The sequence below is a fragment of the Xiphophorus hellerii genome, chromosome 21 (genome assembly GCF_003331165.1).
Source record: "Xiphophorus hellerii strain 12219 chromosome 21, Xiphophorus_hellerii-4.1, whole genome shotgun sequence".
Lineage (NCBI taxonomy): Eukaryota > Metazoa > Chordata > Actinopteri > Cyprinodontiformes > Poeciliidae > Xiphophorus > Xiphophorus hellerii.
In genome coordinates, this window is record NC_045692.1 from 16,187,502 (window position 1) to 16,248,449 (window position 60,948).

Genomic DNA, 60,948 nt, shown 5'->3' on the forward strand with positions numbered 1-60,948 from the left:
CCTTCTTTACTCGCTGAATGAAGCAACACGGTGTGTTTACCGAAGTAGATATGAACAAAACAACGTCATTCGTGTGACTGTTGTAGGGAGCAGGAAAACAAAGCGGGGGGAATCCTGGCTGCATGAGCAGGCGTGGAGGTTTCTGTTTGAATCAGACTCTGAAACCGTCTAGAGAGCAAGGTAAGGGGGCCAGAATCCTGACTCGTCTCACTTAACACCTTTTTTTTTCCAGCATCACCCTAATAAAACTTATCTGTCTATTTATGACAAATAGAGCAAAAGTGCCAAATGCCCAGACTAGAGGACCACTGCTGGAGCTGCTCTTGTTCACCGAAGGCTGAAACCAAGCATTCGTCCGGAGCGAACTGGTTCGCTTCCAAAGCTGAAGAGATGATGTCCATCATCACCGCGATGCTTGGCAGCGCCTACGGCTCCCTGCACGACGTCCGCACCGCCAACCTCATCCGAAGGGGTCTGGTCCTCTTCACAGTGGGGGCATTTCTGGCGCTGGTGCTCAACTTGCTGCAGATACAGAGAAATGTCACTCTGTTTCCCGAAGAGGTGATGACAACTCTGTTGTCATCTGCCTGGTGGATCCCGCCATGCTGCGGGACAGGAGCTGGTGAGTGGCCATTCACTTTATAAAACACTTTCCTACCGTGTGTTAGTGGTTGCTAACTTAGGGACAAAATGACACATTAGCCTTTATTCATGTAGAAAAACTAATAATGTATTGAGCAAGTAGGGCGCTTCCTTCTGTTGTTCATTTCCTTGCAGGTACATAAGATTATCATTCACAAGCTACAGCCTAAATTTGGTATGTCAGCCAGCTTGTTATCAAAAAACCTGAGTATAGACACGTAATAGAGATGCCTACCTTCTGATTGGCTACACACTACGTGAGGTGTGCGCTCATTGGTTGATGTCATAACGGGTGAGTTGAAGAGCCTCCCTGAAAACCCCGGACACATCCGTGTTTGGCTCCTCCCCCCATGTGCTGCGAGGCAGAAAGAGAAATGAAACAAAAAATGATGTTGATTTTTTTTTTTTTGTCTTTTATTTAACTTTATAGTTCCTTGAAAACGATTTTTGTATTTCCTTTCACAAAATTAGAGGAAAAGGCAGCTGCTGTGTAATGCATTGAATTAAATAAAAGCCATTTAAGCAGTTATACATGGGGTTATGTAATTTAAAATAACAAGCAGGATTAAATTAAACAAATTTTCCTTAACATATTTTAGCTACACATTTCTATTTTAATAAATGTTAAGTCTTCCTTGCTGTAAAAAGGTTATTATCAATATAAATAAATATATTTTTATATATACCTGTGCATAACATAAAGAAATGCACAGGTGGTTATATGTTGGAGATTTCCAGATTCCCTTTGTGTGGACTAGTTAATTAGGGCCAGCGATGGGCTAGATGCTTAACAGTAAGCTATTGATTAAGACGGCTATGTTAAATTTATCTTGAAAATATATGTAGTGTCATTTTGGTTAGACAAAATGGAAAATAAATATCAGCTAGATTTACTGGCTTACAGGGTAATCTGTTTATTGTCCAGAATAACAAACTTTCAGTATTAATATAGAGATCCACACACATAAGACAACTATATTAGCTAGTTAATTTGATGGACTCGCAGAACTTGTAGATTGCCAACACTGGTTTCCAGACTGCCTTACCTAGATATCCAGGATTTGTGTTAATCCAGTTAATTTAGTTTACAGACAAATATTTCCCTACCACCAGATGTTTCTCTTGTGAAGTAAAAGTGTAAGAGCCTTCTTTTAGCTCTTAATTTGATGGACTCGCATCAAATTAAGACGGTGTGCAGCAACATGTTGACAGGGTTCCTACATAACCTGATAAAATCTTTAAAAGTATTGTGTTTATTTCATGTGTTGTTTACGCCGTGTGAGTTCCGATAGTGTTGTTTAAAAGTTGTACTTGCTTCCTGCATTCATTTTTTCCTTTGTTTCTTTTTCTCTTTCCTCACTTTCTTCCTTGTGTATTTTATTCTTTTTCTTAATTCTGTCATTTAATAATTTGTGTCTTTTTACTGTACTTGAAACGGTGTATATGTATTTTGTTGATCATTTCTTTTAGCTTAAGATATAAGCTTTTAAATAGCTTTTAGCTTTTAAGTATAAGATAAGGAAGGGTTAATATTTATTCTGAAATGAATTTTAATCAGTTTTTAACCACAAAAACGGTGAAGTTCAAACTTGATATTTTTGGCACATTTTAGCTACAAATTTCAATGTATTTTAAAGGGATCTCACAAATGAAGGAAGGTATTGAAGTCCAGATATTTCAGATATTTTGGAAAACTAGGTCTTGTATCCATTCCACTTCACAATTATCCTCTAATTTGTATTGATCTTTGTAATAAAATCTTAATAAAACACATTACAGGCTGTAAAAGTTAAAGGATTTGAATACTTTCACAGTACCCTGCATGAGTGCAAATGAGTCACCAAGTATAAAAACTCATGTTCAGCAGATAATCTTTCACAGCTTTGTCAGGATTGCGGGTCACACAGTTTTGTGCTTGTCTTGTATAATTCAGGCCTGTTTGTTCCTCTTTTTTTGTTGCAGCTGTTATCGGCCTTCTCTATCCCTGCCTCGACAGCCATTTGGGGGAGCCGCACAAGTTCAAGAGAGAGTGGGCCAGTGTAATGAGATGTATCGCAGTGTTTGTCGGAATCAACCACGCAAGTGTTGTATCCTTTCTCAAAGGGCTGATTCCCAAACCAAGTTCTTCTCAGAGTTGTTGTAAATTCCTCCAGAGGATACGGTTTGGACACAGTGACCGACTTTTACATTTGTTATTGATGGAACTCAGTCACAATCGGTCAGACAAATATTTGCTTGAGATCACAGTCCTACACATCCTCCCGTTCTGATGTCAATCTGTTTGACTTTGCCCTTAACTTACTCTAACCCAGAAACTAGATTTCGCAAACAATGTGCAGCTCTCCCTGACCCTGGCTGCCTTATCTTTGGGCCTGTGGTGGACGTTTGACCGCTCCAGAAGTGGCTTTGGCTTGGGCATCACCACCGCCTTCCTGGCTACCGTCATCACACAGCTGCTGGTCTACAACGGAGTTTATCAGTGAGTCAAACAGTTTTCGCTCACAGTGTTGTACGTGTTGGTCCAAAGACAGGAAACCTGGCTCTTGGGGGATTTAAGCTGACAGTAAAATTTTATATATAGTTGCACATGCTTAAGCTATAATTGCAGGACTTTTTAAACTACATGTTCTCTTATTAACCTCCTCAATATATAATATACACCCATATACACCATGGTGTGACAAGACTACAAATCCCATAATGAAGAGGAGCAATAAAGCCATAAAGGAACTTATCACCTGACATCCATGCCTTTCCTGCACATCTTCAAAAGAAATCTGCTAGTGAAACTGACTTAAAACTATGTGTCTGTTATTAAAATCAAACTTCTCACTTAAGTATTTTCCAGCCCCTCTGTAAATTTGTAAAAGTGCATATATAACAACGTTTAGCCTCAGGGGTTTCAATCATTAACTAAAATCCTCCATCAACAACATTTTCTGAAACTTAAACTGTAGGAGGCATTGTAGTTAGGTAATTACAATTTTGAAATATTTTGAGCTTAACTGCCCTAATATGCTTATCAAATTTAGGCAAAAAAAGTCTATGAACCGTTTTACTGCAATTTAAATGCATTTCAAATCCAGAACTGCTCAGTTATAAATTAGTTATTCTAAAAACCTTAACAGTTATTTAATAATCCGCTTTATTCATGTCCTCTTTTTCAGGTACACATCTCCAGACTTCCTGTATGTGCGCTCCTGGCTCCCCTGCATATTCTTCTCAGGCGGTGTCACTGTGGGTAACATCGGACGGCAACTGGCCATGGTAACATTTGCTGCCTTTTCTTCTGGGTTTTTATTCTATACAAAAGGTTAAACTTGCAAACTGATGCCTAACGCAACATTTACATCACACAGTTTAAGAATGTTGGTTGTTCTTAGATCAATAAATCTGCCTTTGATAACAGTATGAAAACCCTTTGTTTCTGCTATTGATAATCTGTATCATTCCCATTGACCAATCAGTGGCCATTTGGTTATCAAACTAGTTTTTCGCTCCAGATGTTTTAGTGGAATATGTCACATAATTGACTTGATGTTGACTACTAAGCTGAAATTCTGAGATATCTTTTATTCTGCTGTATTTGTTCAGAATAACTCCACTGCATTTATCTCCATCAGCTTCCATGCCATTCATTAATAAAAGTAAAGACTTTTAAAGGGCTCCCATTCGCCACATATGCTTTTTTAGCAATTATATAGCAGAGCCAAAGAGCTCGCAGATAAGATTGTGAAATGGTTTAAATTTTTTGCAAAGAGCATTGAATGCTCCCCTGCAAGTCCCCTTGCTTTTCTGTCATAATTATCCCATCAAGTCAGCTTTGATGTCTTCATTAAGCTTGTGCCTGGAAGCCTCACCTCATTCTGTCTGTAAAGTAAGAGTCCCGTCACTCCCTCAGTTTGACTCAGCGAGAGCGTGAAAGCAGATTAAGAGCTCTTGTTTTTCACAGTCGCTGCGAGGCAATGAGAGCTAGTCAGGACTCGGCTGACCAGAGGGTCATTCGCTGCTTGTTGTTTTTGTTTACGATGAGGCCTGTGGAATGCTGGCACAAGTCTGAGCTTGGGAGTTTTGTTCGCTGCATTTTATTTTTCCTTCTTCTGGTACTTCGGCTAAGGATCAGGGGGAGAATTAAGTTGTTTTTTGCACCACCATTTTTTTTGTTGTTGTTTTCAGAGCATCTTTATTGAGATTTATATGTAAGCTTGGTATGGTGGAACATTGTTTTAGCAGAATTGTCCCACATGCAATCTATTAAGGACTGCTTTTTTCACTATAGTTTTAGAGTTAATAGTTAGTAGTGCATTTATTCACTGGTTGTCAATCAAATCCAAATTAAAAGTATGTCAACATTATATTAATGAATATAAAAACCCACTTATTTTTTTTTAGAAATTTTGGTTTTGATCTTTGATGACATTAAGAACCCAGCATTTCTGGGGGGGTCAGACCTATTTTTCTGTTAATACATATCCAGACTATAAAGTCCTAAAATATGACTTCATACTTTAGCCCTGTATATTTTAATGGAAAACTCATATTAGCTTGAATTAAAAAATATGTATATATAATTTTGCAAGCCAAACACACAACAATACCCTATGACTGAAAGTTGACATTAGTCATAGACTTCGATACATTTCAATGTCTCTACTCGTGTATTTGAGTTTGTTTTTTCATCTCAGCTGATTCCTTTCGCCTTTGTCTTTCCTCAGGGTGGCGTTGAGAAACCCCACATGGACTGAACTGTGATCTGCACAACTACTATAGAGGAAGACCTTAAGTGAAGAACATTTTAAGCAGAAATGGATTAACAGGAAAAGAAGAATGAGAAGGATAACGTGAGAAAAACTGTCTCCTTGTTTTCGACTCCATCCTTTGTTCTAATAACAAAGCACAGGTCAATTCTGCCCCATCCGCTAACGTGCCATGCCCTTCGAATCTTCTTGCAGCCAAATGAATTGCCATTCCTGATATCCTGCATTAGCATTAAGGCATCCTTCGCACCACACTGGAGGATGGACTTAGCCTTGTTTTGATTTTGCTTTTCTTTGTCTCATGTGACAAATGGACGCACAATGATTTTGTTTCATGAAGTGGACTCCTGTGTGCGCGAGTGTTTGAGCGTGGATGTATTACGGTCTTAACAGAAAAGACTTGATGATTTTGCAAAGATGTCTTGAGATTTTCTTGTTTTTTTTTACCTGACTGTAATATGGTCATAAAAGGGAAACTTAGTCTGAGTGGGGACACACCTGTTTTCACTCTTTCATAGAAATGTAATCAGCGGTATTGCATGTTCCCCATCAAACCAAATTAAAGTATTTATTTTTGGAAAGTTTTCACTAAACTAGCAGATGCATGTGGAATACAGATTTAGAATCTTCAGTTCTTGAGGAACAGTTTGGGAAATTATTTGCTTTCTTTCAAATGTAACTTTACCTGAACTACTTGAGATTGTGTATGTAAAAAATGCATAATTTCTCAAAGGTGATTTTTAATGTACAGTTAATTTAGGCTTGCTTTAAATTTTCAAGAGCCTCCTAATTGTAAATGCAATTTATAAGCTCTAGTTCCCTCACCTCATCAAAGTTGGAGCAAAGTTTTTATACGAGGCCTTGCAGATTAGATGCGATATGAGTAAATAGTTGCAGGATTGCTTATTTCTTGCATCAGACCTCACAGGGTTGCAGATCTGCAGCTGGACTTTTCTAAGACTTTCTTATTTGGAAATTGCGCTTTGAACATGGGGAGCAAAAAAATTTGCTTAGCTTTTCTCCAAATGGCAAAACAGGCTTGTTGCTTGGTTAGTTCCAGTAAAAATGAAGATGAACCTTGCATTTGTTTTCAGGATTTCAGAAGAAAGCAAATGGTTTCCCACAGTGTTGGTTTATGTAGATGTGGTTAGTTGGAATGAAAAGCAAAAGGGTGGTATGTAAAACGTGCCATTGTTAGAATACTCTATACTAAGTGAGTATAAGCACATGCATTTGTGTTTTCAGAGGTACATTGTAAGACATTTGGGGCACCTCATGCAAACTTGACAGCCTCTTTGATTTTATGTTTTGCTTGTAAAAAAAAAAAGTACAATATTGACTTACAATTGGTTGTCAGTACAATATCTATTTTTTTACAGACAATTTTCTACTGTTTTAGATCTGGGAAACAAACAAAAAAAAAAAAAGGATTGTAGTTGAAAGGAAAGGAGAATGTCCCATAAGTATATAACCTTTAGGAGCTAAATGTCTCGTGGAATCATGTGATCACGCTCATTTTCCCAGTCACATCTTAAAAACTCATTTCAGCAGTTTGGGAACATGCACCGATCAAATGTGTGGGCGAGACATTGTTACTTAAGATTTGCAATCTGTGATTGCCTGTGTTTTATAGAATTTAGTGCTTTTGTCACTATAAGGGTTTAGTTTCCTCCTTTGTGTAGAGATATTGTCATTAGTGCTTGTATGTGTAAAAGCATTCTGCCGATGTAATCACACAGGTATTGCCACACTAGACTGACAGTATGTTTAGTGTTTAGGGGTCAAGAGGATTAAGTGCAATCACACCACACATGAGCCGATCATTCTTATTTATTATTCCTGACAAAGGCTTAGAAATAATCTATGTACATGCAGTGTGAGTTGCTTGGAGAAAAACAAAAAAAAGCAATAACATCGTTTTGTTTTTTGTCAGATTTCATGCCTTTGGAGTCAACACCAATGACTCTCACCAGAGACAAGATAAAATAAATTCTATGTTGTGTCAAACCATTGATTAAATTTCATTGTGTAGCATTATCTAAGGATACCTGATATATTTTTTTGAAGTGTGTTCAGTGGCAGACCGCTCCAAGTGGAGTCTGCATTTATTCAGGTATGCTAAACAAGAGAGGAAGCTTTATTTATTGTATTTTGTTTTTCTTCTGATGCGGCATATCACCTTGTTTTGATGTGTTTTAATTCTGTCTTAAATTTGAGCAATGTATGGTTTATGCTACCTTGAGTTCAAGTGAAAAATAAAAAAAAACTGACAATATCTGTGTTGTTAGAATCATGAAGGGATGGAAGAATTAATTTTTTATATTTAAACAATGTTTAATACTGAAAATAATCAAAGTAAATAGAAAATGCAGTTTTCACCCAATGATTTAAGAAAAAAGTCTATGATAACATAAGTGAAAAGTCATGATTATTTTTATTTATTTATTACGAAAACATGATAGAAGTATAAAATCACACATGAACAAGGAATGCAAAAGACATATTTTTGTACAATTAACATGCTCGAATGATTTCTTGTATGATGCAGATACTGTCTTTTAATTCTGGTTCTACAAATTACACACATTTTGCTCTTTATTTATGACGACTTACTAATTGAATTTTACATCAGATTTTTTTTTTTTTTAAATAGTGATCTGAATGCATTTTTTATTTAAAAAATACTAAAAAATATGTTGATTCTTTAAAATGAAGTAAAATATTAATTTGTATTGTAGTAAAATAATCTATTTGTCTTTCCAAATTAATCACCACCTTCAGTGCCAGTAAGGCTTGAAAATTCACCTCAACTTCACTACATAAAAGGTAGTTCATACTTTATGGGCTTGAAGTAACTCTACAGAAACAACATAGATTCACAGCTCAGATTGATAAATCTTCCAACAGCATAACTATTAAGTCATGCACTTCACAAACCTGTCATGAACCTTTGGCTAGAAGAAAACCATGTCTGTAGTTTGCACAGGCTATATGGGCACAGAAAGTGGAGGAAGGAGATTTAGGCAGATGAGACCAAACCTGAACGTTTTTCTTTGCATACATGTTTGGTAGAAAATTTCAATGCAACATGGTGGTGGCAACATCATGAAAGGGAACTTGGTCAGAGTTGATAAAAGAAAGATGGTTGCAGCTACATGAAGGAAAACGGCAAAGGACTTCAGGTTGGGGTGTAGGTTCGCCTTCAGGCTCTTTCCACTATTCTGTTTTTCATAGAAACAATCAGATTGCATCCTTCCCTTTATAGAGCAACTATGCTAAAGTTTTTGCTTGTACGTCAAAGTTTTTAGTTTCAATCTCACAAGATATGAAAAACACATCTTGTACTTCGGAACAATGGAACCATTTACACCACAAATATTGCACAGGGAAGCTTTTATTGAATCCCGTTAATGGACAGGTATACAAAATAGTTACAGTTTGCAACTCGCTGATTTTAAACAGTTTCTGAAACAAAAGTTAAATGACAAAAAAACACCTCTTCCATTGTTGGTGAAAACACAACTAACCCAAACAACCCCAATTCAAGGGGCTGTAGTAAACTATAGCCCCTTGAATTTATTTAAATCTCAGACAATATCAGAATTAAGCTGTCTGTGGAACTGGTGACTGTCTCTGCTGCCACGGCGAGGCTCAATGGATGAGGACGCTCTTTTGTCCCTGCGCTCTGTCAGTCCCCAAAGCCACCATGATGTTTTTGGCTGCATCTTCCTTCTCCTTCCTGTTCTTTGTGGGACCATCACCAATGAGCCAAATAGCCCTGAAACCGCTGCCCTCCACTTGTGTGTCACTGGGATCATAAGAGACTGCCCCTCCTGCTCTTCCTGCCTCTGTCTGCCCCATCCCAGAACATGCCTTTCTGCAGGGCAGCCTTCTATTTATACCTAGTAGGGGACTGACAGTTAACCTTTTGCACTGGGGGGAAATTTCTGGGAGAGCAGCCAATGTCTGGAGGCTAGTCTGAATAAACCTATTTATCTAGTATGTAGCTATGTATGTAAGTCTGTGTATATATATATATATATATATATATATATATATATATATATATATATATATATATATATGTGTATATATATATATATATATATATATATATATATATATATATATATATATATATATATACACACACACACAGAGGCAATGATCTAGCGCCACACGCCCTCTCTCTCTCCTCTAAGGAATGGTAATTGGCTGACTTTCAGCCTCCTTTCATTTACAGCCACAGCAAACTGAAAGACTCCATTAAGGCACCTTCTCTCTGCCAACAACACCACCACCCTACCCCCTCTCACTCATAAGCTCGATGCTTCCTCCAGGGCACTGAGACGGGCCAGGCTGGGCCCCGATCTGATCTATCAGTTTGCTCCTCTCTAGCTCTGTCCTGGCAGACAAACACCAACCCGAGCTGCATTCTGGTGTCTTTAAAAAACAGGAAAGCTCTGAAAGTAGACCTGCCCTTGACTGTTTTATTTCACACTTCACTTTTATGTCTTAAGAAAGCTATCGTTTTGAAACAAATACGGAATGGAGTCAGTTAGGTCGAACAGTCTCTCTCATCCAGATGGCCCCAGCTGAGGTGAGATCAATCTTTATTGATTGTAGGGGAAGGAGTTGCAATAAAGCAGCAACAACAAGATAGAAACATCCACCATACAACGCATAAATGAACAAAAACGCACAAATATGTAAAAATAAAAAGAAGAAAAAGAAGACGAAAGTTTACATGAATTGGACATTGCTTTTGGGCTTTGAATGATTGGTTTGAACTCCTCTATATTTGGAGGAACGCAACATACAACTTCAATGGTTGTAAAAGAAAACTATCAATTTATTGTGCTACATACACAGGCTTAAAAATAATATTGCACCCCTGCTGATATTTAGTTGAATGTTCTATAATAGGTTATTGCAAAACTAAGCAGCTGAAATTCTTGCTGGACATTTGACCTCTTGATTTCATGCTATCCAAATCCAGTTTTAATGTATTATTGGGGATTATGATTCACAATCCCCTCTTGTGGCCACAGAAAAGAACCTCAGAATAACCCTACCACCACCGAGCTTGACACCTGAAAATATTTTTATCTTAGTGGATAAAATAGTCCAATCATTATGTCATTCAATTAAAAACATAAGCTTTTCCAGAAACTATTTGACTTATTCATGTGGACAGCTGCTCTTAGTTGACCTTAGAGGTGTTTAGATTGCAACAGGTGCTGATTCTTTGGCTTGATCCTTCTCAGTCAGTGGTAATGTTAAACTCCCATTATTGTGATCCCTGATAGTGGTGTTCCATCATTTTCTAGCTGCTGACAGACCCGAGGCTTTCAGGGTCCTGGGTTGTTATTGAACACCCTACCAATATCATTTCCTCTGACAATGAGGCTTTGGGTCCGATGGTTGAACCTTGGACACAGCTGGGTGTTTTGGCAGGACAATGATAATTCCAAATACAATTGTATTAATAATGAATACACAGCATATATATTGTTCATTTTGACTAAGTAGCTTTGATTAAGCCAATTGTTCCAATGTTATTAATTAAATCTCTAAATATTACTTAGCAGCTTTCCCACATGAAACTTCCAGTGTTTCATGACTAAAAAAATACAAAACTGTTTAAAATAAAGAAAAACAAAGTGACACAAGTAATTTAAACCAAATACACAGGGATATTTAAAAGGTTCTTAATGAAAACTAGGGATCCAGAACATGTGTACTAAACTCCATAGGCATACTTTCATATTTATATAAAACATGTTTTATATAAATATATATAAAACATGTGGAAAAACAACTCACAACTCTTACAACTCACACATTATTAAGAGTGCATTCTAAGTCACTACTAGTAAGTTTTAAAAAGTAAGTTAATTTAATGAATGCTTTAAATCAGCTTTGGTCATATTTGGGAACTTTTCTTGAAAACCTTCCACTCTACAATTTTTCTTTTAACCCACCCTGCTTTTGAGAACTTCTCAAAATCCATCTAAAAATGTTTTTGCAATAAAGCCCAAACTACATATTATAAGGAAGTTTTGCCTCCAAATAAATTGAAGAAATTGTCTTTCCTGTTACCACCAGATGACAGTGTTTATCCTCTCAGCCAGTCTGGACAAGACATCTGTGGACCCCTAGTGGAGGGACAGGGAACTGAAATGTCTTAAAAAGCTTTGTCAAACCAGCAGTTCTTTAACATTTTTTTTTTGATAATGCAAGTGTTCTTAGTCTTCATAAATCATAAAATGAGTGCTCTTCTGTAATCTGAGAAAATAAGCTCTAAAGTGTTAAAATTGCATGTCTGAGTGAAGAAAGCATATTGATAACTCGAAAGATCTATATATAATTTCTTTAAAGTCTGACGAACATACATTTTTGCATTTGAAAAAGATGCATTATTAAGTGGCAGCAAGAATATTATTGTTGGAATATTTATCTGGTGTTGCAGCAAGCAAGCTGAGTTACATGCATGATGGAAAAGGTCAATGAAATAGATTGAGAGTGGAGAAAATCCTTGCACACTCTTATTTCTCCACCAAAAGGTCTTCGGCAGCATTAATGTGCTGCTCCCCCTGATAGATAATGAAAGATTGCGTGTATGTATAAGTGATGGAGGGAGAGAGAGGAGGAAAGGGAGGAAGGGGGCCGTTTAGGTCTACTGAGTCTTCATTACACCAGAGCAGAGTCCACTCCTGTCCTTTGCCCTCGCTCATTGCCTGTGCCGGCCAGGAATAATGAATTACAGTTGATGCCATGGGAGAGAGGGAGGAGGGTGAATGACTGGAGTCCATTTTAGATCAAATTACGTCTCAGATCCCATTCAAATGGCAGTCTCAGGCTGCTCTTTGGTTTCTCTGTGTACCCCTGTCTGCAGGGTAAATTACCCGTTCACACTTCTTTTCCATTAAAGCATTTTAGAAGCCATTATTCCCACTTTTCTTGCTTTGCTCCATGGTAAATTACCCAAAAGTAAATAAAAAACCTGGTCCAGCATCAACTTTAACAGGATAAACAGTGATCATCGTTATCATCATGGTGGAGTGGAGGATTTATCAGTTCAGTCAGCGAGCTCAGCCACATCCATGTTGCTTTCCTCCTCTTCCTTCTGCAGGACAATAATAAAAATGACAGCGTAAACCTTTGGTGATGCCACATTATGCATGCCATCCAAGCAAATTCTTGCCAGCGTAAAGTAAACACACCTAGAGCATCTCACAGCACAGATCGGACTCTGTGATGTCAGCCAGTCCAATGACATTGAAAATTAATAGAATAAATCAAGGTCAATTCCACTATCTGTCTTGAAGTCAACCAATTTTAGGAACTCAACAACAGAAAGGCTAAAAGTAGAACACAGGTCAACAAGCTCAAAATTTACTTCAGAGGAAATAAGAAAGCAAACAAAAGAGAGACAAGTTGTTTTTTATTGGAATTTAACGTGCCAGACCAACACAAAGTAGAGGACAATTGCAAAAAGAAATGAAAATGATGCATGATTTTTTATGTTTTTTTATTTTTATTTTTTGGGGGTTTTCAAATAACTTGAAAACTGTGACATACATACATTTATGTTAAGTTCCCAACACCTTGTAAAACTGCCCTTTCTGTAACTACAACTGCTGTTATTTTTAGGATATATTTTAGACTCTAGAATTGTTGCCCAAATAGCTCAAGCTCAGTCGAACTAGACAGAGAAGCAATTGATAACAACAATATCTGGGTCTTACACATTTGAAATCAAATTTTTGTCAGGACTTTGACTGGACCATTCTAACTCTTGAACATGCTTTGATCTAGCTACATGTTTACTCTGCAGTCTTTTGCAGCCTCTGGCAGGATTTCTTCCAGTATTTTGGACTGGCTGCAAAAGAAAAGCATCCCCACACCATAATGCTGCCACTACTGTGTTTAGTCATGCTGACAGTGTTCTGGATGTTTTAGACCAGGAATAATGTTTCGTACATTGACAAAAAAAAGTTTTGGATCCGAGTACCTACCTGTTCTCTAATGAACCTCGGAGGTTGTAAGGGACCAGCGGTAGGTACACTGACATGAACTCAATGACAGGCGGACTCCGTTTGATAAAGTGGATTTTTAGGACAAGCTGTTGCTCTGGATTTTATTTGTGGGGAACGAGAATATAGGGGTTGGATATAAATTCACACCACACAGTAGATTTTGTTAGTTTCTATTTAAATATTTTCTGTGTCATTTCCGTTCCTTGCATTAGTAACTTATGTTGGCTATCCCAAAATGAGTCCCAGTAAAATACATATTTAGCATTAGTTATAAGTGAAAACTGCAACTGCACTCATTCTAAATATTTGTAAGGCTTACACAATAAGTCTATGTGCTGTCATTTTGAATAATCTAAATCAATGGACACTTAATGACCTGGTTAACGCTTGCAGCTTCACCCACAAAGGTCAGTGTTTGCCATGTACTGATTAGTCTCTGTGTGTGTGGGCAGACATGCTTTGCGCCTCTCAGCTGAGAAACGTTCAGAGTTGGCATGGCAGAAAGTTAGTGCTGCGGTGCTGACGAGCCCGTGCTCCCGATAAGTGACAAATTCACAACATATCCGCGATGTGGGGGGTAAAAACAACTCAGGTGCGGTAGCGTAGGAGGGTGGGGAGAAAGGAACTTGGGCGCACATGGCACTTTCAGGGGAGTCCGGCACTATTTTGGCGAGTTTGACTGCAAAGGGCGCGGTGCCACACAGGGAGAGGGGTCGGGTAACCGCTCCTGGCTGACCTCCTTTATCTATAATTAAAGCTGGGAGCCGAGCGCAAGGACATAGGTTAAATTGTTTTCTCACCTTTAAAAAAAAAATCTAGATAAAACAATGCTTTTTAAAGTTTACATAAATGTTTTCCAAATCAGGTACACTTTTAAAACTCACTTACGGGGCCTCGTTTTTGTGTATATGTTTTGAGCCTTTCTTTAGTAGGCTCATGTTTGAACGATTTTAGAAAAGGAATCATCAAGCTGCGCGACAAACGTCGACTGTGTTTTGCATGCGTCATCCGTCAGGAGAAAGTCGAAAAGGCTCTCTCAACTTTACGCGAATTTCCTGTTATTGCATTATTCCTTGTATAGAGGCTGGTTAAACTCTCAGAGCAAAAAATCTGTGTTTACTCTGCAGCAAGTGCTTTCCACCTGTCCATCTCCCACTTGTTCCTCCCTCCCTGGCATGTCAAAAATCCAAAACATCCCAGATTTAGCCCGCACAAGAGAGTGGAAGATACTCAACTTTTCATCGATGAAAGCAAACTACAGCGCACAGGTGCTGCTGTGCGCTGTATGATTTTTGACATTGCACGCTCTTTTCTTCAAACTCTTTTTTTCTTCTTCTTTTAAATAATTTTCGGCAAGTTAACTCTTTTTGTTCCTCTCCAGCTAACTCTGGAACAATCGCATGGCAGCTTGTTTGTTCTGGAAGAATGGGAATGTAAAGCCTGGAAACTTACAGAAATAGCCACTGCGGACAGAGCATTCCTTGGTGTCAAGAGTAAAACCTCCGCACTGTGAGATCTGCAGACCTGTAGTTCAACGGGACAAGCCAGGGGTCTGGCACTAGTTAAGCATCGCAGACAAATAGCTGCTCTTTGAATATGAATATGCATTATACTAATGGAGGAAATAAAAAAAAGTGCGTCCATGTATATAAAAACAAACTAGAATGTCATTATTAACTTACTTTAACATCAAAACATTCATGAAATACTTCTTTGTTGTTTAGAAAGTTGCATGTGGGTTATAAGACGGGAGATTTTAGTGTACATTTGATTTTTTTTTTTTTTTAAATACGACAAATCATTATTTTTGGGGACTAAATGCGGGACAATTTATTTATTTTATTTACTTATGCAATCATTCACTGCAAGCAATCTTTATTTATGTACAGACTTTATTTACTTACATATTTGTACTTAATATTTAGGTGCATGTTATTCATGAAATCCAATTTGATTCCTATGGGTTCAGTATCATTTGATTCGTGCAAATGTTAGTTATTACTCGATATATATATATATATATATATATATATATATATATATATATATATATATACACTGGGAGAAGACGTTTAATAATGAGTCACAGGATTGGTTTTTAAATTATGAGATCAGCTTTTAACTTGATTGTTTGTGTTGGGTTTAAATTTGATTATATTCATGTAATCTCAGTACCTATCCCTCAATTTTATCTGAACAGTTAAGCAAAAAGCAGTCAGTCTATGACAACATGCCAACAGCTTATTTCAAGTTATATATAACTTGAAATAAGTTATATATAACTTATATATAACTTATAAGTTATATATAACTTATTATATATATATATATATATATATATATATATATATATATATATATATATATATATATATATATATATATATATATATATATATATATATATATATATATATATAAAGTCACAGTTTTATGTACAAACTAACGCTAGTTTGTATATAAAATTGTGACTTTAGTTTGTGACACGCTTTCTTTCCAAAACGATGAAGGAGAGGAATGGAACCCTTCAATAACTTGATCACTCACAAAATAAACACCTATACTTAAAAAAAAAAGCAATTATTGACCATCAGACGGGCATTGCTGCCCACGTTCGTGCAGCTTTCAGGGCTTCGCTGATGGAACTCAGCTGCATTCAATTAGCCTTCATCTAATTTAGCTGAGGCCCTAATTGCGCTCAGGGTGGTAGTTGTTTGCGCTAAGCCCCGTTTGAGGCTTCTGTTGAGAGAAGAAGAAGAAGTAAAAGAAGAAGAAGAAAAAAGAACAATCCCAATTCAAATGAGACTTATCTACGCCACAACGATCAAACGGATTAAGACTTATTAAAACCTATAAAGGGCAAAAAGCAGAAGGTTCCACAGATACAAAGTCCACAGCGTGGCGACTCTAGAGGATTTCTCTGTAATCACAATGAAATTACGAAAAAAAAACAAAAAAGAAAACAAATTATATAGACATCATGTAGCTGCAGTGCAATGTGCGAGGAATAAATAAGAGGGGAAATGATTCGTGTAAAGGCAAATATTTAGTCAAAAAAGGTTCATCGTAATTTAGGCAATTTGGAGAACCCATGCAATAAGATTCAATCATTAATTGCTTAATAGAACTCTAAACATCTGGATTGCTTTACGATGTTTAACTTTCCTTTCAGATTTTCCTTGTTTTGTCTTATTTTCACATTTTAACAGGTGTAAATCTCATCTTAAAAATCTATCTTAGTCAGTTACCGACTGACTTTTTTTGTTTCTGTTTCCACTCTTTAGAACTAGGGCTCGCTTCTAATATTTTCTATGTCGGCTGCTATGCTGTTGGGCGACCCAGGATAAGAAAAGAAAGAAAAAAAAACAGGGGATAGCCGACTCCCAGATCTTAAAAAAAGTGAAAAAGGGAGGGAAAAAATCATACAGGATCATCAAATAGAAGAGACGTGCTTTCAGGTTTTTGAAAGGACACAGGAAGCTGGAGGATTTGGTGCGACCCCTGCGATGGTGACATAGCCGATATCTTAGGGGACCCCCATTCATCTGGAGGCAAGGATGATGACCGGGAAGAAGGAGGGATGGGTGGATGGGGGGACGGGGACGGTGGGGCCGCATCTGCAGAAGGTCCCACCGCCCTCTGATCAGTGAGCTGGCACACATCACGGCGTCCATTCACAAATCCTCCTCCTGCGCGTCACCTTTTGTAGTACTCCATAGTACTGACGTATACGACAGTCCTACCAGGAGAGATACGGGGGAGGCGGGGGGAGGACGGGGTGGGGGTGTGTGTGGAATGAAATAGGTTATAGGAACTCAAGGACAGGGCACATGCGCACAACGCGCGCGATTGATTTATAGGCGTAGGGAGGGGTGATATGTCTACGTGCGCGCGCGCGTGCACGAATCAGGAAGAGGGAGGGAGAGTGGAGCTATATGTGGATGTTGCCATATACATTGACTGCATGCAGGGATACATAAGTCTTCATAAAATTAGAAAAATACTCTATGAAAAACAGGTAATTTACGCGCACATAATATATATATATATATATATATATATATATATATATATATATATATATATATATATATATATATATATATATATATATATATATATATATATACACGCACGCATCCCAGCGTATGGTTCTTATTTTTGTACAAGAAAATACAGGAACTGGGCAAATAGAGGTTGTATTTGTTAACCTGGACTTCTGGAATGGAAGCAAGCAAAGCATTTCAGTGTATGATTAGCAAATGGTATGTTTACTGCAAAAAATAGAAATAAACAACATTTTAAATGTTTGCTCCATGCGCAGCTATCAAGAAATTTAAGCGGCTGCATGGCCTGCAAGGACGTGATGTTTGGGTTCAACATGTGAAATCGTTGCAGACATCGAGGCCTATGACTGGTTTCCATAAACGAGGTTGTCTCTGCACAACAGTAACAGCTGCATGGCTCTTTGTTAAACGCGTTAACAGTCAAAACAACAAGAAAACCAGTTTTAAACAAAAACCTTTGGCCAAACTGCATATGTTTTAACTATTTATTGAACATTTAGGTGGAATGCAAACGATAGAAGCCTTATTGCACTTTTGGAGTACAAAAAGGCAACCGGTCTGATGAAAACAGAGTTGGCGTACATTTATTTATTTATTTATTTGCAGGATGGTTTTGCATGAAACAGCAAAAATCCCAATTCAAAGTACCTAACAAACCCAAACAGCTGTAAGAAAACACCTCAGCAAAATAAGAAAATGCTACCACATACCTACCAGTTTATAGCTTAAAAGGCGATAAAGTAAAATAAGGATTTCATTTGACTGTAGCCCTTTTGCGATCCCTTAACCAGACAGGGAAGTGGCTGGTTAAGAGGTTGACTCGAGTTGCAAAAATCTCGCAACTCGAGTAAAAAAAAAAAGCTGATCATTTCATAAACAGGTGAAATATTTTTATTTATTTTTTTTGCTGCATACCATTGAACGCGGGCAACTTAACAAAAAACATGATATAGCAGTTAATGTTCAGTTTTCCTTTAACAAAGCAGATAGTAGTGACCACGATGGGCGCTCGCCTGCCAAAAATGAACATATAAAAGGATGATTGCATCTAAGTGACTATTTTTACCAGTTTGTCGGGGAAAAAAATCTTCTAAAATTTCCCGAGCTTTACTATCTATCCTAGACTCGTATTTCTTTTTAGTAAAAAATCATTTTGGGAATGTTTTTCTGGGTTTTTTTCAGGGATAATACGACTTTTAGGGGGGCTTGGTTGAATAATATGTAATATATTGTAATGCACAAAAGGCCTCCCCATTCTAATTCAGAGTCTGCAATGGTGTCATTTCCTCCAGACGCCCCTGGTTTTTTGCTGGGGAGGTTAGAGGCCAAGCCCAGGCGGCAGCGGCCTGTCTGTGGATCCATTGTCTGCTGCTTATTTAGCGCTCAACATTAATCTGCGCTTCCCCTCACAAGTGAGAAACAATCGCAGCGTGAGAGTGGCCTGTCTAATTACACCTTTCACTCTCAACTTGCCAATGTTTGGACTGGACGCATAGAAGCGGTGGGTCTTGGTCAGGTAATCAAAATTCAAATGTTTGGGCTCGGAAATAAGATAGGCATTTTTAACTTCACAATGAAGCTATTGTTCTAATATTATTTAAAAAACTAAATACTGGACACATATAAGTTAGGGATTTGACCAGAATTAGCTAAAAAAAAAAAAATACAATAGCAAAAAAACAATACCTGTACTCTTTATAAACAAAGCAGCAATCAAAAAGGCGAAAAAATAAAATGCGATTTTATTTTTCCTGCAAAGCTAGCCAAATGTGACGAAAGTAGTTTCATATGGCAAAATTTCAAATAGAAACAGCTAATATTAGAAAAACATTCAAGCAATAATAAAACAATGCTATAGGATCACATCCGTCAAAGTAAGCACAAAACATGTCAGACGCAAGATAGCATTTTAGAAAATATACACGTTCCCCAAATTTGCAAACAAAAATAAAAGAGGAAAAGATGAGGAAAAGACAACGCACGTTTTTTTGATACTAAAGAATTAACTCAGTCACTCTCACCGCCGCTCTTTCTGCAGATTCCTCCTTATTGACGGCTCCAAAACGCCAGAGGAGCACCGTTCGTCCTCACTGATTGGGGGAGAAAAGCAGAGAAAACTCGGCTTTGGAGGTGGTCAGCAAAGTTACTCAAAGTTTTGTCTTTGGCGCGACTCCGGATCCCGAGCGGCGCGCACAAAACAGTTTGTTTGCATCACTGATTTCTTTTAAAGGGATATGGACCCTGTTCTGGGGCGACCGCAGGCGTCACGGCAGGAGAAAGCAATCACATTTAAAATACTAAAAGCACATCAGTGTTGGCTCTTCTGGCCATCGAGCTTTAATTATCACGCTTTTTAGTTGCATATTACGAGATGAAGTGACGCTATTTTGCAGAAAACAAACACATATAAAGAAAAGTCGTTAAGTTCAATGATCTAGTAAATGTTAATATAGTGATATAACAGCTTAGAAATCCAATATTGTTTTACTTCATCTCCTAATGTTGATTTTTACGCACGATCCACACCAGCTGACTTTATGTAAAGCGTTTTTATTTACACTATAAACCGCTTAAATTGATCACAAGTGTTACAAGTGGGCCTAAATTCATCAAACAGCACCTCACTTCTACGTGATACACCAGGATATGTTGCATTCCCTCCTAAATAGGTCAGGTGCAGAATTAGTTTTGATTTAGGCAGATTTTCAACTGTTAATCAGTTGATGAGTATTTCTACTTTTCATCTCCAAAAGTCACCATAATTAAACTTCACATTATTCATATATGATCTGGAGCATATTAAACAAATGAAAATCTCATTTCCTTGTGTGTTATTGAGATTGTTAAACCCAGTGGATCCTCATGGCTGAACATGTCAACCCTACCGTTGTTTTTGTTTTTCTACTCAATGCACATTTTCTCAAAGTCCTGAGAAAAATAAAGTACAACATGTCATGAAATACTGGGTGTATCTGTGTGCATGCACCGGATTCAAATTAGGCTTTCCTCCTCGTACATGTTCAGGGCTCTTCCCCTTTTACTAGGGCGAGGATGGGGCGTTTGTAGACTGCTCCGTAGTCTGCGTCATGTGGCCCAGTTTCTGCCGTCCTATTGGTCAGAGGCACGTGTCTGGGAGGAGGGTGGGAGAACGTCACTCGGGGGGCTCGCATTGAAAATAAGAACAAAACTCCAGAGTGAGAGTATTAGAGCATCAGTTTAGGAGCCTCTTTATTTACCCTTAGTTTAGTTTAGGTGTAGGCATTCCAGAGGACGCACAAATCGGATGGTGGTATAAATTTGGATGGTGCGCAAATGGCAAGCGCTTTAGCTCTAAGATATCACTTGTAACCCGATTTTAAGGGAATATATGAGACAAATTATGCTTTTCTCAAAGGACACTACGGCAAGGCTTTGCGTGGTGTCCAAGGCACTCACTGGTATCTGAGTTGTTTTATTGATTTATTCTACCCGTGCAGTTTTTTGGGGTAATTTCCCTCAAAGTTCTTCGCAAAATTTCTTGCTGCGGAGGGAGCGACAAAGGGGTTAAAGAGCATAAAGTGGGGGAAAGTGAATCAGTATGGAAGAAAATGATCACGGCAACAGAGATGCGGTGGAGCGACAGGAGTCCGCGGATGAATCCAATAGAGCCATCCTCCCCCTGCTACAGGCGCCGGGGAACCTGCAGATCCCGCACCGGGTTACCAATTTTTTCATCGACAACATCCTCCGGCCGGACTTCGGACGCAAGAAGGACGTGGACGCTCACCTCGATGAGAGCAGCCCAGCGTCGCGGGAGAGCCGCGGCAGCCCCGCCGCCCCTCAGACTGAGCCGGTGGGCAGCACTGTGCCAGCGGAGGGGACCTCCACTCCACACACAGTCACCGGGCCCAAGAAGCCCGCGAAAGCCGCCGAGGAGTCCCTGAAACAGAGCGGGGAGAGCGGAGACCAGTGCCTAAGCTCAGACTCAGACAGTTCCCAAGCCAGTTCCAACCCATCCATGTCGCAGCCCATGTTGTGGCCAGCCTGGGTCTACTGCACCAGATACTCGGACAGGCCTTCGTCAGGTTGGTGACATACTGTTTTACTACATCCCCGTATATTTTCTGTAACCTGAAATACCCCGTAACACTGACCCAGGATGGCTTGACCGAGTTTTAGCTGCAGTAGGGAGAACGATCGCTGTGTAGCGCACAAAGCGAAAAAAATACTTTTCTAAATACAAAAAAAAAATGTATTTGAACCTCAACCTGCATTCAGAAATAGAATTTACGCAAAAACGTGCCATCGGGTTCCAACAAACTTAAATAATTTATCTCATTATTATTAAACCTAAACTAGAATTCTCGAACGAGGAGAGCAGGCCTTTTGAGAAAATGAAAACAAAAGAAGATAAATAATTAGTGTCGGCGAGCAGAATCTTTACATTTTATTTTTATTTTTAGCTCTCGACAAAATTATTATTAGTGACACATTTTTAAAACTTTACGCATAGGTTGTTTCCCAGTGTAGTAATGAAAATTCGAGACTCTTGGAGTATTTATTTTTTATTTTTTTGCAAGTAAACACAGGCGCGCTGAGCCTCTTCCAGGCGAGGAAAAGCCTTAAAACTACCAATTGATGCACTTGTAGAGTCTGGGCTTGCTTTCTAAAAGTTATATTTGGGGTTATAGCAATGTTATAGCAATGCTCAAGATGCAGCAGTCAACTTTTTGGTATATTCATAAACTAACTAATAAACTCCCTGTAATTTATCGTCTCACTGAGAAGTAGAAACGTCTTTAAATATTTTTTTGACGTGCATATAAAAGTGGAGTACAACTTGTTCTCATGCATTATATAATGCTATACTATGGAGTGGCGTGGGGGACTACTACCAGTTGCAGGGCTACAGTTCATTCAACATATAGAGTTGATTATGGGTCTGTTTCGTTTATGTTTTGGCGCACTGTTTCGGATCTGAAGAGCTAGCAGGCCGTCTTTCCAGGTGAAAAGTGACTGAACGTGTTATGGGAGCAGCTCAGATCCAAAATTCTGTTCACGTCCGTCTGCCAAGGAGTTTTTCAGAAAGTAAGGGAGGAAGAATGAGAGCGACAAGGTAGTGGCAGCAAAATTATTCTTAATTCTTCACTGAGCAACAAACACACGGATTCTTCTACTTTTCCTGCAGAAATCTGTTAATATGAGAGCCTAAAGACTAGACGGTGTCGGTAAATGTTCAATGTGTATGCGTGTGTGAGTGTCTGATGTGTGTCTGCGTTTGTAAGAGAGGGAGCAACAGGGAGGCATGACTGCATTTGGGAGCTTAAGACAGATTTTGAGCCATTGTTTGCTGTCTTTTTCTGCAAGTTTTCAGAGCGAAAGATATGGGTTTAAGTTATTCAGATAATTTTACTTTTGATGTGTTTTCTTGGTGTTTTTTTTTTTTTTTTTGGTTTTACAGAAACACAAACCGAACTGAGCACGCACCAGATGAGCATGTTTGTTTACATGCATTTTGGGCGATTAGAATAAATATTCGGGGGGAAAAAGTGACCTTTTGTTATAAAGTGTGCTTTACGCACGGATTTTGGGTGCAATTGATGTTAATTTCCATAATGCAAATTGGGAGAATATTATAAGATTCACGTTTTAGTGAGGTAGTTTGGTCGAAAGCATAAAAAATATGTTCCTGGCGGAGCTGTTTTGGTTTATGCTTTGGCTGGTTTGTGGTTAGTTCGCTGCTTCCACAACTCGTATCCTTATTCGTTCCCACACGTTGCCATTTCGTCTTCGCAAACAAACTGTTTTGTATTTAAGCTCTTCTAATCTGTTTATTAATCTTTGTAGAGAAGTACGTTCATCGGTGGTGGTGATAAATGTCCACTGAAACGCTCAAATCTCGAGTAAATTGCTGTTTAATTGTCAGTGATGATCTGAAACCATTGTGTTACGCCTTATTTCCATATTTAAATTCTGACTCTTGTTTTGCGCCCGTTGATTCTTAGTTAATATGCAAGATTTTGAACACTGATTGTACTAAAAGAACTTTTATCGAGCTACTGATGGTAATACTATAAGATAATATGGAAAATTCTATACACTGCAGCTTTTTGGGTACGAAATAGAACTTTCTACTACACATTTTGGGAAATAGTTAAATTTCGTACTGACCATACATACCTCGACTTTTTGGAGCTTTTATGGACAAAACTAGAAAAGTACAACATGGCAAATGGGCGAGAAAAAAAATCAGCACTCAATTATTATGACAATTATTTGACCAATTATTCTTCTGTATATACTGACAAACAACTGCGTGTGTTTCTGAAACCCCTCCACCTCCCGCTTCCCAATCTCTCCACCCCACTCAGGGCCAAGATCTCGCAAACCAAAGAAGAAAACGACCAGCAAAGAGGACAAGCGACCACGGACGGCCTTCACAGCAGAGCAGCTGCAGAGACTAAAGTCGGAGTTCCAGACCAACCGGTACCTGACGGAGCAGAGGCGGCAGAATCTGGCGCAGGAGCTGGGTCTGAACGAATCCCAGATCAAGATCTGGTTCCAGAACAAAAGGGCCAAGATCAAAAAGGCCAGCGGCACCAAGAACAGTTTGGCCTTGCACCTGATGGCGCAGGGACTCTACAATCACGCCACCGTCACGTCGAAAGACGAGAAATCAGACAGCGATTGATTCCCAGAGAAGTAAACAGCAACCTCCTGACGAAAAAGAACCTATAGTAATCCTATGATAGATTTATATAGAGATTAAAACTCTACTTACAGGAATATTTAATGTTACCACTGCAGATACTTTAACTATCACTCACCATGGATGTACACAATGGCTCCAAGAAACCATAACAAATGAATAGATTCCCTACACGAATTTCTAACCCAACCATAGGCCTCTATAGGTTCCTATGGGAATATTATAGTGATTTTTTCGTTATATGGGAGGTGTAATCAAGCCTACAATGCAATAATATGATCGAATAAAGGGCCAGTGTATAGCCTTTACCAGCATAAATTGTTTTAAAAAAAACAGAGAGATATTTCTGCAATATCACGTCTATAAAAGATGTATAAAGGTACGTTTTCATTGTTTTTGTCGTCCCCGCCCCCTTCCCGGGGCTATACATGCTTACACTCTCCATTTTTATAAGCCGTATAAGGATTACTGCTATCCATGATTGTCATCGTGTTACATTTTAACTAACTGGCACTTGACGTTTTTACTTGTCAGTAAAGTGGGAAATTAATAAAAAGAAAAAGAAAAAAAAAAGAAAAACTGAAGTCCAAAGAATATTTTTCTGCTGCATCCAGGCTACTGTGAATTTAAATATGCTAACAAGGTTTTTCTAATGCCATGCTCGCTTGGTTTTCTTGGTTGATTTTTGCGTGCAAAGTGGACAGCGAAATTTGTTAGGGCTAATTGGGCACTGCATTATTATTATTTTTTAATTATTTATTTAATTTTGTTCCCCAAGCGTTGTTGTTGTAATGCAGTTTGTTGGAAGTGACCAGTGGCGTTTCTTGCAGGAATGGCACCCTGGGCGAGGTTGTCTTTTGGCCACCCAATACATGTAAAAAAAACCCACACCCAAAAACTATTTTATAGAGAATGTTTTTATTATATAATTCAGCAGAATCATTTAGAGATACACATATTGAACCTATAATTGAGCTACATTTTTGTTGTTATGTTTGTTTACAACACAAAGAGTTGGGGATGCACCGATGGACTGGCCATACATCAAAATTGCATCATTTGTTTACTTAAATTTTTTTTTTTACTTTGTGTCTGTAAACACATCAACAAGCAGTGTGTACTCTGATGTAGTTGTCTTTGGTTCAAAATCAAGTTAAGGCTAGGGATATATTCTTCATGCATAAATTGCAATAATTTTGTACTTCCAACATTTGCTGTTTGAATTAAAACTACACCTATCAAAGAAGCTGCAAAACATTTTATTTTCTCTTCGATGTGTCTTAGTTTAACATAAAAATCTGAATTCATAAAAATTAGAATTAGCACCTCATACCAAGCCGAATACTGGCCAGAAAAATCTAATTGGTGCATCACTAAAAATAATCTTTTTTCTCTAAATAGAGATAATACATAAGAATTACAGAAAATATCAGTAGAGGTTGTTTTTTTTTACCACTAATTATACTATGCTTTTCATAATTTTCTCAGTTAAGATGTGTTCTTTCTCCCTTCTGTGTCATGGCGCACCCAGAACAGGCCGCCCTGGGGAGATAGCCATATCTCAAAAACCGCCACTGGAAGTGAAAGAGCAAAAAAAAATATATATATTATTTTCTTTTGTAACTAACACACAAAAGTAGGCCTTGCTTATATGATTATGGTCGTCTCACAGCCTTTAAATAAATGTGCGTGTTCTCTTCATTATATGCCAATGCATCAGTGCAGCTATTATAGTTTAAAATAGCAATATAAATAATTTTTTGTAGCTAAACAAAGGCTATAATGCTGCCTTTTGAGTCACAGAAACAACTCTGTAGCATAAAGACAATGATGACACCATTTCTGCGCACTCTTTAGACTTTTACATGCAGGATGTTGGATGTTCTTGGTAAATCTTTCTCTATTTACATTTTTATTGCATATCCATATATCATAAAAAGAAGGGAACTCCGTCAGTGACTGTATTACAAATCTCTTATCGTTGTTGAAAGGACTTCATATGTGTATTTATATAGATTATATTGAGAAAAAAATCTATCCAATGACCAGTGTTGCTTTAGAATAGATATCTGAGGTGTTTACACTGCTTGTTTATCTTGCAATAACTTCTTTTTGTTTCCTTTTTGTTTGTTTTTCTTTGTGAATGAAAAAAAAAAGTTTATGGGGCCTTTTTTGCATGAAAGCTGCAATTTGTTGTACTTTGGGCAAAAACAACTGTGTTTATTAACTTTGGTCTTTATGGACAAAAAAAGTATGATCGAGTTTCAGACTGTATCCATACCAAATTGTGGACTTTTTTGCCTTTTTTTCAATGTGTTTTTTTTTCTTTTGTTGTGCATCTGCAAAAAGTGTGTGTGAATAAAAAAAAAGAAAGAAAAATCCACCAAACAGAAACACACTTTGCCTTAAAAGGTTCGAGTTGGAACTTTTTTTCCTGAAACAGAACTGTGCCGAATCAGAGAAGCAGTGTTACTTCAAATGCAGACTTACTCAAGTTTTAATGCCTTTATGAGAACTGCTGGTACGACATTATGAATTTACTCATCAGCGTATATCTATCTATATATGAACATGTTTAAATGAAATTACAACACAGAGTTGTAGAATACAATGCTATTTTTTATTTTATGTTGGAAGTATTCTTTGGTATAAATGTACATAATTTGTATCATGTATTAATTGTGTAATTAACTGCCTCCTGAAAAGCCGGAAAAGAGTAAATAAAACCTTGGAGATTATACATGAGTAGGTTTCTGGCTCTTTTTGTAGTCATCTAGTGAATATACATACATAAAACCTTTATTATGTTGGTTTACTCAAAAAAATACATTACATGTTCACAAATGTATGTGTAAACATAAGAAATCTCCATGAAATCTAATCAAAATCACATTCATTAGTTTCCAGATTAAAACATTTGCAAAAAAAAACATCCAAACATTATGCAAGTGAAAACCTTGAACAATTCCCAGGCATGTTTCCTCAACAATGCCTTATCTGCATTTCCATACTTGCACCGCTAGTCTTTGAACGCCATGTCTAACGGCCAGTGACTAGCGTTGGAGCAGACTGGGGGCTGCTCCCAGCACTGTCTTCGAGACGGTCAGTCTTCTTCGCTGCCTCTGAAAGGAGCCTGAGCTTCTATCGCGAGGCAGAAATGGGGAGCAGAGAGGGGGAGATAGGGAGGGGGTGGGGGAAGGGAGGGTAAAGAGAGCAATGAAGGTCAAAGCCCGTCATGGCTGCAGGTGGCTGTCCCCCCTTCCCTCCCTCCTTCTCCCTACCCCACCTCCGCCTCTCTTAGTAACCCATTCTCCACACACAGCTTTCTCACTCTCTAAACTCATACACTAAGTCTGCCTTACACACACCTACACACCCCCACACACATTTATCACTGTATTTCATTTTATTCTCCCACACATTCCCCAGACTCCATTCATTTCTGTTAGTTCTCTCTCTCTCCCACACACACACACACACGCGTGTAGGGGTGCACACATTCACACTCCACTGTTGTTTTGATCCTTCATTCAACCAATAGGAATCTTCATCTGAATGTTCACAGGAAGAGGAGCTGCGGGAAGTTCAGATAGGGACACCAATGAATGAACAGAAACTAAAGCTGTTTAGCAACATGGGCGCATTCTCCTGGAAATTAAGAGAAAATGAGTTATCTGTGGATGGTTTGGAAAAGGAGATTAAAGATTTCTCAAGTGAGATTCTGTCAAAAGATACGAGCAGTTAATATTTTACCTACAGCAGATAACTCTACTCATGTCTTCATTTAGTATGATTTCAGATATGTTGATTCTGGAAGTTAATGCTAATGGAGAGTCCAAGAGGAGACCAAGAAGGAAACGGACATCCACCATCTTTAAACATCTTTTATCGCTTTATGAGAAAGATATCTTATGACTCCTTAAATCTTCTTCACATTGGCACATCCGCAGAGAAACCGATAATTATTTACACAGGAAATGAAGATGGGAGGTGGTGCACCACAAACAATCCTCTAGTGTGAAAGACATACTGAGAACGCAATATATAATATACTGTATAAGGTATTTACAGTCAAAATAGACGTCTCATGTAAAATTCAGGCGGAGTGAAAACAAAAATGTTAAACAAGTTTTAAGTTAACATTACATTTTATTGACTTTTACACTGCAATACTTTCTCATTAGTAAATGTTTTACAGTGTTACATAACATATTTCACACAGGAAGACTAAGCGTAGGTAAATTACTGACACAGCAAGATTTTAAAGGGGCGGAGCACAAAACCTTTCTGTCATACTGATTTTAAAGTGTTTTTATTTTTCCATGTCTGTATTTAGTAACACAGTTCTGTTCCTCCGCCACTTGTTGCTACGCACTGCTGGACTCCTGGCTGAAAAAAATCCTACTACACTTTCCCTTTTATTACAATAAAGACAAATTAGGCGGTAGGAAAATATTTTCAGTCAGGAGAAACAAGAACAGCCCATAAGCATTAGAGAAAACACAAGAAAAAGTGCAATAATCAGTCTGCTATGTAATCTTAGACAGTGGGATTAACTAGTTTTCAGTTTAAAATAAACAGTTCCATATTTTTTCTGATTTTTTGTTAATAGTGTGAAACCATAAAATGTTTTTATTTTTCAGTTATCGTACCTAATAATCTGATGCCAGCCAGTGCCTACAGACAGTGGCGGTTTCAGCATTAATAGCTCCATTGGTGAGCTCCAAAAATATTGTTCTGTTAAAAATTAGATCTTATGTTTTTTTTAAAAAATAATACATGGTGAATTAGTTTTCAATTCAAAGGTTTATTTTGTCGAATAGTATCTCTTATTGCTGATCTGCTCTTTATAGTCTAGCACAAATTTAACAAGTTGATATTATGCTTGTTTATCAGTCAGACCACATGCTAAAGTGGCCAGACTGCAATTTGCTGCTTAGCAGACACTAGTTACACGCTAGCTGTGAGAGTTAATGCTTCTTTCATTTCTAAATCGCAGCTATCTATTGGAATTTCTTTATTGTACATTGAAAACATACAGTAGCCTGCTTCCAGCTAGCTGACCACCAGTGCACAGCACCAAGTGGGGGAGGTGCACTGCTGCCTTACTCTATGCTCTATAAACCTCTTATCAGTTCTTTTGATTTATCTGGCATTTCATTCAACTTTAAACGATAATAATAGTATGACAGAATTTTATGGGAGATTTTGAAGCCGTAAGTTTTTAAAACTTTGGTGTACATCAATATCTATTGACCAATTGGTCCAAAGAAAACTACAGAAACTTAAACTTACTGAAGAGAGTGTGGGATGCATCAAGTAAAGTATCAGTGTATATATCTCTGCACACAAAAGGGCCCCATCCTGCTATGACCTCTCCTACCATCCTCCTCCTCCCCTACTGTGTCATTTACCCACAGTTTCTGAATGCTTCCTACGGCCAGAGTGGAATCTGCTCAGAGGTGCCCAGGCTTTGTGGCGGAAACATAATTAAAGTGGTGAAAGATGTAAAAGGTGAAGAATAGGGATGACATCAGGCCAATTTCACACTTGGCACTCGAATCGCTAGGTCCAAGCCAGGACTCTTGCCTCGCAACACAGATCAAAGCCCACTGTCAACGCACCAGTGCAGGGGGAAAAAAAGAGGCAAAAGGACACCTAACTATGCTAATCCCCAGGACGAATATATTTTAATCTTGTTAGAATACAAGTTAATGCCGTGGCTCAGTGGCTGAACTTTTTTTTTTTTTTTTTGCAAGAATGAGAGGTGGACAGAACTACTTTTACCTTTTCTACACGAGGTGCCTCTGTCTGGTACTGTCGAATAAACAGCCAGAGTCTGAACAAACTTTCTTTAGGGCATACTCACCGTATTATCAAGCTGCGTACTGTACAGGCAGCAGATACTGTAGAGGTCCCAAGCCATTGAAAAGGCAAGCAACAGTTTCATTAAGGACAACGATGGGAGGGGGAAAAAGTGTCAGTGACCCTATTTGAATCCCCACTAGGGCATCTAACATGCAAAGGAAATGAGTATTTTGTGGACCAGTTTGTCCCCTCTCACACTGAGCCCTCCTTTCTAAAAGCACCTTGGTAACCCTTGATCTCTCATGTATGGAAGTCAGGGTACTGGGGCCTGCAGAAGTTGACTGGGCAGACAATAGGAAGTGGATGCATTCTGGTAAAAGTCACACCCAAGCAACTCTCATTTCACACACAGGGTTTGAGTGACCCTTGAAGAAGGATCCAGAACTTTTAAGCTCAAATTCTTTGAGTCACTTAGAAAACACACCTGTGGACTGTTTTTTTTTTTTAATGCTAGCAACACATTTGATCTATAATCGACTTTTATTAGTCTTTCTTTCTGCTCATTAAGAAGTAGAACTAATGTAATTAATTTCAGAGTGTTGTTTTTAATAAACATCAGATCCACATTGTCTTATTTGTAGACCAATTTTGACCAAGTTTGAGCACACTGAAAACTAAGCCTTTTTTATTTATTTATTTATTTATTTTTTTAACTCAGTGACCAGTGGGTTTAGACACCAACCCCTTTGTGATCCTACGTGGATAGGCATGCGTAGACAATGTATATATGTATGTATGTATGTATGTATGTATGTATGTATGTATGTATGTATGTATGTATGTATGGACCAAAAAAGTACACATCAAGCCTAAATACTACATTTTCAAAAATACTTCCTGATTTAAGTCTTAAGGGTAAAACAAAGAAAATATTTGCAAATACTGGACCAGTGGGAATCACTATGAATAATAGTATGGCGATTCTAACATAAATCACAGTAAAGGCAAAATCAACTAGTAATTGAAGATTTTTTGTGATGTTTATTATGGTGATGCTGCTTATGATGATGGTGATGATGATGACAATGATGACAAAAGTCATGAAAAAAGTTCAAATCGAAGTGAACATAAAATGTTATAAAGATATTTATAGATAGACAATAAATTAATATGAAATCAGGGATGAGAAATGTAGAGTTTGAACATTATCCAAATATTTTGCAATACTTATTTTAATTACGTAGGTTAAGAGTAAAACTTATAGAAACTTGGAATAAGTGAAACGTAAAGATTTTTGTGATTATTGTGGCAATTATGAGTTATTATAATTAATAATAACTTATAATTATTTTACACTGCAAACTTGTTAGTTTGCAGTGTAAAAAGTACTGCAAACTATCAAAACTCTAAAGGAGCATAAAGTTTAGCACAATTTTCTGTTATATTTGTAGCGGTTATATTTTAAGTCACCATAAAAGCAATGCAAACAAGGAAGGAGCATAAATGTTAGTCAATTTATTCAGGCTATTTGCTGGGAGGTTTTAGTCAAGATCCCATAAGTAATTAGGAAATGTAAAACAAACTAGAAATAAGTGAAACTGATTTTATATATTATTGAAATATTGTGTGAATAAGATAAAAGTCAAGATAATACAAATATAGCTCCATTATGTTATGAAGATATTTTGTATTTTTGGTAAAACTTATAGGAAAAGTTATAAAAACTACAGATTTGCAAAATGACTGAAAGATTATGTGGCATTTATAGTGATTACCATATAAATCAGAAAAAGCAAATAATGAATGGGTGTTATAGACATTATATGGTATTTATGGCAAAGGCAATACAAGCTGTGAAAAAAGCAACACAAACTAGGAACATACATTAAGTAACTTAATAAAATATTTTGTGGTACTTATGGTGATATCAATGTAAGTTGCAATAAACATAATATAAACTAAGGAGACTGGAAGTGGCTTAAATTTTTATCAAGGTATTTTATGATATTTATGGTGATGACAATAAAAATTACATCAAAAAATGCATCAGTCTTTTGGCAAAACATCTGCATGTAATTAGACTCCATAAAAAAATAAGAGTTATCTAATATCAAATAGACAACTTCACTACAACAGTTCCATTCAGTGGGGATACTAAGTTGCTAAATGCTATATTATTGCATTTAGTAAAATTTTGAGTCATAGATCTCAAGAAAACCAGTGTTAAAAATAACTTAAACAGCAAAATTAATTATCAACAGTTTATTACTAATATTATCTCAAATGACTATCATAGTTTTTAAATAATATAAAAAAAATTGATAAGTCCATAAAGTCTTTCAAAAAACGGTATTTTTACTAATCCATTTTACACATTATACAATCTAGAACCTTACAAACATAGGTTTTGCTGTGAAAGTAAAGCTTATACATTATCAAATAGTGTGCTTCAAAGCACCAATATCATGATGCAGTTCAATTGAGCTGATAAACAGAGCATTGTGAAATTTGGAAACATAACTGAAGGACTGGCTGAGGCTCTTATGGAGCTGACTTTGTGGGTACAGTTCAAATTGCGAGATTCAACCTAAACTGACTTCTTCTAGATTTACATTTCCATCAAATTCAATTGAGTTCAATTCAGTCGATTAACGTAGCACAAATTCACAACAGCTGTCATCTCAAGGCTCATTTTTATGCAAACAGATTCAATTTATAAACAGCTATAAACAATTTATTTCAATCAGATTCATTCCAACACACTCAAATTATATAGTCAGATGCAGTGTAATTTAATCCCATTGTAATATCTGACAATCTCAGTATTCTGCAAATGATACTCGTTTAATTTTATAGATTTGTACATATACACATATATGCATTGCAGGGCAGATTTTTTTCCAAAACTTTCTCCAAATCAGCAGGATTTTTGAAGAAATTAGACCACTTTATAGGTAAATTTGGACACACATTATATGCTGTTGTTTCCTGGTGCTTAGCTAGAAACAGATATGTTTTTGAAATAACATGGTAACATGGATAAGTGTTTCTTGGTATATATACTTAAATTTAAAACAAAAAATATTTTACTATTTAATTACTCATTTTAAATTACTCATGTTGATTAATATTAATTCAATATAATTTTTACTGTGATAAAATAACCAAAGTGGAAATATTAAATAAACGCATACAAGAGTTTACTAGAAATTTTTACATTTACATTTTTGACGAAACTTTTACAGCGCTAATATTAACTTAATAATTAGTGGGGCTATCAGCGCAGGTTATGCCTACAGTCAGCTGCTTGCAGACTTGACAGACACTTGCCAAATGCTGTTGAAATACAGAGCTACCTCATTAATTTCCTGGTTTTGTTGAGACTGGAAATATTTCAAAACTGCCAAATTTTGCTTTCTTGTAAAAGATGAAAAAGTGTAGTAGCATTCTTTAAGCCAGCTGAATGGCTGTGTGCAGAAACTCAAGTTAGAGGGGAACTGCAATATTATGCCAAAGAAAACTTTCTCTGACATGTCATTAAAAGGACTGCAAACTGCACCAACTTTGTGTGCGTGCCCAAAATATTTTTGAAACACTGAAACTAACTCTTAGCACCGTGGTATACCTTGATACTGGTAACCAGCCTACATTTACCAGTAATTAAACAATTATCAACATTTTGTCTTTTTGGTATGCATCCCTGAATATTAGTTTAGAGTGACTACACACCTCAAAACATAAACTTCAACATATATTACGCTCAAAACTATGTGACATCCCGAAGTTTTTAACCTAAAACTTCTGCTTTTGATTAACAAAGCATTATTCCAAAGCTAGGTTTGGGCATCCTGTTCTGTATTTAATGCATGAAAGAAAATAGTGTTACTGGTTACAAAATATTAGCTCAGGTAGGTTTGTAAAACATAGTTGTCACAAGGGACACAGGTGCAAATTAAGCTATGAAAAACATCAGTGTATTAAGTTATGAGGTGCATTACAATTTCATAAGTCAAGGGAGTCTAGGCAGTAGAAAGTAGATCTCTTGAGCAGATCGGTTGCTTCTTATGTTACATTCTCCTTACACATACTAAATAAAGATGTAGCTACAATGTACAGTCATGCCAGTTCAGGCCTGCTTTTTACTGAGTTCATGTTGCTTGCTGACACACAGCTAGACAGGGTCAAGGATACATCTGACTCACCTCAGACCTCTGCTTTCCCCCCGGAGAATGGCCTGTCACTCACTTTATGGTTACGGATCATAGCTGACAGAGGCACAAAGTGAGAGCTCGATGCTGCATCAACAGCACCAACATCATCGCCAAAAAACCCCATCCTTAGTGTGACATCTTCCTCCTAGTCCACCAACACAGCTCTCTCTGCACTGTGGAGAGAAAAAAAATAACATTCACACACCGAGAGCTAATAATAAAGTGTCATTCAGCGAGAGTGGGGAAGAGCTAAAAATAATGAAATATAGACATTTACCTTTAAATTCTGCACACTGATGCTTGAATATAGTAAGTCTAGCAATAGAGTTGTTAAGAAGTGGCAGCCAATGCTACAAGCTTTAAAATGACAGGGTATATTTCTTAATTTAAGCTTTTCGCACAGACTGGGTGTAAAAATGTTCAGTGTTGAGCTTAGTGAAACAGCGTCAGGTTGCTGTATTAAGATAGCCTTTAATTAGTGAGATGACAAAATAATCACATCCATAAAGATGTTAGCCTAGGAGCAGAGGGCTTTGCCAATCTGTGATCTTTCCACTTTGTTCTTTTTTAGTGATTTAAATTAATGTGGAATTTAAAATAATTTCAGATGCCTAAACTAAGATGTCAAGCACATATATATTGCATACATAATTTAAATACTTTCAATTTTAAAATGATACATAGTAAAAACAAATGGGATAAGGAGCTACTATTTAAGATACAGCAACAATATGCAATGAATCATTAAAAAATAAAAACAATCTTGCCAACAAGCTCACTACGTTATTGCGTAGTGAGACTGAACACTGAAATGAAGATATTAGTGTTGGATTAACAGATTTTTGGAACTAATGGAGTAAATTTCCCGTTTTTTACTTTTGCATTAGCTTAAAGAAGAACATGCAGCTAGTTTCTGGTATTTGTAAGGACACTGGTGGAAGTGTGCAACCCTACTACACTAAACATCAACAATAACATGTTTATAGAGCCTGAATTACAGTAAAATTTAGTAACGGACATGTATAAAAGTGTTCTGATGCATCAACATCCATACTGTAATAAAAAATGAAGGTCACAGACAATATTTCAAAGGAAATATGTGAAGGTTAAAAAATAAATAATATTTGTTTCAATAATTTAGATCAGAGTCCGCACCTTTAAAAAAGCACAAATTTGGTGCAGAAGGACTCAACACAACCCCACGTTGCAGCCGGTGCGCAGTAAAAATCTGCTGGCGTCCCAATTCTGAAGATTTGTTACAAAACTAGGGTTTTGCGGTGTATTAGATCTGCACCTAAAGATTTAAATGTATCGTAAAATTCAATAAAGTCATGTAAAAAAGACCTTAGCTTTTTCATAAATTTAGATGCTACCCCGTTGGACTGAACTCTGGACCCAGATGGACGCAATTTAGCCAAAAATATTGTTCTCGTTGAGAACATTGTTGAGTTGGCACACGAGATGAGGCGAGCTGCGGCTCAGCCGATCGTGTTTGTTCACTGAGGTGGGCGTCTCCCTGCTTTTTTTTCTGTTACCCTCTCACTCATTTTGCTGCATGCTGCCATTTTAACTCACTCCTGAATGGCAGGCGAGAGGGCGTGGCTGGTGATGGCGGCAGCCATGATGGTGGAATCACCAGTGCAGCTCCTGTGCAGAGGCTCCATCAGTCAGGTTCTCAATAAACTCAATACTATAGATTGCATTCGAACTCAGGTACTGTGTAGGACAGACGTTGCATGAGACGTTTCACTGAGGACACGATCACAAATTAAAAGTATTCATTATGCTTTCCTAACTTCGCAACATTTCCTTTTGAGTAATTTTGAATCATCTAGATAAAAAACTACCATGCACAGAAACAACTGAGGTCCTGCGTTAGTAAGACAGAATTTAAATCAGTGCAAATATATTTTCTTAAGAAAATAAAAACATTGTTTTACCCTTTGTAATTTTACATTGTTTAAAAAAAAAATCAATCAAGGTTACTTAAAAGAAAACCTCCATAATTTCACATCTTTTAGACAAATTAAGGCAAACATAACATTAGAAAGCCAAACTTCAACTTAAAAAAAACATGATTAAAAACAGTTGGTTTTTTTTAACATGACTCTTCAAAATTGGAAAGACAAGAGAACATTTATTCAAGTATTGTATGTTTTTTTCTTAAATCTGTGCTGCCAAATTTGGTGTCGGTCCTTACTATTCATTTAAAATAAATTAAATTAAACCATTTGCATAATTTATGCTTTTCCATTTTAGGATGGTCACACAGTTGAAGGCCTGTTAATTCCAAGTCTGCAGAATTGGAAAGATGAGAGAACATACCAGTAAAGAACTGTAGCTGTTTTTAACTTCATCACTCATACCACAGTGAGTGATGGCAAACCTAACTATTCTAAATCAAATGTAACTGAACAATTACTTACTTATAATGTATACTTTAAAAAATTTGTAATTTACTATTTTACGTTACCTACAGAGTTGAGGACCTTTGACTTAGTCATTTTTGACTTCCTGTATTCCTGTATAAACATGATGTGTCACTGAGGCAAATTTCTCTTAGCCACCCTTTAAAATGGATAAAACAATAAGTATGCTTTGATAAAATCTTTTTTTTCTTGCAGTAGCATAATTTAAAACTGAAAACCTAAAAGGTTAAAACTTTATGCCAAGTATAGTTATTCAGAGGGCAAAATTAAACATACAGTCATGACTGTTTTATTAAAAATACTTCTTCAAAGTGGGAAAGACAGGAAAACATGGCATTGAATGAAATAAACATGCATTATAAAGGCTAGTGGCCTAAATTTGCTCATTAGAATAGTCCTCAATAATGCAAATGTTTAAAACAGCTGGAGATGTGACACACAAGCCAAAGAATGGACCAAAGTTTATCTTGTCGCCACAATGAATAGGATAGCAAAGAAGCTCTATGTTAAAGAACCGCAGCAATGAATGATACCGTATAGTCAACAAGTTTCCATAGCAACTATCATTTTTACTTCATTTTTCAATAACAAGAGATTTAGTGGCTACTTACTGCAAATATATTTAAAAAATAACTCCACAAGTGCATCCAGGTTGTGTCCAATAATATGGTTTTCAAATCAAAGTGCAATTCTATATTAAATATATAAGGCAGTAAATTCATGCCTGTGGTCTTTCTAAGCAGCATGTGTTTAATGTGGATTGCATCCATACGCAGCCTCACTTCCCCACCTCTAACTCTGAAAATTATAAAGAAGAAAAAAAACTGTCTTCCTTGACTGACCACAGCATCTCCTAACCAACTATGTTTGAGGTCAAAGTTCATTATATCCCCTTGGCAACACCACAGCAACTAGAAACAACGGTGTCTAGACAGGTCATGGTGCCCCCTCCCTTTCCCCAGGAGTGCCAGCACCCCCCTCCCCTTCCATTCCTGGCTCTTTCCGGAAGGAGGTGTCAGTGGCAGCCAAGTACAGGGTAAACAGGGCATGGTGTAGGGGAGGGGGTGGCCTTTGGCCCGCACGGGGTCGCATCAGCACCTCCACCCTCCATTGATCAAAGATGAGGATCCTCCTCACCAGGACCTTGGTCAAAAGAAGGCAGGGTCGGCAGATGAACCCTGCGTTTCTGTAATCTAGACGTGTCCAGGCCCAATTGTCTCCTTTCACGGCCCAAAATGGACCCTTCCGGTGCTGCTGATTACATTAGGGAGGACAACCTTTTTTCACACAGGGGCTCCCAGACAAAGAGGCTCTTCCATGCTCCTCGCCATCTGGTCCCCAAAATAACAGAAAAGGTCCCAGGAAAGAAAAGAAAAAGGAAAGGGAAAAAAAAGAGCCCAGCAAGCACACAGCTTTAACTGAAAGAAACGCTGTTTGAATAGATGGGATGGCTGGACAGTTAAGCAAACATACAGTAAAGCCTCATGTTTAAGCGGAGATTGGAAGCCAATCTACATCAGCAAATAAAGCAGCATACGTGGGCTCCGATAAGTAGGTCTGTAAACAGAGCGATGTGCCAACAACACACACAAATACCACTGCCACAAAAGTATAGAGAGTCTTCATCAGCTTACAGTGAGCTATGGTACCAGTGTTGGTTTCTACACAAATGGCACCCTAGGTAAAAACCCTCTTTCACAAATTTGGATGAGATTATATTTTATCAATAAAAGTTTTAGAAAATTTTAGAAAAAACACAGTTTTTGCAAATAATTTGTAATGAGTGTAAAAAAGGGTTTAAATTGTCGAAATATTGTGCTTTCCATAAAAATAAAGAATTGAACATGTTTTTTGTTTGTTTTCTAAAAATAAAAAAGATTGAAAATATCAAAGTTTTATTTTAAAGAATCTCTGTGCAATATGTAATAATACACTTAGCCAACTAAATACTTTTAGATTTTAAACTAAAGTCAAACTGGCATCTATAAGTTAAAGGGCCATTTTGATTAAAGGAAAATTTCTTTGTAAATACCAACGTTAGCATTATTAACCAGCCAAAGTGTGTCAGAGTTTTCTCTTGCAGTCTCAGCATAGAGTATTTTCTTACAGTCAGGTCAAAAATTAAGGAATAAGGAGTAAAAGATATTGAATTACTCCAAACATAAGATGTTTTGAAATGTTTGAAACTAGTAAGTCAATTAAAAAAAAGTATGTGAATAATTTGTTACACCCTCTGCAGCTTGCCACCCTTGGCAGAGGGCTATTACGTCCATATTAGAAAGTGTCACTAAATAAACTTTATCATTTAGTAATTTTCTAGCACAAAATGTTGAATTAACCAAATCTAAATGTTAAAATGCTATAGAAAAAAAGAACATGGTATATCTTAGGATATTCCTACATGTCTGAAAAACACCATAATATACAATTATATTCAATAAATTAGAACTTTCCAATGAGACTCATTTGTCAGCTTAAAAGTAATTTTTAGAAATAAGCATTCTGTATTAAAAATGTTTTTTAATTGATCTGATGTAATATTCTAATCTTAGCTATCAACATAGTTACCAGAAATAAAAGATCAGTACATGTAATGAATCTATATGATGTGTTTCACTTAGTGAACTGAGTTGCTAACAAAAACTTTTAAATTATTTCCTAATATACTGAATATGACTGTGTACAAAAGCACTAAAATATTTAATAAAATTAATAGAAATTGGAATCAATATTTGGTTGTCCCCTGACCACAGGGCGCCCTGTGTGGTGAGCCTAGTCAATGATTTGAAAAACTGATGTTGTATCTTTCTAACTTGACCAATGCTAGTAGATGTTAGATGTAAACAGTGTTAAAAAACAATGACGTATAAAAATTTGGAAAACAGAACTAAGAAGTGAAATCAAACAAATCGGCATGATTTAAGATGTAGTAAATTTTGAAAAGTTCAGAGTTTCAACTAATTGATTGTCGACTGATTTGCAACATTAATTACTCTTGCTATGGCCGTCAGTTTGCAATTTATAAATCTGCTTTTCAGTCATTTTTCTTTAGTTGCAATACCTATAACCTGATTAAAAAACTAATCTTCCCTGTGCTATTTGACCTCTGGAGCAGATAATGTCAGCATCAAAACTCCATAAAGTGCAAGTGTTCAGCAAAAAAGTCAGAATTTTAATACAAATTGGCATAAAAATGTATCTTCAGATAAAATAAAATGTCTCCATGTACACTTTCGGAGACTTATTTAGGTTTCATTTTTGCTACTCTAACATGAGGTCATTTTGAAGAACCTTCATTTTCAACAGGAGTTTAAAGAATTATTCATCTTTGAAACAGACGACTTGATGACTCCCCACTGCTCTCTTTTGAAGATTATGTCCAATTTAAAATCCTGCACATCTTTGTTGAGTGTAATAATGTGCTCTGCTCACTTCACTAACCTCCTTAAAAAGGTGTTCATGTTCAACATGCAGTCACTGCAGGTATGATACCCTGAGTTATATTGTCACACGAATATATAACCTGGGATTTCTGAAGCTTTATTTAGCTAATGCTTGATTATGTGCTCTGCTGTGCATGGCCTGTTTTTTCTCTCAGTTTGAGCTCAGAAGAAAATTTGGAGAATAAACAAACTCATTACTGGCAGAGGTGATGCTGCCCTTGTTCTTGAATGGTTTTGTTGGAAAAAAAGGAAGATATGCAACACTGGTGAGGAAAGTTGTTTCAGATAACTGCAAGTGTGATTTTGTTTTTTAATTGTGCTATTCTAAAAACAATAATTTGTTGGATTCCAAAAGATTAGCAAAACTTAAAATTTTATTGCCAACGGCCAGTCCTAAAATTGTCTATTTTAGTCATATTTACACATGCACCCAGCAAGATTATCGTTATAACTTATCACCAACTCTTTTTTTAAAGAATGCACATACTTAAGGTTTTAGATTTCAAAAGGAGATGAAGAATTAGAGAAATCCACATTGCAGGAACAAAATGCATACATTATTAACGTACTTGCATGTTTTTGTAGATAAGAAACTCCCACAATATCTACAGTGAAAACAGACAAAACTTTGACAATGTTATTTTTATCGACCCTTCAAAACAGAAAGAAAAATTAGAATCTCTACATTTTTAATACATATCGTAACATCTTTTTGAAGTTGTCTTACTTTTATCTAAAAACTAAAATTTAAAGCACCCTCCACTTTTATTGATATCCACAGTAAGGATGTATAAAAAAGCTTGAAATAAATGTATATTTTATTGCAGAAGCATGATTTTACACTGAAAAATTTAGAATAATCCAACCTTTAATTTGAGTACATTTAAATTGTGGAATAAAAAAAAATATCACTTGTTATGAAATAATAATTTTCAGCAAAAATCATTCACCAAGTCTCTCACACAACAGTTTCTCAATTAAAAAATGTAATTTAAAATTTGTAAATTGCTAAAAAAAAAAAAAAGTTAATAAAAATTGGATGGTCTTTAAGAAAATCTGTTACATGGTGTATTATCAACACACAGTCCAAAATGGTCACACAGCACATTTCTGCAAGGTAGTTTGAAGAAGAAAAAAAATCAATGAAATCAACTGACTTTGGGCTTTCTTGACAGCTATACCCTGGGTGCAACGAAAATTAGTGTCAGTGTCTTAAAAGACCTGCATGAACACATGACAACAAGCTTCTCCCTTCCCTGCTATAACTACAGCAGCATCCTGATGTGTTCATCTGTTTACAGAGGAAGCAGTTTTCTAGCCTAATGATATGCAAAAAGAAAAACGAAAGAGGGTAACCTGCAAGGCTTCTATTTCATGACATAAAGTAGTCCAAAAAAAGCCTGGAGTTATGAATTTCCATTCAAGCTACATTTTCTTCTCTATAAGCATGACTTGGACATGCCATTGCACGACGCAAGAGTTTTGATACCGCACATTTTTGCTTACTATGTGCAAAATAGTACATAGTAAGCACTATGAAAAAAATGAAACATATTTCACATTTCGGGTGGTTTAGTGATTTGCATTGCAATTACTGCCAAAAACAGCAAGACAAAAGTTCAATACAGCAAAGATGTGCATAGAATGACTGGCTAGAAAGGGTCAAAAATATTTATGTCTGCAGCACTTTCCATATTTATTGGCACACTTGGTAAAGGTGCACAAAAAAAACCTTTAAATGAATACATCTTTTACTGTATCAGCATAGTTTCATAAAAAAGGGAAGTAGATTGGTATATGTTAGCTTTGGAGATTTTTTTAACTTCCATCACCGTCCTTTTCAAAGTGCTTCGTGGCAGGATGAACTTGAGTCATTTTTCCGACTGGTTCAAAATAGCTCTAGCTATTTTAACCTGTTTCATTATTGCTCTGACTATAAATATGTTGTAGATAGAATAAGGATAAGTGAATACCTTTTTTTCATATATCTTGATCTAAAACATCCATCCTACATGAGTGTTATGTTCTCTAATCTTACCCATTTTGAAAAGTGGCTAATTAAAATGAATGTGTAGAAGAAACAGGGTCTCACACATGACTAATTAAAGGTTCAATTTAAAAAAGTAAAGTATAATCAAAGAAAAATACGTTTGATGCATTTACTTTGTGAATAGTTTGTTTTCACACCTGTTATTTTTTGTAGAAAAGTTTCTTTTAATGCAGAATCTTTTGAGTAAATCAATAAATGTACTCAAGCCAAAGATTGGATTTTCAATTTTTTTAGTATGAAATAATGCTACTGCAGCAAAATATTATTTTGTTTTATGCAAATATGTAAATTGACTTAACCTTTAAAAAAATGGCTGAGAAAATTAACTGTGTCATATCATCTATCCTCCAGAGAAAGAGAAAGTCATGGATTACTTATTGAAAGTTATTCTATACTGCCTATGACCAAATTAGAATGGTAAAGTGTAAAAAACATAATTATCTTATTTTATAGAAATAGTTAGAGGTGCCTCCAGTTTAAATGATTATTCCATTTTACATTCTTTGACACTTTGAAATGCCTTGCTGCTGAAATGTGCTATACAAATAAAATTTGATTGATTGATTCACTTTTATCAAGGGTAGACAAGGACAGTTATCAGTAAAACATCATATCAAGGTTTTAAAAGTGTTAGTTTTCTGTTATACTTTTCTTAGCGTTTTAAATCCTTTTAATGATTTTTAATGAAAGGCATCAGAGAAACTGCATGGATCATCAAGTAGTCGATGCCTAGCATTGCCAGTCTCCTACCTGACTGTGCACTGATAGTCAGCTGACTGAAAGAGAGCTACAAAATGTTTCCCCATGTTGCAAGAAAGACAAATTCAGTTGTTTGGAAATATTAATAATAAGACAGAAAATGCCAAGAAAACTAAAGGAGTGCCAGCCATCACTCATATTAAGGTAAGACTGCTGTCAAGTTACAGTTGCATGTTTGTTAAACAGCTGACTGTAGGTTGGTTCTGTTACTCTATAATAAGCAGAATGTCAAAATATGACATTCTGATTATATTCTGAGCAATGATTGTTTTAATTTACATCAAACTAACAACCAAGATAACATTTTGACAACATTAATATGTAACATGCTATATCAACATCTCATTGTGCTATTTTATCAGTGAGAATAATGGTTGTTTTTTGTTCTGTTTTAAAGAAAACAACACAATAAATACTGTTTCAAACGTAAAATATAAAAAATATAATATGAGCAAACCAAATTCCATTGAGCTTTCTGTGCCTTTGCATCATTTAAAAGTAAAACATAGTTCTCTACGTACTCAGGTGACTGTCCTGTTTTGAAATTCATGAACTGTTTTGCATGTTTTTTCTTCTGGTTGAATAAAACAAAGTGGAAGTGTAAACATATTTGGTGCAGTTCCAGCCAAAAATGAAGCAAACCTAAGCACTGGCATACAGTACTTACACAACAATACATCTGGGGTATAGTCCCACTCCCTTCTAAAATCCCCGTCAAAAACCCACATATTTTAAATTTGCACAAAAAAGAGTAACAAGAAGCACAAACGCTCCTCCTGCAGTCAGAATAAAGACGAATACTACCAAGTTAATCACACAGCAGACTAAAATCTTCAAAACAAAGACCCTTTCCACATATTTCTCTTTGTTGTCATCTCATTGAAGAGTTTCCCCACTTTTTACTGTCAATGCGTCATTATTCAGTCAATCTCTCAATCTTTTGCATTCAGCTTTTAATCATTTTATTTTATTTTATTTCTTTAGTTAAAACTAATCTAGTGAACAATAAGTATCTAAAGTCCAACCCACCAAGGAGTCATTGCACATATGTGTGGTGGGGGTTGAACAGATACCAGCTCAGCATCTCAACAGTGTGGAAGTCAGTGCGACATCTAAAGAGGGCAGGTGGTGCCAGTCGAGTGAAGTACATGAGCGCAGTCCCAGTATGTAATGTCTGAACTACATAATTAGATATTTTTCCTTGGCGATCTTCAAATTATGTCATCAGGACTTATGGAGAACTCATTAGTCAGTGTAGCAAACAAACTGGAAATAGCTCTCAGTCCTTTGGAGACATGCAAAACGTATTCCAGGGAGGAAATGGAATCGCTGTGTGAAACCAACAAGAACCAACATGACACCTGGCGTTTTACAGCTCAGAGTGGTTTGTTGCACGCTGCTAAGCACAATGGTGAAGAGTGCTTCTTAATTGTACAGATTTGAATTTACTCACAAAAATCACATACGGCTGTCCAGAAAATGCTACAACCACTACTGTTTTCTTTTGTTAACTAAATTTGGTTTAAAAAAACAAAGCTTTGTTCTATTTGAATATAAATTTTAACACCCATTATCTTTTACAGTGTACAAATATTAGCGATTTCAGAAATGGAACATTGATCTAAAGACAATTATGATTTTCAGCAAAACTATTTGAAGAAATAAAAGTAACTTCATTATGGTAAAGATGTTATCCCACATAGAGATAAATTTACATAGAAATATAAATGTGTAAGATGAGCATCTTGTTTAAAAAAAAATAAAAACACAGAACACATTTTTTTATATTCTATGTTGCATCTTCAGACAGATGTTGAAAAGAATTGCTCCCTATATCATGCAGTTGGTACCAGAATTGCACACATATTGTACAATAAGATTAGAGCCTTAACTATAATGTGTTCATTTTGATTAATTACATAGACTTTAATGTTAAAAAAATCACAATATTAATCACAATATGTTTTACAAAGGTTGTGGTTGGAAACTGTATTTGTGCACTTCTGCCTGTAATGCAAGATTCTCAAACAACAGTGATGGACAACAAAGACACTCCTCCTGGATCACTGGGGATTCATTTTTGCTTCAACAAGCGATCTAACAGGACGCTGGAAAAAACTATTGTTGTGTTCTAGTTGTGTTTAATGGAGCTGCCCTAAAATACTATCTCAATGCATAACATGTCGCAGTCCACAGTTTACACTGTAAGCTGGCCATTATCCACAGTGGAACTTGTCCTGTACTGACATTGCCTGAAAGCCACTCAGCATTGAGGAAGCCATTACTCCAAGGGACAAATAAAAAAACTGTAGTTTGCAAATGCATGCAGACACAAAGACCTTCATTTTTGGAGACACATCCTGTGGTCTGATGGAAATAAAGTGGAACTGTTTGGTCATAAAGACCATCATTATATCTGTAAGAAAAATGGGAGATATTGAAGGAACATCTAAAGACATCAGCCAGGAAGTTAAAGCTCCAGTTCAGATTGGTTTTCCAAATGGGCTATAAGCATACTGCCTATGAAAATACAAGGATAACAAAGTTAGTCTCAAGTCTCAAACAAATCTGACCAGGAGGAATGATAGAAGAATTTATTCACATATTAAGTTATATTTAATCAAGAACAATAACTGCAAAGAACATGGCAGCTAAACACAAGCACCAAGAAGAGTGGAATCCAATAGAAACTGGACTCTTGGCTAAAGTTACGTTTTTTGAAGAAGATAAGGTGTGCATTTTTAGACAAGCTGACACGTAGATAGGGGCCATTAAAATGCTGCTTTGGGGTTGGTGCTGGAAACAGCCTACTATGCCTCAGTTTTACAGCTAACACAGGTATGTTCCTATCTATGTCCCATTTAAAACTTCACAACAATATCTGTGGTCCTTTCCTGTTATGTTTTTCAAATTTTAAACTCAGAGGTAAAATGTAAGGCTTTTGTAAAATGACATTCTGTAAAATGACAAAGTCCAGCCACGTGTAACTCTGTCACCAAACCAATAAACAAAAGGTGACTTTTTTCTATTGTTCTGCACTTTGAGATCATATTGGGTTTAGTTATGTGTTTTCTTTAAGCTCAGGATTTTAACTCATCCAGTTCCAGTTCCAGGATTTGGCACCAACCAGAAAAAAGCATAATACGTAACATTTGATTTGGTTAAGTGATGCTTAATTAACCGTGAGGGATATCCAAATAAATAAACGTACTTTATAATCTCATTTATTCATTCTTTGTTTGTACACATTTGTCCTTGCAGGCTCATGGGGGGTTCTGATGCCCAACTCCCGTAGTCACTAGGAAGATGTCAATTCATCCCAGGGCAACAAAGAGTTAACCACACCTGCATATTTAAGAACAATTTTATAGAGGCCAGTCAACCTAAGAGTCATGTTTATAGAACGTAGGAGGAAGCCAGAGTACCCAGAGAGAAACTACACATGCATACAGAAAGAGCCAAGGCTGAATTTATTAAACTCACAAAAGGAGAAGAAAAATTTAACCTAAAAATTGTCTTGTTGAGTTTGTTGTATTCTTATGGTAGAAGATGTTGATTTAAAACATGGAATACAGCAAATCTCCTTCTCATAAAAATATGAGTCATGGTTGTGACACACAGATTTTCTTTATCTGCAGTGTGTTTGATGCCACCCTGTAATTGGGAGTATTGTTTATGGCAGCAGGCAGTCAGCACAGTCACAAATATTTGGGCTGCAAACAGACATCAGCAGACACTGACCTTGCTGGGCAGCTACATTTGACTAAATTTAAATCACACAGGCTTGACAGTGGAGTAGACTGTAAAGCAGGCTGGAAAATAAGGTTCTCTCCTGTTTTTTAGTTGGATTTTTTTGGGAAGAACAGCAACATTTTTCAGTTGAAGTAGAAGTACTTCATTATTTTTTCATGAGAAAAATTAAGTCTTTTCATAAGCTTTTCCAAGACTGACTTGTGAATTGTAGGTATGTATGGGTAGACTTAATTTTACATCATAATGACTAATTCTGATATTTTGCCACCAAATATTTTGTGCACAATAAACCAAAACACAAGTGACGCTATAAAACACTGATTGTGTGCTGAAAAGGTTACTGATTAAAATGTAATAGCAAATAAATGAGATAAATTGATGTCATTTTGAGAGACAGCAGAGGTTATTGGAGAGCTTTGCCATTTAATGGGAACAATTTCTCTACCTATCCCATCTAGATAAAGATATATTTGTACATTTAAAACTATTCAGATAATACATATCTATTGTTAGTCTAAGTAAAGACCATATCACAGGCATAGTTTTATTTACAAGTAGATGACTCAAACAATAATTGGGGAAAAATGCAGAATTGGGCTTAAATATTAACCTAAATTCTTATTCCAAATCAAGGTGTCTGATGTTTGTATTGAACCAATTCAGCTAAACTTAGCTACAAAAGATAAACTCTACATAAAATACATCAACATACAACAAGGAATGCAACAATTTATACTGTTTCTGGATGCACCGTACTAAATGTTTAAAGAGATAAAGAAAATTTTGATCGGTATTAAATATAAGCCATAAGCTTAATGCAAGAACCACGGACATTTCACACTTTATAAAAAAACTCCAAGTACAGATCTACTGGGAAGTTCCATGGCAGCAAAAGAGCAGAAATGACAACATTCTTCTCTTTCCAGAACTAACTATGCCCCATTAACATTTCTAAACAATTAAATAACAGTCATTGGACACCACATAAGAAAAAGTTTAGCCCACAGGATATTTTAAGAGAAGACTTCGAGAACGCTCAATTCAGTGCAGCGAAAAAAGAATTTTTACACAGCCTGAGGAGAGAAAACTAATTTTTCAGTTCTTCCAACACATGTACAAGCATGTGATAGTCGAAATAGACAAAAAGAACAAATATTTCTAAAAATAAGGTTGGGGGCCATTATTCTAATTCGTCATGTGAGGCATTCTGCTCTCTACGTTTATTTGACATGTTTTATAAATGCATGCATCAGCAAAGTAAAACTTTGGAACTGTCATAAGGCCGGGAAAGATGGAGCAAGAATTTAAGTTCGCATCCAGCTTATATTAGTTTAGCAATAGCACTAAACTAGGATGCCCCACTGCAAGTGTTAGACAATGTGTCCCACCGAGTGCATAAAGACATTGTTGAAATGGAGAACTCCTTCAGTGACGAACTACATCATCCTAGACACACAGTGGAGCATTACCACAGTTCCTTCCTCAGAGCAGCTGCAAGACTTTATAACCATCACTTCCCCCAAAAAACTAAGTAACTCTTTATAGCGCTGTTGTTTTCTCATTTCATGCAAATTGTCTAATTTTAATAGACAACTTACTATTACTACTGCAGATATTTTTAATCTTATATTTGGGAAATTGATAAAGAATTCTGATTCAAATTAAAAGTTTAAGTAAACAAATTCAAATAATTATTTAAAGTGTGTTTTAGCAGTGAAGCATAATTTCTATGTGAAGAAATGTATTTTTAAAAAATCTACCCAAACTAAAAGGTATGCAAATTGTTACATACATTTCTAAAGTGTTGGTAACTGAGCTTTTTTCAATGAACAATAGCTATATAAAACATTACTAAATACATTTGTTTAGTTAAAACTTGTGAGAACTGGTGTAACATCTGCACTTTGGAAGTCACACCTTGTCCTCACTTTCAAAGTGACATGTGCTCTGACCTAAGAGTCTAAGAAAACAATTTAAAGAGGGTCATTAGTTACCAGTTAAAGACAATAATTGCCTATTGATGAAGATGAAAGGACTCTAAGGAAAACAATGTGGAAATGGGCCGCTACCATTCACATCGCAGTCGGATTCCAGAGGTTAGAAGCTAAGTCCTGTTGATAGTCTCAAAGGGCAAAACGCTGAGCACTGAGAACTTCAGTGTGACTGTTTGGAAGCATAGCCACAGTTTAGGCACACAAACATGAAAAATATCAATTTCACATTTGGCTTAACGCTTTCACACTTTGTGTCATTGACACCAAAAGAGAAGGAGTGCGGAAGACAAAACACAGCTCCTGGATAAGGATCATGTTAATGCCTATCAATTAGGATCAAAAAGGGATTAACCGGCATGGTTGCAGCGGTGGGATGGGAACCCATGCAAAGTCACTGAATGCTTGGGGTCGCACCCCCGACTTCATTAGGCCTGACCTTTCCATGCCATTGTGTGACAGCAGAGACCCTGCAGTCGATGGGTGCAGCCTGAGCCACTTTAGCGGGCTTTCTGAGTCGAATATGAGACACGCAAAACTGGCTGTTTGAGATCAGTGAAATATGAAATATTCCCTTTCGAAGTCCAGGGAGACTTATTAGGTTACTGCAACTTAGTGCAGGTGGGTATTTACTCATCAAGCCCCCGAGCTTCTTGCAAAGAAAATCATTTTCTTTTCTCACCTTGGAGAGAAGTGAGATTTACTAATTAGTCATGGTGCAGCCTCCCCTGAACTATGATGTACCGCGGGGATGACGAGCTCAACTCTGCCGTGCTGTCTTAATTCACAAAAAAGGTCAAATGGCTAAAGTGAAAGCAGGTATTCAAGGTGTGTTGGAATAAGCCCCAATTAAAGAAAAATGCAGGCAATACTGCCAATTCTCACAAGTCTGACTTTGATGGTAACTTTGAGCAAATACCCTGAACTGGAAATGTGTATGTGTGTCTGTCAGGAGGGAGTTAATGCTCCTGTTAGAAACACATTTCAAATATTTCCCTCAGAATTCAAAAACTATATGGAGAACCCTAACTTCAGCATCAATGCTGACTCTGGGAGTCTGTGCTTCCTTTCCTAGAGATCCGCAAATATCTTCTTTTATGATGTAGTATTGAAAGATTCATTGATTTCTGTTTTTTATAAGCATCTGATTAATTTTCATTCTTTCCAATAACAACAGAATGTTTGTTGTTATTTTACCAAAAAGGTTAGTCCATCAGTATGTCAGTTGCTAGTCAAACCACAGCACTTTCCTTTTGCTATAAATGCTCTTTAAGTTTGAAATGTGATGTTTAATGTGTTGTGTAGAAAGCTGGAACAAAACAAGGTCTATCAAACTTAGGTATTGACCAATACTACTATAGTTGTTAGTAAAGTATAAAAAATGTTTTTAAGTTATGGTTTCAAAACTAAACTACTACATTATTCTCTGATCATATTTTGCCCAGCCCTCCCCGTTTTTTGTTATGAAATCTATGTCGTTTTTTTTGTTTGTTTTTTTTAACTCCTTTCGGTGTTAAGGTATTTACACCAAATAAGTGGTTAACTGAAAACTAGACTGGACCCTAAAGATACAGTATGTCTACCACTTTTTTTGTTCTAACAATCTGATGGATTCTTTTGATTTCTAATCCAATCAAAATTTGATTTTATTCTACTGACTATATAAACCCATTAATATGGTCATGATAATTTTCAATACTTTAACATCAGATGTAAAAATGTGGTAGAGAGCAAAATCTCTCTACCACCTATTTTAACCAAAACAGATAGTATCGTTTCATCAATTAATTATTTATTTTTTTTGCGAGTCAAATTTTTTGTCAACTTTTTAAATCAATCTTTTATTGATAGAGCAAACTATTTATACATAGCATGCTAGTTATTGTGCTTGAAAGCAATACATTCTCCATGAAATACTACAGCTAGCCTCTGTTAGACTCCAGAGTGCTGGATAATCGTATATTGTATAGTCTTTCTTCATTTGTAAGGCTTCACTCCAGTTACATCTTTTACTTAGTAAATGCCGAGAATTCAATAAAAGCTAAAGACTTAAAGTTAGCAGAAGTTTGTCTGAGACAAGGAGAATATCTTGTCGAGAAGAAACATTACAATGAACAGTGGTCTTCCGGACTTTGCCAGCCTTCCTCGAGTCGTTTAAATGTTTGTGGATGGGCACGCTCCTTGTTAAAGTCAGGTCAGATTTGAAGATAAATGAGAATAGGGAGTATTTTGCTGAAGCTGTCACTGCTGCAGTTTTTTGGCAGAGGGGAGCGGACATGCAACACGTGCACATCTGAAGAGTGGCAGGATCACAAACAAGCAGGGCAAACACCCAACATTTAGACTGTTGACAGTAAAATCACTTACCTTTCCAAAAAGCTCAAAAAAAGAAGATTACATTTGCACTATAATCAATGTAAGCGCGACATACTGTAATTAATGTGATCCTAATATTCATTAATTATTTTGCGACTTCAGCGGAAAGACAGAACCTGTGGTTAACCAAACAACAGTCGGATGTTAGCTCAAGATGGCTTTAAGAAGCGGAAATTTTATTTGGAAAAATCCATCTTATACAGAAACATTTTCAAACATTTTATGTTTGAGAAACGTTAAACACCGAATATTAGTTAAAAATCAGAGAAAAAACTGTTAAAAAGCAACAGTGGTTTATTCTCTGCATATTTTTGTGCTCTAAACAAAATTAAATCCTAAATCGCATAATGTTTTCAATAATTCAACATTAAGAAACATAAACTGAAACTATAAAAATGCATTGAAATGAATGTGGTGAAGTTATCTCTCATGGTTGCAAAAGCCAAGAAATTGTATGTTTAATAAGGGAAAAGTTGATTAGTCTGACATTAAGCTATAAGTTGGGAATATGGAATTCCTGCATGTGCATGATCCCAAAAGATTAGGTTTTTCTCTCACTTTTTGCGTGACTACAGAGAGGAGACTAAACATGACGTTATGGACAGCCACTGTTGTGCTACGTGGCATCAGAACCCAGTCTGGCTTTCATACAAAATCTTAACAGTGGACGAAAACAAGAAGTAAGGAGGAGGGTCTCCTAAACCTCCACATCACTCAATTTAGCTAGATTAAATCACAGTGTACTGTACTTTCCACAAAATCTTGATAAAGCCTTTTTTTACTTCAACGTAGATTCCCAAAATAATGCAACTTCGTTATCGTTCAAATCTTTAATTTTTAACTATTGCAACCTAACACACAAATAGCATCAGTTAATCGCTGTGTTTTCTTTGAATTAAAAGTTTAATATGAATCAAATATTTTGTGAATTAAGTAGTTAGATTTAAAATGAAAATAAATGCATAAATATGAGCGCATAAATCTATAAGCAAAAAATGATGTGAACCGTTAAACAATAAATATGACAATATATCTTAAAATTTTATACTGGAATACTGAACGATGAAATGATACCATTTTTATTTTTGCATTATGTCGTGTTTTTGATACATGACTTGCTGCACTGTTAATATCTATTTTATTTATCATGTAAATATTTTTTTTTTAATTCAGTTTTTATAAGCTGTAAATCAAAACTTAGCTACAGTTAAGGAAGGAGTTTTTTATATTGGTTCAGAAAACTCAAAATAAAAAAAAATTCACAGTCAAAGTATTTTTCAAGATTTAAATGTCTCCTTTAAAAACACGTAATTTAATTAATTAACATATGGCTTGTATAATTTCTTGTTTAATGTAATTAGTAAAAAAAAAAGGTGCACGGCATATATCATATAGCAATCGATATCATTTTATAACAACATATAATTGCGGTGTATAATAAGATTTAAATACTGCTTCAAAATGTTTGAAACTTTAATTTCTACGTATTTTAATTCATTGTATCAAAAGTTGCACAGCTTGCGTAAGATCATGTTTAAAATTCTGAACATTCACAAAGGTTTTAATTATAATAGCATAAAATAAACATAATTATTTGTGCTGCCATCAAGAAAAATTTAACTTATTAACTATTAACCACATTTTTATTAATGCATCCGTTCATGCATAATTGTTTTTGAAATATCTTCTGAGGAAAAGTTTGTGTGGTGCGTAAAAGTTGTAGGATTTTCTTCTAGGACTTAGACTGCGAGTTCAGATTCTTTTTTCTAAAAGCTTGAGTACAGTTTATCTCAACTGCCAAGAAGTAAAATGGACGCTGATGGCTTTGAGATAAAGGCTAAGACCAACACAGGGTCTCAGTTGCGCAGTTGTGGGCCCAAGTAAGTGGACCCAAGCTTTGCCAGACTGACAAAAGACATTCTGAAGTACACACAAGGTATTCATTTGAAATGTCCCACGACAGAGTCAAAGAAGACTGCGTCATCATGCAGCAAGAACTGCTGAGATAAACACGCCACCATTTCACCAGGCAAAGACTGTTGCTGTGGATGCTTTTCCAGAGGGCCGTGCTTTGAAATGTGCTTGGATTTAACTCTGTTCGCATTCAGAAATAGACCCAGAAAAATCCTTTCATTAAACCTCAGGAAGCATTAGAGCCAAGATGAAAGCCTGTTTTTCACCAGACATCGTCACGATGTTGGACCTCATGACCTCACTGTGGGTGGAGACAGCAAGCCAATAGAAAACAAGGGAGGATGCTTCGGAGTGCTTTTTGCATCAGCATTTTTCAACCAAACCTCAAGTGAAAGTTACGAGTTTCATATCCATGATTATGTCATGAAGAGATCAAAAAAATCCCCCATGATAAAAACCAATCACAGTTTAGAAGTGAGCGATGGCAACGGTGCTGATTAGTCAAATTTTCAGCTGTGTAGCGTACAGAAACGGCATTGCAGTTCAAGAGCTCGACCTCTGCAAACACCGTTGTGTGCCGTGGAGTGATATTTCCCTCAGGCAATCATATTATAGCTGTAGTGCCTTAAAACCTTCCTAGAATTGCTTTACTCCATTTTAAATTTACCCAAATGTGCTTTAATGAAAAGGTCAACGCATATCTTACCATTTGTTGACAGGAAATCATAACTGTCAATGTCAGCAGCTGCAAGAAAAGCAAAAACATGAATCACCTGTGAGAATGAAGTGCTAGCAAACAAGTGTGAGATTGTGTGGAAGATTTGGCTGTAAGCACAAAAACAAACATTTTCAAATAAAATATATTTCGCTGTCATTGTAGTGCTGAATGGTTTAAAACAACCTAAACTACATCTACTGTCTGTCTGAAAAATAGAAAAACTAATTTCTATTTAAGGTCAGCTGCTTGTTTTCATAATGATAAATTAAGTTTGATTTAATTTTTAACATTTTAATTATAAAAAAAGGTTGCAAATGCTTCTTTCTGGCACACATAATGTAGGACATGTATGCAAAATAATTTTATTTTGAACAGATACATTTCTATAATTTATCATCTTAACACCAGCCGCATTTATCAAGAGAAATTTTTACTTCTTTATAACGTAGTTGTACTTTTAGTTATAAAAGTATACGTTATATGTTTTGTGCATAATTTATTCCCACAAAAATGTTTTAATAATCCATGTTTGCCAATTTACAGCTGAAAACACAAAATTAATAGACGAGCCTGAAAATACCTCTACTTTCTACTTTTCTCAGAGAAACTCAGGACCTGTAAAAACTTCTGCATGTTTTCAAAGGCGGCTTCATGCCTCAGTAAACAACACAATCAGCAAGCACTCAGAAAGCATTAAAGCAACCAGGACCACAAGAGATTAAAGGAGCCCCTCTGACGGCAGATGAGTATGCACTAAGTAGATGATAATGAAGAGATCTGTCCAGGCTGGTCAATGATATGGCAAACAGATAAACATCACAGACTCAGTGAGTGGATGTAACTTGTAATGTCAGACGGACGCTCGGAGCACTTTTTAAACCAAAGTTAATTTCGGCTACTTGCATTACTCCCTCAGAAAAGAAAGTTGTAGAGAAAAAAAAGCTTTCAACTGCAGGACAGGTTTTGTTTGTTTTTTTTTTGTTTTGTTTTAACGATTATACAAGCTATAAAGAACATAATTTATTGTATAATATCATTTTTTACAGTGCATCAAGGTTTATATTTACTTTCACGAAACTGTTGTGTTCTTCTTCATAAAAAATACTGTAAATTACTACTGTAAATAAAAAAACTTTGTCCTCAATCACATACCTTCTAATAACAGAATTTATAAGTAGCAAATTAGTTAAACATTAGACAAAATACACACAAATACAGTGAAATTAATTCTGTCCCGCTACATAGTGGACTCTAGTAGGTCAGGATATTTTTCAATAACCTTTAGCTATAGCTCTTAAAAACATCGGCTAAGTAATCAAAAAAATGTTTGAATTATAAAATTAGCACTTATTGGCAACATTAAATTGTTTATCCTTACACACGTATAATCATAGGCAGAGCTATTTATTTATTACAAAGTCGTTAAAATAATAAACATCCAGACTTAATTTTAAACTGGTTCTATGTAACACTACGATATTTCGACGCGTTTTAAAAATGCAAAGTCAAGACGATAACATGGAGAGTGTTTGTTTAGTGTTTTTCTTAATAGTTTGATGTCCTGCAAGCCTCTTGCATGCACGTAGAAGACAAAATGGCTACCAAGCGTCTCAGATCTGCAGCACTCGATGAGCATGTGAAAGAAAATGTGACTGAGAACAAGATGAAAATAATAAAATTGTACGGAGTTCAGTTGATCAATGCATGCAACCTGCTGAAAAGAAGAGAAAAAAGCCTCTAACTCGCAAACCAAAAATATTTCAGTCAGAAATATCGGTTCAAAAATGCGACCTCCCTATGGTGTCCGCATGCTTTTAATACTAATGCATTGCAATCCAGTGCAATCTAGACTTGCTGATTCACCATTAGTCTCGTGTTTCTATTTTTTAATCCTATCTTTGATTGTACACGTCACGAATGCAGCATTAGTGCCTCAGCAGCCATCTTGCCAAAACAGAGCTGAGACGAGGAAGGAGGAACTGCCTGTCTGACTGAGTCATATGACTGAACAGTCTGCAGACAACTGCAGCGACTGGAAAAAAGTGTCTAGACGAGTCTAAGCTCATCTCAGATGAAGTAGACTAGCAGCATCTCACACAGATCAGTTGTGATTTTTCCAGAAATCAATGAATTCTGATTGTCTGTCTATCTAATTAAATTACTTAAAAAGTATTTAAAAAAATTTTCATATTCATTGTAAATAATGGAGACCATCAAGCGCATCGTTTAAACTGGGTGAGGTTACATGCATTCTAGGGTTTCCAGGTTTCAGCAAACTCACAACTTTATAATTATTATTTTTTTTACTTAATGCTCCAAATATGAGTTTTGGTTTTCAATGTGGACTTTGAGTGTTTAATCTTATCTAACTTAGTCCTACATGTTGTTTTATGGATTGTTGTACTTTGACGATAAAATGACGGTAAAATCTTGGGCTGAATGAGAGAACTTATAGAGAAGTTTTTGGGAGATAAACAATAAATATAGTAAGCAAGAATAAGAGTTTCGATACAGGCTCCACAATATGGTGCATTTATTATTTAAACGCTAAAGGCCTTGTGTAGTTTAGGCCAAATTTCTAAGCAACAGAGTATTAGAGCTGCTGAACATATTGAATTGCAATTATTACTGCATTATCACATATCTGAAACATGATAACAATTAAGTCACATTCCCCATGCTAGTGATAAATTTGACCAGTTGGGTTCAGTGTAATTGGCACTGATGCCTTTCAAGGGCGGTAATGTGGAATTTAATAACTTAGATCCAATTCAACAATAACACTTAATTTCATTCTTTCATAATATCTATCTATCTATCTATGGGAGAAAAATATCTATCCCTAAAATTTATACCAAAACAAACCTTTATGTGCTTTAATAGGCTGCCTCGTGCATGATGCACTCATCTTGAACTCCATGGGTGAGGAACAATTCCCTGCAGAGCATAAACAGACACAATAAAGGGAAGCATTTTATAGAGTTCATAATTCATCATGATGTAACAATTTAGGTGCATGTTGCGTAGGATAAATAGAATACAGCTTTTTCGGGAAAAAGAAAAAATCCCCAGTGCTTGGTGCTGTGGCTGAAAGGGTTAAAGCAAACGCACTAAAGCCAGGTTGTGCCCCTCAGGTGGCTGCTGAGTAAACACAGAGCTCGAGCGCGCGTGGAGTTAATCAAAAAGCCTCGCGTCAGCAAAGGTGCGTCACCTGCGCATCTTCCTGAAGTAGTGTGTGAATGAGGTCAAGTCCCCACAACAACACCGCTATTGTCTGGCATGAGTTGCACAAAATAATACGAACGCGAATGCGGTGCGAATTATTTTTTTAACAGCACAAATGAATGGGACTATCTCTTCTCCCACTCTGTTGCGTATGTAAGCAGAGGAAGATGTTGGAGAAAAAGCGTTAAAAAATACGAAAAGCACTGCTGTAATGCTGCAGCATCCGCTCTGTTAGGCTGCTTGCACTCCAGGGTTTGCCTTAACCTACCTGGGCACAAGGAGCTGTCTGCCTGCTGATGGACTGCAGAAGAGGGGGGAAAAACTTTGGGTTTTTTGTTTTCTAAAGAAGAAAAATAAACATTTCGTCAAAAGCGTGGCGACTCAAGGTGAAGCGACGTCTGAGGAGGAGCGCAAAATCCAAATTTCCCAGCAGGCGGCTTCCTTGTAGATGCACAGAGACCCGTAAAACTCCATTTCCAAATTTATCAATTTGAGACAGACTCCAGACAGTCTCCTAACGGTTGCGTGTCTGGTCCCCTCTCACGCGCGTGCACGCGAATGGCGCGGGAAACGGCGGCGATGACAGATCTTCCCAGAAAGGACACCCCGCGCGACCAATAGCGATAAGGGTTATGAGATGGGGAGCCAATCAGGATGGAATATCAGTGTGACGTCCCGCCCTTCATCCTCCTCCTCGCCCGTCTGTTGACAGTGAGTGCGCTGAATAAAACAACAGTCTTGAGTCAAGCAGTTCATTGCACATAGATCTGGGTCACTGACTGCAGCTTATTCACTCTGGGAAAAGGGGAGCGGGTGCATGACTGAATGTGTTACAGAGAAATGATATCATGTTTAATTAACAAAGCCATCTTTATACAATTAATTGTATTACTGTAGAAAGACAGACAAAGCGCCTTATGAAAGTTTTCACAACCCTTGAATTTTCTCGCATTTTGTAAACGCGAATTGACAATTACATGATAGACCAGCACCAGTATGAAATAGTAAAAGGACAAGAACAGCTTGCCCATTTTTAAAAAATTATCTGAAGTGTTAAATTGTATCTTTTCTGCAAAACACAGTATTTTGCTTGTGGTTCAATCAAGAATTTCAGGTATTGTCTCATCAAGCCAGAGCACCTTCTTCAACATGTTTGGTGTCTTGGCTTGTGGCGAACACTGCCTCTTATGGCATTCTACAGTGGTTTTCTTCTCAGCACTCTTCCATAAAAGCCAGGTTTATGGAGAGCCTAAATCATAATTGTTGTTCTGACAGGTTTTCCACTCTAAATTGTGGATCTATGTTACCATGTTCCTTGTTGTGGTATGTTTAAAGTTGGTACTTTTTCCATTTTTAGGATGAATGAGGCTCACCCCATTTTTTTGGATTTCTATTTGTAAAAGACAATTGAAAACTTTGAATCATTTACCTTCCAACTCACAAGTATGAACTACTTTATGTCGGTCTGTCACAAAAAAAGTAACTAGTAACAAATGAGTTTGATGTCTGTGATTCTAATGTGGCAACAATACCCTTCAAGAACTGCGCAGATGTTTTCTCAGGCTAAATTAGGAATAAATTCTGCAGATTAGAATGAGCGGTAATGTAATGGTTGTACAGTGTTGAAACATATATTTTGGGCACATCAAAGGCATTCTAAATTCCTTCTGATGTGCATCTTTCTCTGTTCATCTACAAGTATACTGGTCCTGTCTCTCACCAAGTATCCATGTTTTTCAGAAATCATGGATTCGTTCTTTGTTTCTGTCTTGGTTTGGTTTTGTGCCCTTGTCCAGGAGATGTTCAAAGTTTGGGATATAGTTTTACAGCCCAATCCTAGTCAACTTCTCCACAACCTTTTCCCTGATATGCATGCTGGTTTTTTTGGGGGGGGGGGAGTTGTCTTCCTGATGCTGTTTGATCTCTAATGTTCTCGAACAAAGTTCTGAGAGATTCACAGAACAGATGGTTCATACTTTTAACTAATGAGTGACTGAAGGCAGTGGTGTGCACATCGCATAGTTCAGATTTTTATTTGTAAACATTTCCTTCTGTGTCACAGATAAGATAAGATAAGATAAGATAAGATAAGATAAGATAAGATAAGATAAGATAAGATAAGATAAGATAAGATAAGATAAGATAAGATAAGATAAGATAAGATAAGATAAGACAAGATAAGACAAGACAAGACATTGATAGGTACGTTTAGCAGTATTTTCTAGCAGAGTTCAGAGAGTTCAAATTTTCCATTTGTGCGAGTCTGGTAACCTTTAACTTCTACCCATTTAGATAAGTAGCTCCCCAAACGGTTTCATTCACAAAATTAATCTCTTGCAGGGACATTCCGGTCCCATTCCTCAGCGCTAGTACCACTTTTTCTCAGGACAGCTGCTGATCCTCAAGAATTGACATCAAAAACTTTTGTGTCGCACAAAACAACTTCCAAGTCGGCATATAAATTCTGTCAAAGTCTACACAAGGCGTACAGACAAGTTTGTTGTAAAGAAACCTCTGTCCTTCGGATGGGAAATAGCAAGTCTTGTCTCCTTCAGCTTTGTGCCCTTTAATTTGCATTGTTATGGAAAACCACTGGATTTGGACAGAGCACGAAATCATTGAGGTTACCATAATAGAGAGTGACAGCTCTGCCTTTTCAAATCTATTTGGAAGTAAAATCAAAATTCCTGGGAAAGAAAAACCAGGGGGCATAGAAATATATTTTACAGCTTTGAAAACAGATGTTTTAGGATGTGTAATATGAATTGCACCTGCAAAATTTAAACTATTAACTAGTGGAAAACATTTCTTATGCCACAAAAATGAAATAACTCCTGACCTTTGTTATTGTTTGAAATTGGAAATAATATTTTTTTGTATTGATCAATTCCATTCTGCAACATCTATCTGTGTGGAATAACTGTACCTTAATGTTTGAAAGAAAAAAATGTGTTCAGTCCAACCAGTCTATTCATAGACTGATTTTTATTATTATTATTATTTTTTTTTACAGGGAAGTCCCTTAATACCTTCTCAAATTAAAAGTCTTGTGGCTGATCCTCCCCATTGCCCTGCCTTTTTAGATATTGGCCTTGTGGCGCAACAAAATAGCCTCTTCCTCACCCCAGCACCCTATAATGAGCCGATACAATGAGGCTTCAGTTCAAGTTCACTGCTCACCTCTCCTTGGTCTCTCTCAGGGTCTTTGTTGATGTTTGTCAGCCCATAGGAATTTGGGGGTTAGAATTTGGCTGCAAAAGCCAATGGCAGACTCAGACCACAATTTTGACTCCCAGAATAACACACAAAAGGGGAAAACGTTTGCTGATTGAAAAATGGTTTCAACCTGTCAGACAAGAAAAGACATGGGGGTAAAAAGGTTGGCTGATTTAATTGGTATAATGTGACTGAAAACTGAGAAAATTTCATTTTTACACTTTCATCTACTTTTCAGAGAGTATTATAGACACATTTCAAATCATTTTACAAAAATGCATAAAAAACATATTTTTTGTTAATGTGTGAAAGGAAAGCTTTTCCAATTTTAAGCCAATTAGGCGTACCAAAATCATTTTTACTTTTCATCTACCAGAATGATTTTTTTTTAAATTTTTTCACTTTCTTCCACTTCAAGTTTACCCAAATTTCTTGGTAAAACTGCATTTAAAACAGTAAAACCTGGAAAAAATGTGTTGGGTTTTGTGTTGCTCATCCTAGTAGTTTGCTGGAATTTTAGCCAATTTCTCATTTGTTCCCATATTTTCACAGGGATCTGGGATTTTTGGTGTCTGGTTCCAAATGTTGACATTGTGGTTCGGAAGACTTAAAGACAACTAATTTGTCTTTGGGTTGCTGTCATTGTTGAAGAGCCATTTGACCCAAAGTTTTACATTCCTGGCTTATGTCTTGCCAAAATGTTATTTTGTGGAAATAACATTTCCACAAAATGTTATTTTGTAATCATCCTTTCTATTTTGTGAAGTCCATTAGGATATAATATTTATATAGGATATAATATATAAAAGATGTTTACAGACCTTTAGCCATTACTGTCCAATCCTATCTTTAGTCACTA

At 36.5% G+C, this 60,948-nt stretch overlaps 2 protein-coding genes and 1 long non-coding RNA gene across 4 annotated transcripts in view; 2 read left to right on the top strand and 1 right to left on the bottom strand.

The window, feature by feature from the left end:
• Positions 1 to 7,674, top strand: part of insig1 (insulin induced gene 1) — an 8,717-nt gene extending 1,043 nt beyond the window's left edge. The window contains exons 3-8 of the mRNA XM_032551052.1: positions 87 to 180; positions 275 to 622; positions 2,605 to 2,729; positions 2,955 to 3,121; positions 3,810 to 3,909; positions 5,358 to 7,674. Of these exons, the coding sequence (XP_032406943.1) occupies positions 123 to 180; positions 275 to 622; positions 2,605 to 2,729; positions 2,955 to 3,121; positions 3,810 to 3,909; positions 5,358 to 5,387 (828 nt within the window). The 5' untranslated portion in view covers positions 87 to 122 and the 3' untranslated portion in view covers positions 5,388 to 7,674. The remainder of the gene's footprint in view (positions 1 to 86; positions 181 to 274; positions 623 to 2,604; positions 2,730 to 2,954; positions 3,122 to 3,809; positions 3,910 to 5,357) is intronic.
• An 11,525-nt stretch (positions 7,675 to 19,199) lies between these two features.
• Positions 19,200 to 26,941, top strand: en2a (engrailed homeobox 2a). The gene is made up of 2 exons (XM_032551053.1): positions 19,200 to 21,572; positions 23,859 to 26,941. The coding sequence occupies exons 1-2, from the start codon at positions 21,086 to 21,088 to the stop codon at positions 24,176 to 24,178; spliced, it is 807 nt and encodes a 268-aa protein (XP_032406944.1). The 5' UTR covers positions 19,200 to 21,085; the 3' UTR covers positions 24,179 to 26,941.
• LOC116711649 (uncharacterized) lies at positions 25,269 to 57,444 on the bottom strand. Of its 2 annotated transcripts, none has more exons than XR_004337296.1 (5): positions 57,142 to 57,444; positions 56,514 to 56,585; positions 53,637 to 53,675; positions 34,207 to 34,383; positions 25,269 to 27,337 (listed from the first exon to the last, which is right to left on the bottom strand). It is a non-coding gene; the product is annotated as an uncharacterized LOC116711649 (long non-coding RNA). The 2 variants fall into 2 exon arrangements; XR_004337295.1 differs by having other exon boundaries at positions 34,207 to 34,388; positions 57,142 to 57,443.
• Positions 57,445 to 60,948: the final 3,504 nt, after the last annotated feature.

Bases quoted from the DNA above. Each gene is read 5' to 3' on its own strand.
- en2a (XM_032551053.1), top strand. From the start codon at position 21,086: ATGGAAGAAAATGATCACGGCAACAGAGATGCGGTGGAGCGACAGGAG. The intron at 21,573-23,858 runs GTTGGTGACATA...CACCCCACTCAG, and splicing joins CTCGGACAGGCCTTCGTCAG to GGCCAAGATCTCGCAAACCA.